The 72,089-nt window shown below is 36.6% G+C and overlaps 2 protein-coding genes and 1 non-coding gene across 3 annotated transcripts; 1 reads left to right on the forward strand and 2 right to left on the reverse strand.

The window, feature by feature from the left end:
- The first annotated feature begins 24,076 nt into the window (after positions 1-24,076).
- Positions 24,077-24,150, forward strand: TRNAI-AAU. Its single transcript has one exon. It is a non-coding gene; the product is annotated as a tRNA-Ile (tRNA).
- Positions 24,151-25,057: 907 nt separating this feature from the next.
- On the reverse strand, positions 25,058-28,399 carry LOC125468389 (la-related protein 6C-like). Its single transcript, XM_048564059.1, has 10 exons — positions 27,908-28,399; positions 27,054-27,135; positions 26,870-26,964; positions 26,681-26,752; positions 26,511-26,590; positions 26,325-26,403; positions 26,174-26,221; positions 26,037-26,105; positions 25,796-25,924; positions 25,058-25,555 (listed from the first exon to the last, which is right to left on the reverse strand). The coding sequence occupies exons 1-10, from the start codon at positions 28,229-28,231 to the stop codon at positions 25,319-25,321; spliced, it is 1,215 nt and encodes a 404-aa protein (XP_048420016.1). The 5' UTR covers positions 28,232-28,399; the 3' UTR covers positions 25,058-25,318.
- A 21,346-nt stretch (positions 28,400-49,745) lies between these two features.
- Positions 49,746-52,571, reverse strand: LOC125470057 (transcription factor HHO6-like). Its single transcript, XM_048568476.1, has 5 exons — positions 52,097-52,571; positions 51,591-51,850; positions 51,094-51,472; positions 50,479-50,555; positions 49,746-50,265 (listed from the first exon to the last, which is right to left on the reverse strand). The coding sequence occupies exons 1-5, from the start codon at positions 52,308-52,310 to the stop codon at positions 50,005-50,007; spliced, it is 1,191 nt and encodes a 396-aa protein (XP_048424433.1). The 5' UTR covers positions 52,311-52,571; the 3' UTR covers positions 49,746-50,004.
- Positions 52,572-72,089: the final 19,518 nt, after the last annotated feature.

Consider the following 72,089-nt stretch of genomic DNA (forward strand, 5'->3'; position numbering starts at 1 on the left):
CACATTTTTACAACCTAGCCGCACATTATTCTATATTTTCCCATTCATTCTATTCGGCCTTGACACATTAATCCTAGTAGCCGCATGCAGCCATTCAATCTTCCTCCTAAGCCGTGGCCCCCCCCATTTATCAAAGGAAAACCTAATAAACAAAAAAAAGTTTCAAGCCGTAGCCACCATATTTTTATATTTTCTTCTTAGCCGTGATTCATTCTGATTTTTCCACCCTAATCTTTCCAGCCGTGGCAATTCATTGAGCCATATTTTTATTCCCTCAATTCCCCCCTAAACCGTGCAGTCCATAACTTAAGAACCTAGTCGCAAATCCCATTCATTCCAGTTTTTTTAATCAGCCACTTTCTTCCCATTATTCCTTCCCATCAATCCATGCATCCATTCACAACCTAATTATCCCATCACCCAAAACCTAATTGCCGCAGCCATCATTCTCCCCAAAAATCATTCAGCCACCATCACCCTAATTCTCCTCTAGCAGCCGCAACATATAGCCCTCCATTCCAGCCACTTTATTTCATTCCAGCCGCAACTTCACACCATATTCTCTCAAACAGCCGCAACAAGAAGAAAGGAGGAAGAGGAATTTAAATCGCGCAGAAATTCAAGTGGATTCGTTGGGCGTTTTAGGTGTAATCAATCCTTTGTTCTTTATGTTTAAATTCAATTGTATTTCTCTTTTTGCGAACATGAGAGGCTAAATCCCCCTAGTTAGCTAGGGGGTGATTCGAAACCATGTTTACGCTTGCAATATGAATTGATTACTTTTGGTTGGAATTTCATGAATGGTGAATTCAATTTGTTTAACTGCTTGATCGATAACTTATTTATGTATGTTGATTGAGAGTGCACGCTTAATTTTCATGCATGAATATGACGCTAGAATATAAGTGAATTTCACCTAATAGTTATGAACTTATTTTCACAAGTAGTGGAGGTTGCTTATAAACAATCGCGTTAAATAAATTCTTGGCATAAGTTTCATGCAATCATAGTAACGAATGCCTCGTCAATACTTATAGTTTTCATGATGCTTATTGATTCTTGCTTGTATCTCTATTATGCAATTCATGTAGGGAACTTGTGGGGAATGCTTTGGGTTGTCGCATGCAATCATCCAATTCATTAACTTAAGGAAAACTTGACGGTTAATTTAAGCGGACCTAATTAACCCGGGGTGTTGAGTTTCATAATTTATCGAAAGACCAACTGAAAATCAAAGTGTATGCAAGTGTGACATGTGTGGAGAAGAACCTTCTAGCTAGCATTCATCCATATTTTCATCACATTCATATTTACATTATGCCTTAAATTTACAATCTATGCATTTAATTTATTTTCGTCAAAACCACAATCCCCCTTTACCTTAGTGTCTAATTTAGTTAGAAAGTGTCTTAATTTGTGTTTATAAGTGTTTTGTATTCTTTGAGTCTTTTGATTTGTTTGAGTGTTTTTATTGTTAGTTTTGCATTCTTTGAGTCTAGTTTAGTGTTTCAAACTTTATTTTACGTTTTTGAGTCAGTTTCCAAGTGATTTTGCAATCCCTCCTAATCCCCGGTTAAGAACGATCCCTACTTATTTATATACTACAATTGTCACAAGAGGGTTTTAATTTGTGTGCTTACTTAGTTCGCATCAAATTTTTGGCGCCGTTGCTGGGGATTAGCAACTTTGCTAATCCCTTGGATTGTTTAATTTCTGTTTATTTATTTTGTTGAAGTTTCTGATTTTGTTTTGTTTTCCTTGTTTTAGGTACTAGTGCATGACTCGGAGTTCTCAACCGATTCGTGAGCGTATCTCGGACTTTGACAGTGACTTTGAGAGGACTTTGAGACGAAGGAAGAAGCATCACGAATCAACTCCGCCAAGCCCGGAACCTGAGCTTGACGAACAAGGCCTAGAAGAGGAAGAAGAGGCCACGGCAGGAATCTTTGAGGAACCCACGGCAAGAGTATTTGAAGAAGTCCAAGGCATGGCGGTGGACAACCGTACACTCAAGGAGCTTTCCGCCTCAGGTTTGGATAATGCCGCACCCTTGTGCATTCAATACCCCACGGCTGCCCAAGGTAAGACGGATGAGTTTGAATTAAAGTCAAGTTTGCTTCATCATATTCCTAAATACCATGGCTTGTCCATGGAAGATCCTAACAAACATTTGAAAGAATTTGAAGTAGTTTGCTCTAGTATGACTCCCGTCACTGTTGACGGAAATATCTTGAAGATGAAGGCTTTTCCATTCTCTTTAATGGACAAAGCCAAGGATTGGTTGTACGATTTAGCTCCCGGAACCGTCACATCGTGGGAGAGCATGAAGAGGGCCTTTTTGGAGAAGTTTTTCCCAACTTCTCGAATCATCCTTTTGCGTAAAAGGATAAGTGGCATTCAACAAGATGAAGGTGAGTCATTTCCTACGTACTATGAACGTTTTAAATCTCTTGTTGATTCTTGTCCACAGCACCAGATGAAGGAGGAGTTGCTTCTGCAATACTTCTACGAGGGGCTCCTGCCAATCGAACGACAAATGCTCGACGCATCGGCGGGTGGAGCATTGGTGGACAAGACGCCCAGGGATGCCAAGGTCTTGATCGCGAACCGAGCGTTGAACGCTCAACAATATGAAGGAGTGGGGCAAAGAGGACCCCCACGGCAGCAGGTTCATGAGGTAAGTTCCGCACCTGATATTCATTCACAGTTAGCTAATCTTACCTCCATTGTGTCTCAGATGGCCGAAGGCATGAGGATGCAAGGACCGGTTGTATGCGGGGTGTGTTCGATCCAAGGACATGCTTCTGAGAAGTGCCCGCAACTCATAGAAAATGGTGGATGGGAAAGCGCCAACGCGATTGGATTTCAGGGTCAAAACCAACCGAGGAACGACCCATATTCTAACACTTATAATCCAGGTTGGAGAGACCACCCAAACTTCAAATGGAGAAAACCCCAACAACCACCACAACAAGGAGGCTTTAGGCAACAACCTCCGGGCTTCTTCACCAAGCCATTCGTCCCCACACAAGCACCTCCACAACCTGCCCAAACAATTTCAGGTAACACGTTAGATAATGATACACTCCTTAAGTTACTAACGAATTTGTCTCAGGGGCAAGAAGATCAAGCGAAGGCTATGCAAAATCAAGATAAGAGGGTGGATCAACTTGAGAAACAAATTGGGCAGATTGCCGAGTTTATAGGTAAGTTTCGAGATCCCGGACAACTCCCTAGTTCCACCATTCCAAATCCGAAGGGAGGTTTCGAATCAGCTAAAGCAATCACCCTAAGAAGTGGTAAGGAAGTTGGGGCAGGTCCTACATCAAAATCAAGCGAAGAAGAGGATGAAAAGCTGCAAAATGAAGAGGAGGATACAAGCAAGCCCACGGCAAGGGTACAAACACCCTTGCTGCAACTACCAAGGGACATTAATGCACCCAACTCATCTCATTCGGCCACCAAAGGTAAGTTGGGGTCAAAATTGATTAATTCTAACTTTGTTCCACCCAATGTTCCTTTTCCTAGCAGATTTTTGCAATCCACGAAAGAAGAGGAGGAAAAAGATGTTCTAGAGACATTTAGAAAAGTTCAAGTCAACATACCCCTTTTGGATGCAATCAAGCAAATCCCGAAGTATGCGAAGTTCTTGAAAAAGCTTTGTACAACAAGGAAATGGATTCAAGAAAAAGAGGTGGTTCATGTAAGTGAGAATGTCTCTGCCATCTTGCAACGCAAACTACCTCCCAAATGCAAAGATCCAGGTAGTTTCACTATTCCTTGTGTAATTGGAAATACAAAGTTCGAACATGCCATGCTAGATTTAGGTGCCTCAATTAATGTCATGCCATATTCTGTTTATGCATCTATGAATCTAGGAGAGCTTAAAAAGGATGGTGTCATTATTCAATTAGCTGATAGATCTAATGCATACCCGAAAGGAGTTTTGGAGGATGTTTTGGTGCAGGTAAACCATTTGATTTTTCCTGCAGATTTCTATGTGCTTGACATGGAAGATTCGGCACACTCTCCATCATCACCACTCTTACTTGGACGACCTTTCATGAAAACAGCTCAAACCAAGATTGATGTGGCCAAGGGAGCAGTCACTATGGCCTTTGGTGGTGATATGATTAACTTTAAGATTCCTGAATCGATTGAGACTACTAATGATGTTCGTTCTTGTTGTGCCATTAATGTAATTGAACACATAGGGACGGAGTGTTCAACAAAGATCAAGAAGGATGTTTCTCGAACTACCACCGAGAAGGAACTTGGAGTAGAGAACAAGGAGTGCACGGCTCCAATCTTGAAAGGACCACAATTGGCCATGAGCAACCCTTGTGCATCCGTCCATTGTGCTACCACTTCTTTGCCGAACAAAGGTAAGCCACCTATTCCAAATTCGATTCCCAATTCAACTAATAGGTGGTTACCTCGTGTGGTGCAGGTACCGAATCGAATTAAACGTCGTGGGAGAATTTGTGTTGATGTAGAAAAGAAAAACACGACAATAAGAAAGGATCATTATCCCACTCCATTCAAGGACCCAAAGCATGAAGTGGTTCGTCGGACAGATTGTAGTTGCACCCCTCTATGCCGTGGGGTTCCATAAACCTTCAAGGGAGCATCGTCCGGCTAGAAGACGTTAAAGCAAGCGCTTCGTGGGAGGCAACCCATGCAATCAACAAAGGAAGAACTTGGGAATCGCTCCACACTCAGATTTGCGTTCCTAAACCCTTTCCTTTGTTGCTTATTTTATGTTTTGTATTATGTTCAATTGTGTCTAAAACATTGAGGACAATGTTTAGTTTAAGTGTGGGGGGGTAACATTCTGTTTTGAGACTTTGTGCATGAAATTCGTAGGGTATTACCACCTAACATGTTTAAACTTGTTCTTTGCTGTTTTTAAGTGTTTTTAAGCTATTTTAGAGTGTTTTAGAGTGTGTTTGTTTAAAAATCCGAAAATCTCATAAAAATTTGAAAAATTGTTTTGAAAAACCCAAAAAGAGTTGTTTTTGTGTGTTTGTTTGTGTCGTAGGGTACCTTCCAACACAATGATGAGGATTTGGTTTTTAATTGCATGATGGTTAAAGAAAGTTACAAACATGGTTGGACGTTTGATATACTCTTTGGTTTATGCTTGATTGTAGTTATAGTTTACGAAGTCACATGTAATCACAAAAGAAAAAAAATTAGTTTTTGTAACATGCTTGAAGGAAGGAACTTAAACAAACGCTACATCCCTGTGAGACTTGAGCCTAAACGTTATTTGGAGAGTTAAAATCTGTGCATTAATGTTTTCTAAGTCGTTGCATGATCTCATTATTCTTTGCTTGGTTACTACTTAGAAGGCGTTTCATCACTTAGTTCCAAATGCTAGAACTCATGCCCATTTCATTCAAAGCATGTCATTGATTTGCATAACACATATTCAAGATGAAGTTGTGTAGTGACCACCACCATAGCCAAACAGCCATGTGCCCTTCACTCATTTTGTGTTTAAGTTTAACCCCATTGAGCCGTGTTAGCCCATATTCTTTGTTAACCCGCATTATCTTCACCTAGCCTAGATTAGGACCATCCTTACCCTTGTTCTTGAAGCATAGTAAGCAATGAATTCCTTTTGAGTAATGTGTTGCAGGAAATAAGTGTGGGGGAAAGTGTATTCATGTGAGTTTTTGTGCCATAGGCACGGTTAGAAAAAAAAAAAAAAAAAAAAAAAAAAAAAAAAAAAGAGAAAAAAAAAAAAAAAAGAAAGAAAAAGAAAAGAAAAAAAATGGAAAAAGAGTTGAAAATAGTTGAAAAGTATTGGTTGTTGAAGTAAGGGCCCAAAACAATGAATTAGGCCCTAAGAGTTGTTTGAAGCTCCCCTATTTGTTTAAAAGTTGATTTCTGCATTCTAAGGGAATTCTAGGTCTTAATTTCATTACTTTACTTACTATTGCTTAAAGAACTTTTGTTTATCCCTACCTTTCCTTGTTAGCCAACACCCCAAGCCCCGTTACAAACCTTGACTTCTATCTTGAGTGTTATGCATTTCAATGGTGGAGTTTGAATTTGGTATGAGCATATGGTGTCACTGGTTCTCGCATCTAAGTAGTAGCATTCCATTCATGAGATCATATCTAAACACGTGTAATTACTCCAGAAATTGCTTTCTTTGTTATAATGTATGTGAGTACTAGTCTTTCATGTTTACATCAATCTTCTCACATATAACTAGTGTAGGGTGTGTAGTCAGAAATATCTGAGTGAAAATTGAGTGCATAACTAGTGAGGAATTGAGGGAATTCTCTAAGGCATGTTACTACATTCAAAATGTGTTTTAATTGATTAAATGCGAACTAGTGAATGGTGACTATGATTAAGTATGTGTTCGAGGGGAAAGAAGACTAAAAGCTATGTGAGTAATGATCTTTGACATGTCATGTTTCATTGGAAATCCCTGAGGCAATCGTTGGAAGGTTTAGGTTTTGTTTGTTTGTTTTGTTTCGTCTTGGTTACTTTAGTTGTTTTGTTTTGCTCGAGGACTAGCAAAAGTTAAGTGTGGGGGAATTTGATAGGAGCATATTCATGCAACTTAATTAGCTTGTTCTCGTGCATTTATGTTGTGTTTCCTTAGCTATTTCAATGTTTAAGGCCACTTTTGTGTATTTTCAGATTATAAGGCCAAAGTGTGCAAGAAGATGCAAATTGGAGTCTTTTGGAGCGAAAGAGGAATGAATGAGTTGAAGACTTGAAGAAACGACGAATTCCTACGCCAACGATGAATTCTTACCAAAACGAAGAATCCTACTCAAACAAGGCTTCCTATTTTAGGAAAGTTGACCCTAAGTTTCCCGTTTTGGTAACCTTTCCTAATCTTAAACGTCCGTATTTTCTAGCCACTTTGAAGTCCTTGTAGGCGCTTTAGGACACAAAACCAAGGCCCTAGCCGCACCATTTTAATCTTCCCCCTTTAATTTCTGATTTTTCCCTAATTCTAGCAGCCTTTGAATTAACTTTAATTTAATTTCAATAAGCTAGGGTTTATTTTCTAAAACCCTACACATTTTTACAACCTAGCCGCACATTATTCTATATTTTCCCATTCATTCTATTCGGCCTTGACACATTAATCCTAGTAGCCGCATGCAACCATTCAATCTTCCTCCTAAGCCGTGGCCCCCCCCCCCATTTATCAAAGGAAAACCTAATAAACAAAAAAAAGTTTCAAGCCGTAGCCACCATATTTTTATATTTTCTTCTTAGCCGTGATTCATTCTGATTTTTCCACCCTAATCTTTCCAGCCGTGGCAATTCATTGAGCCATATTTTTATTCCCTCAATTCCCCCCAAAACCGTGCAGTCCATAACCTAAGAACCTAGCCGCAAATCCCATTCATTCCAGTTTTTTTAATCAGCCACTTTCTTCCCATTATTCCTTCCCATCAATCCATGCATCCATTCACAACCTAATTATCCCATCACCCAAAACCTAATTGCCGCAGCCATCATTCTCCCCAAAAATCATTCAGCCACCATCACCCTAATTCTCCTCTAGCAGCCGCAACATATAGCCCTCCATTCCAGCCACTTTATTTCATTCCAGCCGCAACTTCACACCATATTCTCTCAAACAGCCGCAGCAAGAAGAAAGGAGGAAGAGGAATTTAAATCGCGCAGAAATTCAAGTGGATTCGTTGGGCGTTTTAGGTGTAATCAATCCTTTGTTCTTTATGTTTAAATTCAATTGTATTTCTCTTTTTGCGAACATGAGAGGCTAAATCCCCCTAGTTAGCTAGGGGGTGATTCGAAACCATGTTTACGCTTGCAATATGAATTGATTACTTTTGGTTGGAATTTCATGAATGGTGAATTCAATTTGTTTAACTGCTTGATTGATAACTTATTTATGTATGTTGATTGAGAGTGCACGCTTAATTTTCATGCATGAATATGACGCTAGAATATAAGTGAATTTCACCTAATAGTTATGAACTTATTTTCACAAGTAGTGGAGGTTGCTTATAAACAATCGCGTTAAATAAATTCTTGGCATAAGTTTCATGCAATCATAGTAACGAATGCCTCGTCAATACTTATAGTTTTCATGATGCTTATTGATTCTTGCTTGTATCTCTATTATGCAATTCATGTAGGGAACTTGTGGGGAATGCTTTGGGTTGTCGCATGCAATCATCCAATTCATTAACTTAAGGAAAACTTGACGGTTAATTTAAGCGGACCTAATTAACCCGGGGTGTTGAGTTTCATAATTTATCGAAAGACCAACTGAAAATCAAAGTGTATGCAAGTGTGACATGTGTGGAGAAGAACCTTCTAGCTAGCATTCATCCATATTTTCATCACATTCATATTTACATTCTGCCTTAAATTTACAATCTATGCATTTAATTTATTTTCGTCAAAACCACAATCCCCCTTTACCTTAGTGTCTAATTTAGTTAGAAAGTGTCTTAATTTGTGTTTATAAGTGTTTTGTATTCTTTGAGTCTTTTGATTTGTTTGAGTGTTTTTATTGTTAGTTTTGCATTCTTTGAGTCTAGTTTAGTGTTTCAAACTTTATTTTACGTTTTTGAGTCAGTTTCCAAGTGATTTTGCAATCCCTCCTAATCCCCGGTTAAGAACGATCCCTACTTATTTATATACTACAATTGTCACAAGAGGGTTTTAATTTGTGTGCTTACTTAGTTCGCATCATAGCTTCCCCCAGCTGAGTGATATCGGGGAAACTAGACTCATCTGAACGGCGTGGTTCCCGACGAGGCGGCATAATTCTGACAGAAGGCACCAAAATCATTAGAATACTCACAAAAGACACAGGACTGCTAAACCTAAGCTATGATACCAAACTGACACACCCCAACCGAGATCAGGGCATGCTGGCCGTCACGTGGAAGTGACGTAGCCATGTGCACAGTGCGGAAGCTAAAAACAGTAATATAAAAGTGCAAATAATTTAAAAACTAGCAAATAAAGTGTGATAGAATATGTGCTAGCGTAATTAAGACACTAAATTCAGAGCCTAAGGCCTACAGCAGTCCAAAAGAAACAATACAACAAAAGTACACCCGAAGGTGACCCTACGTAGGTGAGTATCTGTCAGAATGCCGGGACGTCCTCCGGGAAAACCACCAAACCCGCTAAGCTACTAGAACCTGGAGGGGCGCAAAAACAAAAGCGTGAGTGGGCAAAACAAATCTCTTAGAAAACCATTTCATAAAACATATTATAACCCCTCGCCGTAAAACCTGTATACTTCCCAGAAATAAACATATATACATAGATATGCCAAGTCATGCTCAAAGGTATGCCATCTCAAAACTTCATAACAACATGCAAGAGCTCAGGTATAAATCACATCGATATCATAACATCTGACAGCCGGAGTCCCCTAAGTGACCTGTACGGCTGAATCGAGAGCTCAAATCACAACTCAATCACTAAACCTGCCCACGCGTCGGAACCACCTATGGTGGTCTGTACGACAGGCCTGGGTGTAATACATATGAACGCTCTAGTGCTACGATCACGTGAAGGCTATGCGAATAATCGCGGGTCACCTACGAGTCGGAACCACCTATAGTGGTCTGTACGACAGGACTGTGCACCTAACTTGGATTCAAGCTGAGCGTATGGTGCGGGAGGTGAACGACACGTGAAGGACTGCGCCCTACTCAGGGCGGGAGCACTAACACCGGGGGTGCAGGTTATGAGCTCTCTAAGCATCTCTAATCGTTATTTAATGCAATCGTTAAATAATGCTTACCTGGCTACTTACCTACGCCTCCACAGCACCAACATATATAATGCAATCATAAATGGATATGTACTTAAACGTATATGCCACTAATCATGCATAACCATCAATCATATAAAAATAATGGCGTAAAACGAAGCATTTATACTAATTTCTGGGAAATAACATGTATATAGGTATATACGGAAAACAAAAGCCCACTCACTGGTATGTAGAAGGGTCGTAGCCCCCCTGCCTCGAATGTGCACGCTCGTCCTCGGGATACGTGTCACCTATATGCGAATTAACTATAAAAACGTTAACTTTAAAGCACATAACCGTCCGTTCAAAATAACTTCTCATACATTGCTCAAAATGGACAAATGAATATACCAACGTGATCTACACAACCTCACGATCACAACCATATTTTTAAAATAATTTTTGGACCCCGCACGCGCCCCCACGCGCCAGCACAGACACGGACCCACGCGCCCCCACGCGCGGCCACGTGCCATGCACGCTGACGGAATATTCCCCTGCACTGACGGAATATTCCGTTAACCCTAACTGACGCCGTCAACGTCCGTTAGGAATATTCCGTTAAACCCTAACGGAATATTCCCCTGTCTTCTCCGGCCAACCCCCTTGCCGGCGCCGTCGCCGGAAAACCTGCAACTTAGGTTTTCTCGCTCGTTTTTCAACCGTTTTTCAAGATTTTTGCACCATTTTAACCCTTAGGACTAGTAGAACACGATCCTACAAGTTTTAAGGCCTAAAACTACGAGAAAATACCTGTCCAAGTTTCCAAAACTCGGCCAACTTCGAACCAAGCTTTCCCGACGTCCAAACTTGTCCAACGAAGCACTCCCAAGCTCCTGGGAACCTCACAAACACAACTACAAGCTTCAAAAGTCCAAAAACAAGCTAGAATGAGTTTGCATGAACAGTAGCTAAAACGGACATGGCGATTTCGACGTGAAAACGTCGAAGTTCTTACCTGAAAATGGTACCACTGGACTCCTCTCAGCCTCACAAGCACGATGGTGGTCTTGGATCCCTCGATCTGTGACGTTTTAGGGTGGGTGGGTGTGTGTGTCCGTATGTTTGTTTGAGGAAGAAGAAGAATAATGGACTCGGGGGGAGAGAGAGAAAGAAAGAGACAGAGGGTGAGGGAAAGTGAGATAGTGTGGGTGTGTGGCCCAACACAGGTCCACACCTCACAAAACAATCCACAACGTGACAAAAACGAACTAGGGGCAAAGTCGTAAATTCACATGTGCGTTTCGATATTTCCGGGACGGGATGTCACACTATTGGTTTTTTGTTCTAATTCAAGAAATATTGTGTGTTACGTTAATTCATGATGATAAATAGTGTGAAATATTTTGTTGTAGTTCACAGACTAATGTTGATTTTGCTCCCTTTCATAAACAATGTGGGTTGTTTTGGTTTGTTTTTACTCCTTTTCCTTGTAAATAGTGTGAGATATTTCATAAACAGTGTGGATTGATTTTGTTTCCTTTCATAAATACTATGAGTTTTTCATTGTTAGTTAGTTTGATGTAAGTCCATAAATAGAGTTTATTTTCTTACCTTTTAGGCATGTTGTGGTTTATTTTGGTTCATTTCATAAACAATGCGAGTTTATTTAACGTAATTCCAGAAATAACATGCGTTATTTTGTTATAGTTCAACAAATAGTGTCCTAACAATTTTCATTGTTGCAGAGGGAACAAACAAAAACACTTGCAGAGAAGAGTAAAACTAAGGGAAAAGAAGTTAAAAAAGAAGGAATACCTCTAGTATAGATGCAACATGATTGGGTTTGTAGATGCAATGGAAGTATACAAGCCTACGCTACAACACTGTCAAGACGTCCGTTACGAACTAGCAAAGATGCTGTTTTGTAGTCTATTGAAGACATACATGGATAAGACATTAATTACGTCATAAAGAAAAAGAAGTCAAACAAGGACTTGATCAAAATCATTCAATGCTACAATGCCAAAAACCAAAAGTTCAAACTTCGATGTCATGAAGCAAAGGGGATTTCTAACGATGATGTTGTTCAAATCTTTGGATTGAACAAGGAAGGAATTGGTCTGTCGAATATTGAGAAATCCACCAAATTTGGCAAAGACGACCACTTCATCACCAAATACTTCATAGATACAAAGATCGTTAAGAAGAAGCATCTTACATAAGCATACGAGAAATCACTCTAAGACCAAACACCTGAGGGTGTAAAAGATATCGTTGCACTCATATGTACACACTGCATTCAGTCACTCTTGTTTACAAACTCTAGAACTTACATCACATGGAGTTTTTTGAAAATCTGTGGGAACTTGGAGAAGATAAACAAGTACAATTGGGCAAAATAAGTAAGAAACTATCTCTTCAAGATGGTCGACAAAGCACAGACAAAAAAGAAGAACGGAGGAGAAGAACCAACAACAACTGGATGCACCATCCATGTTTTGGTAAGTAATCAAAATAGTAGTATGACAAAAAAAAACATGAATTGTTGTTAACAAATTTCACACAATTAACTTCACTTCCTTAATTCATACAATACTGGATATGTCTTCACACAAAACTTGTGAATACAATAGAAAGATGAGAAAACATGGTTCCAGTAATCACAAGATGTAACACGAGCATGATACATAAATCAATCAAGGATGTTCGAGTGGAGTTTGATTATGATTTCATAAAGTATGAATTTAAATTTAATATTTATAAACTGTGATCGATGGATTGTTTTTAAGCGACTAGGTTACCCCCTTTACCCTCCTTGTATTATTTTTGGGACTTATATTTAGAGAGCCTATGAGCATGTCTTAGCCTTAGTGAGGGTTGTTATCTTGAGTGTATAGACTTGTGTATATTTTGTGGGAGAGAGCCCACTATAATGTTTATTTTGAGATATTAGTTCTAGTATATACATTGTGTATCTTTTATGTATGTTACCACATCTCTTACTTTTCCGTGTCACGTTACGATCCTAGACGTATGTCGGCATTGGGGCATGACATCACCATTCCTAGTGCTGCCATTATCTTCCAAAGCCCAGCCACTCTAATCTACAACAAAACCAATTAACTAATAAAAAATAACCCCAAAAAAAAAAAAAAAATGAACTCAGATTCTACAATAAACAAAAAAGTAAGAAAAATAATGGATTCATTGAAGCCCTAGATTACCAAGTGAGTAGTAACGATAAGTTTGACGCCATGGCCAATCAAGTACTTGATGGTGGGAATGGCAGTGTGGATTCTAGTTTTACTCAAACCCAACTTTAACAGACGAAATTAAAGTTAATTACAACATAATCGGGCTACAAATTCAAAATTCAAAACACAAAACCCAAAGTAAACACAAAATTAATGTGCCTTTAGAGACGTAAGCTTCAGAACATGGAAAATTGAAACCTTTCGAAAGTGCAGAGAGAGAAAGAAAACACCATTAGGCATAAAGTTTGAAAACCCTAGTCGAAATCGTAATGAATCGAGGCAGGCAATGTGTGTTTTTGGTTCCTAAGATGAAGGGAGGTCTGATTCACAAACGGTCGGATGGAAACAGCTCGTTGGACTTGGAGCATGAAAATAGCTATCCATCATCGCCAAGTCACAGAAAGGGAAGAGAAAGAAGGGAAAAGGAAGAAAAGAAAAGAAAAAAAAAATATATAGTTTAATAACACAAACTTAGTAAGCGCAAAGAAATAATCAAACTGTGCTTATAAAAGTGTTTAAGTTGTTTTTGTTATGAATAGGCAAAAGTAAGAGAGAGATAACCTTTCCTCGAGATAGAAGTGTAATAGATGCAATATATTACACTATTTATTTTTGTAACTGTATCACACGAAGGATGTAGGTAAAGAGAGGGGAGAGATATTGGTATTATTGCTTTCACTCTTTATCTTGTGTTGTTTGATCATGCGCTACATGCTCTTTATATAAAGCCATTTACGTGCAGAAGTCTACAAGGAAAATTAATGCATGTTGAAAACCATGCCATACAACAACAACAAAATATAAGAATACTACTATTTTTAGTCCTTCTTACTTTCACTTTTGACTAAACCATGTGGGCATTCAATTCCCACAAATTTACAAAACTCCCCCTTGGATGCCCACTTATCAACATTAGTTGCCTCGTTAAAACCTTGATAGGAAAAACCCAATGGGAAAAAACCGTAGTGAAGGAAAAAGAGTATAGCTTTGTTTGGATTATTGATATAGTGTTAAGTATGCTTATGTTGCCTCGTTAAAACCTTGATAGAAAAACCCAATGAAAAAAATCCTAGTCGAAGGAAAAATGGTATAACATGCATGCATTCTGGATGCTCTCCCTGATGTATATCTTCCCCTAATTCCCCATTCTTCAATTTCACTAATTGATAAACCGACATAATCCAATACCATGCACTAGCTTCTGAAACGTACACTATGGTAAAGATTTGGTGAATAAATCTACTGGATTTTCATTGGAGCGGATTTGTCTGACTTCAATCACCTTAGCCTTCCAAACTTATGTGCATTGAAATTTTTTTGGAGATATGTGTTTAGTCTTATCGCCCTTGACGAATCCTTCATTCATTTGGGTAACACACACTGCATTATCTTTGTGAATGATAGTTAGAGTGTCTGTCTTTAAAGGTAGACCATATGAACTTTGGATGTGATAGATCATTGATCTTAACCAAGAACATTCACAATTGGCTTCATATAGAGTAATTATTTCCAAGTGATTGGAAGATGAAGTAACTAATGTTTGCTTTGTTGAGCGCCATGAAATTGTTGTATCTTTATACATGAATACATATCCAATTTGTGAGCGGGCTTTATGCGGATCTGAAAGAAAACTAACATCTACATATCCAACAAGATTCTAGTCATTTTTGGATTTCTCAAAACAGAAGAGGCCCATGGCTGTTGTCCCACGAAGGTATCGCAAAACATCTTTGACTCCCTTCTAATGTCGAATTGTTGGAGCAGAGTTATACATTACTAACAAGTTGATTGAAAAAAACTATATATGGTTTAGTACATTCTGCTAAATACAATAAAGCACCAATTGCTCTCAGATATGGTACTTCTGGACCAAGGACCATCACATCATCTTCTTTTAGGTGAAATAGATATTTCTTAATGTCAAGAGATTGAACGACCATTGGCGTGCTGAGTAGATAAGCCTTGTCCATACTAGATCACTTTAGGACCTTTTCAATGTAAGCTAATTGATGAACCAAAATTCTATTACGATGCTCGATCTGCAGGCCAAGACATTATTTTGTTTTCCCTAGGTCTTTCATTTCAAGTTCACTTTTCAAATATTTAGCAGTCTTGTTAAGCTCTTCAGAAGCTTTATAGCAAATCTACGGTTTGATTTTTCAATAAACACACAAGGGCAAATGACATTTTTGGTATATCCTTCCTTGATCAAATACTCACTAAGACAATAATACCTCATTCGTCCAAATTGTTTCAGCCCATATAATGATCACCTTAATTTGATTGAGAGCATACCTCATGGTTTGTTAGTTGTTTCATGCAACCTAAGTCCTTCTAGGACTATCATATAGATATCAATATCTAATTCTCCATATAGATATGCCGTGATGACATCCATATGTCATACACCGGGCAGAGCCACCCATAAGGCTAAGGTGGGCTGTAGCCTAAAGAGGTTTTTTTTTTGTAAGTGTAGTGCTATCTACACACCCATTTTTATTTCTCACATGTCCCTTTCAGTTTTTGGCCTTCATATCGAATGAAGTGACGAAGATCAATGTTAAAAAATTAATAAAGGTGTGAATAACACTATTTCTTTTTAAACGTGTACTTTAATGGCTTATGTTAATGAATGTAGCCTATATAGTCCACTCAATTCCAATACAGGTTATTATTTCGTGTATATTTAGTAGAGGATAGGTAATAAATAAAATATTTTATGACACGCCCCAACCCCGATATCCCTAAATACTATGGTAGGCACATGCTGACCGACACCCGAGGGTGACAAAGCCATTAAAAACATGCATACCAATAAAATATTTAATTAGAAAGATATAAACCGATGCTGAATCGTGTTTAGAGCATACAACTACTAAGAATAATATGAAAGGATTACTAACAAAAGATATGAACAAGGAAATGATACCCATACTGAGAAGACTCGAGGATAACTAAGCCGAAGTGCCCTGACGCCGGGATCATGTGCCTCGATCCTAATTCCTAAGGGGGCGCAAAACCAGAAAAGGTGAGTGGACTAAAGTTTATAATAATAATACTAGTAATAGAAAAACCATTTTCTTTATGAACATACTAACCCCCTGCTTTGAAAATATATATAATACTACTTATAGGTTTTATATAAAAAAAAAGCCCCTAGCATGCCATAAAAAGCATTTATAAAACATCGTAATCCGTATCCGTGCTGTACTCAACTAGGGGTATCATAGTCATCCGAAGGCCGGTACCTGTCCATCACCCAAAGGTGAAGTTGAATAACCTGTCTATCACTCGAAGGTGAACCTGAATCAAATAGCATACATCCACACCGACACTAGCCGCAGCTAATGAAGCTATCCGACACCATTTTCGACGGTGAAGTTGGGGGGTATATAATATATCATATTTCACTCCTCCATCATCTGTGTCCTATGGCCATAGACATAATACCCGTGGTGTGCAGATCTGCCATATGATAACCCACTAGATAAGTACTAAAAACATGTCTCAAAAATTCATCTTAAATCTCGGAGTTCAAATGCTCAAAGCATCATCTCATAAAATCATATAACTTTCTACTTCAAACCATCATCATCACCATAACAAACCCATGTCCGTAAATCCACCATATTTCATAAATCTGTAATATAAATTATATTCGAAACCATGCAAATCCAATAATTCATACTCTTTAGTAAAACGTAATTTCGATAAATCAAAATTATAGAAATTCGGAAAACATAATATAAAGCATATTCAATGCATGAAATATGAAATGCATGCTAGGCTATATATTTATGAAAAAAATATAAGTTAAGAAAGGGTCCATTCACTAGTTTTCCATTGCTCGAAAGCTGCTTAAACTATCGAGAATGACATCGCTTCCTGCCAACGCACCTAAACACAATTAGAGACCTTTTAGTAAAACTATATCTAAACAATAGAATCTGGGAAAATAGACAACGGATTTGAATTTGGCATGTAGTAAAACCTAACGAAGGACCTCAGGTTTTCCCCCCACGTGTCGCCACATGCATCGCAGCGCGTGGCGGCTGATCGCCCTGACTTGCCGAAAAATCGAACAACTCCAAATATTTCCAAATTTTACAAGAATGAAGATCTCGATGAGTGGAGAAACTTTCATACCTGTGACTAAGGACAGTTTGGCCGAGAAAATCTCCAATTTCACTAAAACCCATCGGAAACCCTAAAAATTGGGTGTTCTTGATTCGATTGCAAACAAGCTCCGATGCCCCAACCATTGCTTGGGCTTTGTTCCTAGGGTTGAGGAAAGTCCATCGGTGGTGGTGGTTGACGGAGTTAGCTTCATGATCGTCGGATTTCCGCCGTGGCATCCCGGAACCCATGGTTTCCGTTCTTCACAAAATCAAGGCTAAATCTAGTGAAATTTGATTGGAAATGGAAGATGGGAGATCATGGAATGTTTTCCAGGTTGTCGACGGTGGCGATTTGACAGAAAAACTAACGAAAATCATGTTGGCATAGGGTGGAACGGGTCAGGTCGATGGGGAGGTACCTGGTTAAGGATGATCCAGTGCGCTTCCACTCTCTCCTTTCCCGTCTTTTCTTGCTCTCCCTATTGGTCATTCTTTCTTCTCTTCTTTCTGATTAGGCATCCCGCCCCTCCTTTCTCTCCTTTATCTCTTCTCGCAACCGTCAATTATTCTTTCATTCAATATGGGCCACACATGTGGCTTTCCAGATTTTGCTCCAAAAATATGGAGCATTCCAGAAAATATTTATTTAAATGACTATTTTGTCCCTATTTTTACTCGTCCATAACTTCTTCGTTGTAACTCCAAATCATGTTCTGTTTACGCCCACGCGTTCGTAGCGACAAGTACTATGAGGATGCGCCAAGAAAATGGATCTTACGTGACACGACAAGACGGTCAGCAAAAGTCAACGTATTTGCCTCAAAGGGCATTTTTCGTAATTTCACATTTTAAAATTATAAAAACCATAATTTTTTGAGAAAGATCATTACATTTAATGCTAAAAATAATAAATTAGTTCCATCTCCCCTCCCCTTTTATCCTATTCATTAAAGAAAAATACCATTTATCCTATGTGATTTAGCCTCTGTACTTCTTTCTCAAGAAAAGAAAAAAGAATTTTAATTTAGTTTACAATTAAATCCCTATCTCTGCAATTCCTTACTTTTCGTTGTGATTTTCCATTGAATGTAACCTTGGTACGTTCTTAATTGCTTTATTTACTTATTCTTGATTTATTTAGTATGTTAATTATTTATATGGTCCTTGAAGTTGTCGGTTAGGGCTATGATTTCAAGAATTGTTTATATTCTATTGTTGTTTTTTTATATTGATTATAATTTTTTTCTTAAACATATGATTTTATTCCCCCTTTCCGCAACAAAGTCTAAAACCATCCAGATGGGTTGTGTTCATTTGGCCTAATAAATCGAATACTGGATCAAATATATCCATTAGGTTAGCCTGGTCGATGAAATTGGTTTTGACACTTCTTTCTTTGAGGGTGGCTTGATACACATCCACAATATGTTTTGGGGTACGGCAGGTACGCGCCCAATGCCCATTGCCACCACATCTATGCTAACCTCATTCAGGATTTCTAGGAGTGTTATTCATATAAGCTTTACCCTTGTGGCCGTTTACATTTTTGAAGTTCAGGTTTGAATTATGCCTTGGACCTTGATTTTAAAACTAAAAGTCATGGTTCTTTCCCTTCCCACGAGAGAATATGTTGTTTGCTTCAAGGGAGGCATCATTCCCTTATGAGAATGACATCAACCCAATTGGTTGGGGCTGATGAGTTTTCATTAGAAGTTCATTGCTTTGTTCAGCCACAAGAAGCACTAATATCAGCTGGTTGTACTATGTAAAGCCTCGCTCTCTATACTGTTGTAGGAGCACATTGGAGACATGAAAATTACTAAAAGTCTTTTCTAGCATATATTCATCAGTGATAGTCTGTTCACAAAGTTTTATTTGGGAGCTAATTCTGAACATTACAAATTTATAAAATCCCAGATTCTCAGGTGTGTCCACTCATAACGAGCTCTTGGGAGAATCACCATTTTGTGGTGATTATATCTAGTCTTCAATGCATTCTAGAGAGTCAGTTCTTTAACTGTTAGTTACTTGCTCTTCAATTCTTCATCAAGGTGGCAATGAATAAAGATCATAGCTTTCGCCCAATCTTGAGAGGACATAGTGTTTCCTACCTCTAGATATATCTTGGCATCCACAACCTGGGTAAGATAGTTTTTCCCAGTATTATCAAAGGCAGCAAAATCAAGTTTTGCCAAGTTCGAATTTTTTTTTCTGAAAGAAAAATGAGATGTGTAAGAACTTGCAATAATATGGATTCTGGCGGGATGTAATGTTATAACTTCTGGTTCTTACAAATTTTTCATTTTGAACTTTACGCCAAAATGATATGCACTCGAAACTTCAGACTCCAGAGGTACATAATTTAGACATTATTAAAAAAAAATTATTAGGTAGTTAGTAATACTCACTACACAAGCACTGCCAAAAACATAGAGTATTACTACCATAAAGAAAGATAATTAATGGGGAAGGCGATTGTATCACACCACTCTCATTAAAATAATATAGTGTAGAATGAGAGATAATATTGCATCATTCAAGTAGCAAAAAATTAAATATGCAGTTTAAGATGGGCGATTATACCGCACCACAAAAAATTGTAGGAAAATTAAATATGCAATTCAAGATGGGCGATTGTACTACACCATCTAAACTTACAATGCAGAATTAGTAATCAGGAGCTAAACCAAATAAGAAATCACAAATATTTGTAATTATTAAATTGAGTACTAGGAGAAAGCATGGTGCTAGCAGCTCTTGGCAAGAAAACACAAAGCAAGTGAGGTAGAGAAGGAAGAGGAACAATAATATCCCTTATGGGAAACATTTTTTTGGCGAAAGGAAATGAAAACTGATTAGGGTTGGCGAATGGTGCTGATAACATTTTATAAATAGACAAAAGTGAGAGAGAGAGAGAGAGAGAAAGAGCAAGATAACCTTTGCTAGAGATAGAAGTGGAACAAGTGCAATGTATCACACTGTTTATTTTCGTAATTGTATCACTCAAAGGATGTACGTAAAGAGAGGGGAGGGATATTGATATTATTGTTTTCACTCTTGATCTTGTTGTGTTGTTTGATTATACAAGGAAAATTAATGTATGTTGAAAAACATGTCATACAATAACAACAAAATCTAACAATACAATTATTTTTAGTCCTTCTTACCTTTCACTTTTGACTAAACCATGTGGGCACATTCAATTCCCATAGCTTTTAAATTTTTGAATTTTAGTATATATTGAATTTCATGCATTAAGTTATTAGAAAATTGCTTTGTGAAAAAGAAAAGGATTGATTGGCCAACCATTGAAGCCCGGTAGATCACAACGTAACCGATTGGAGCTAAATGTGTTATTGGTCTTGAATCAATGAGTATTATTTCCACCAGTTATTTGCTTTGTTTTGGCCAATTTTTCCACCAATTTGGCGCATCATAAAATCGCAACTTTTGATTTGTGTGAGATGTTCATGTGTTAGTTTCATATGCAGGTCTTTCGTTTCGTCTTTAATGGAGTGAAATTTAGGAAATCTGATTTAGGTCAATTAAAAATTCCATATTTTAGTATAGATCACTTATCATTTCAATTTCTAGCATAGATCAAGTGAAACATTTCTTCTTTTTAACTAATATCAATACAAGTGTTACTTTTATCTAACTAAGATCAACATGTGCGCTCAATTAGTAACTTTATACAACACTATTCACACGGTTGAGCACATATTTTCTCATGATCTAATCATTCTTTTTTGGATTTTTATCACAAATAGTTCTTAAGGGAAAACTAATGAAAAGGACTTGAAAACTTTGAGTTTTAACGAAAATGACAAAATAAAAGGTAAAGTGAATAGTACCAAGATTAACTTTTTAGTGTAAAAATGTGATTTTTTGTTAAAGTGAACAGTATCGGGAGCTTTTCGTTAAAGTTCCCTAAAATTACCCTCACCATCAAGATGGTCCCAAAAATTGAAAATCAATCAATGTAGTCCTTGAAAATAGGTGTCGCAAATCAATGTAGTCATTCTGTCACAACTCTGTTAAAAATTCCATTAATTGTTGATGTGGCACATAAATGGGCCCCACAAGATTTACGAGTTTTTATCACAAATGGTCCCTGAAAATTCACTCACACCATCAAGATAATCCCTGAAATTGACTCAAACCATCAAGATGATCCCTAAAATTGAAAATTGTTGAATGTAGTCCTTGAAAATAGGTGTCACAAATCAATATGATCCTTCCGCCACAATTTTGTAAGAAAAAATTGTTATGTGCTTATGTGGGTTTAATAATTAATTAAAAAAGTTTTCTAAACACCTTGTTGTACAATAGAAAATTTTTCTTATAGTAGGACCTACTCCGAAGAGAGATCCCTTCCATAAATTCTCAAAGGTACAAGGCTTAACCAAGGCCTAAGAGGGGGTTTGGAAATAGTTTTCAACCAACAATAGATGCACTTGATTATAACCTCATCATCTCAAGGTTAATCTTGCTGTTATTTGAGTCACCAGACCACCAAGGAAGTGCCAAACAAGTTCTCCAAGATTGAGGTTGTGAGGATGTTGATCACCTAAATATTAACAGTGATGTCCCAGAAGTCGTTGCCAATTAGCCAAGCCGTCACCAAGAGTGATCTCGATCCAAGTTCAATTTGGTGAAGGATGTCAAACTGTGTAAAGATTGATGTATTGAGATTTTTTTAGAGAATAGACAACGAAGGAGGTAGAGAAATGTGGACTGGGATTGAAGGTGATTGCAGGACTGAGTTTTTGGGTTCACAACTTTTTATTAACTATTAAATTATTAAACCTATTTGTAATTTTTTTAATTTAATTAGACTTGTGTGATCCATTTATGTGTCACATTAGCACATAACAGAACTTTTAAAGAAGCGTGACAGAAGAACTACATTGATTTGAGACATTTACTTGCGGGGCTAAATTGATCCATTTTCAATTTCAGTGACCATTTTGATGTCGTAGGTCAATTTTAGGGACCATTTTGATGTCGCGAGTCAATTTCAATGACCATTTGTGAGAAAAAGGACTTATGAGACCCATTTATGTGCCACATCAACATTTAACGGAATTTTTAACAGAATTGTGATGGAAAGACCACGTTGATTTACAACACCTATTTTCAGGGACTACATTAATTGATTTTCAATTTCAGAGACCATCTTGATGGTAAGGGTCAATTTCAGAGATAAAAACCCTTCTTTTTTTTAGATTTCCAATCATATAGCATCCTTACAAAAATTTATCCAAATCAAAAAGTGTTTCAATATCTTATTGTGACAAAGAAAAATTTACAGAGAGAATGTTGTGGAAAACACAATAAATTGTTCACAATAATAATCAACTTGCTAAATGATATACGATTGGACGAATTTTTATAAGGATGTTCTTTGTATGATGTTTTTTTGATGATCTTCAAAAAAAAATATTGTGAAGTGAGCTCAAACATGTGGGCTCAAACACATAGTTAATGTCAATGTCATATTAAATTATTAATAGGTTAGCGCTTGAACGCTCCTAATAATATCAATACCATTTGCTAAAATCTCCTCTAAAACACAAAATATTGGTCGACTCAACTCTAATGTTGAAAATATCTGTGATTTTATAGAACTTACTCGCTCAGTCTATACCGACTCAAATCCACGTGTAAAACTTTGAAGTCTCATTAATGCACAAGATATATAGAAAATGGTCTGAAATTAAGCAGAGAATATGTCTCTGAGATTGTATTGTTGCTTCTGCTGATGATGATCAAGAAAGTTCATCATACTACATTATTTTTTTTGGGATATCCAATTTATATAAAAAGATGGTACAGGATACTCGTAGTGTTTGGAGAAAGAGAAATAATAAAAAGTAGGGTTTTGAGAGACAAGGACAAAGATCTCAATGAGATCGTACAATGTTTACAAACATAGCTCAGGCATCTACCAGCTTTTCTTTTTGTTCTTTTTTTTTTTTAATCCAAGAACTCCTTGTCGGCTATTTTTTTTTCTCAAAACTATGTGCATTATTAGTTTAGTTTAGAGCTAACTCTTCTCTCTCCCTAAAAGCCAATCCATTTTGAACATGGACAGAAAGAAACCAATGTAAAAACAAGTGATGTTTCTTGTGATGGTATATGTCAGGCTTTTTGTTCACATTATCACCATCCCCACTGGCTAGTCACTACTCACTGGTCACTTGCTAAAGTAGTCGTCTACGTGAACTTGAGCGACTGATAACTAGTAATAGTTGTGAGCTTCATTTCAAAACTACATGTGCACTTCAGCGATAAACGCTAGCTTTTGTGGAAACACCCCAATAACACAAATTTCTCGTTTACGCTACAAGAAAAATGGCCATTGCACAGAAAAAGTTAATTGTGCCTATTGAAACCTAAGGACACCAATATATGTGTCCATTAATAATAGCAACAATGCAGCAACCAAAATAATATATGTGCCCACTATGGGCATGCCCTTTGATCATAGGGCACAATATGACGTTTGGTGCTCAAAGAGTTGAGTACAAACAACGGTTTTTCTATGCCTTTGTTCTAACAAGGTTGTCTGATGATTATGTATTCATTTCAGAATTAACAACTGTTTAGCTGACATAATCTTACGCAATGTGTCATTAGATTAGAGAAAACTTGTGCCACAATCTCATCACAAAATCAAGTTGTTATGATAAACATAATTTGTGTGGACAACTTTGAAACAGCTTTCATGCTACTTTTTTTTTTTTTTCCCTGCTTAGTAGTAAGATTAAGGGATTACTGCAAGCGACCCGAGACCTTGAATTTGATTTCCCCTCCCATCATTATCGCTTATAGCAAAGTAGTTCGATGTTTTAATCAACTATAAACTATATAACAAAAAAGCGGGATGCATGGGATACTCTTAGTTTTAGTCATTTCGTCATGGTACAGGTTGCGACAGTATTTTAGATATTGTTACAATTTATCAACGTGGCCTATTAGCTCAGCTGGTTAGAGCGTCGTGCTAATAACGCGAAGGTCGCAGGTTCGAAACCTGCATGGGCCACTTCTTAACGTTTTCGCCCCTTGTTTTTTTTTTTCGTGTTCATCTTCTTTTGCAGGAAGATCGAAAGGATTTCTGACGAATGACCCAAGGCCCTCCTACTAAACTTACCTCAAGTGTTTATTAATTCTCATAAATTAAGAAAAACAATAATTAATCTACAAGCTGAGGACTTGTTAATAATCATTCGTTTCTAGTTTTTTATTTTTACCATTGTGCTTGAGATTTGAAGAAAGTGTATGGCGAGAATAGTATTAGAATAGGTGATCTTCTGAGAAGTACTCGTGTTGCATCCCCCACCTCTTCCAATTTAGTTTTTCCTAATCTAACAACATCTAATCTAATAAATTAATCGTTTGATAAAAAAAAATGTAAAAAGAATTAGTTGGGATTGAATACACACCACAATGCATAAGTATTGTTCTTTTTCTCTTAAAAAAAAGTGTATGGTGAAAGAGGTAAGAAGAAGAGTAATAGGAAAAATAGGAAGAATACGGAAGAATGCATGAAATAAAATCTTGAAAGTGAAAACAACGTATAATAGTTTTTGGTTTCTAGTTTTTATTTTGTGTGCATTTCTTCGACATATTTCTTCCACTCAGCTCTCCTTTTCCCATGTATTTCTCCTCCATCACCAACACTAAAAGAAAAACCAAAAATAAAATAATTATCAATCTGCTTGAAGTATATACCCTTTCCTGAGCTGCGCATTTGGTTAGAACAATACCTGGCTATCAAAAATATCCTCCAAAAACATTTTGTATTTGATTTACAATATTTTTTCTTGTAATCAAAACCGTTTATATTATAAACTACTATATAAAGATAGTTTTGAAAGAGAGAGAGTTCATCCATCCACTTCATTATTCAAATAGAATTGTACAAAAGAGAATTGAAATTCCAACCCAAATGCAAAGTACCTCGATAGAAAAACAACATTCCAAACAAAAAAGGTGATCACTATGGGGTCTAGATAACAGCACAGAGCTAATGGCATCCCAAAATTTGTTTACCATAATATACATCTCAATTAAAATCAATAAACAAATTACCCATTTCACATATTAATGGCTGCTTAACCAAAATCCCCCTTCTTCTCAAGACTCCTTAATTAGGGAAGGCAGAGATCCATATGCATATTCTTCTAGTAACGTCAAAATCACTCACTCTCCTACGGCGAATTCACGGCGCTTACTGGCTTGCCTCTTCCCATGGTGAAGCCTCGAGTCCCATCCGGCATTCTTGGTCCTTTGGAATTCAGTTTTGCAGATGCTTCACACTGGATGGTGCTGCTTGATAGCGGAGACGGGGCAATCAGGCCACGGCCGCTCTGGCTCTGCCCGCGTCCTCGTCCCTTACCACGCCCCCAGGCCAATCCTTTCTTGGACAATGCGGAGTTTTCTTCAACCTACCCAAAAACGTATTCATGTGAGATCAAGGCGTTATTTGAAATACATAAAATTATATGTACCACATCTACTAACCACATTTTATCTCATATCCTTGATAAAGGTGTGATCCACTTGCATAAGTGGATTTTGCCTCTTAGCTTGTCGATGAAAACGTGATTAGAAAATACAGTACATGCTGTAAAAGACAATGTAATGGCATGTTATCATGATTTTTTTTAATGCAAGAAGGGACTTACATTAGGACTATCAATGACCAATTCAGGGTTGATTGGGTGAGAAGTTTCTACTGCGCAATCATACGGTGGTTCTTCATCCTCTAAAATGCCATCGAAATCAGACTTTCTGCTCTTCAAAACAGACTTTGGCTGAAAATCACGGTGTTTTAGAAGCAACGAGGCCTTGTTAAATAAGTGGAGGTCTATATGCATATACTGAACTTACAAGCAACCACATTCTCTGATGTTTATAAAGACATACCGAGCATCTGATCAGCATCCTTACTCGGAGCCCTTTTCTCCAGTTCCTTTCATCGCTCAACTTATCAACCTGATGTATGAAAAATATTAAGAGAGAACAAAGGATGGAATCTGAAGTTATAACAGCATTAAACATACCGCTCTCTCTGCTATTTCCATTGTCTCATACTCCAAAAGTGCATGCAGCTGCATAATTAGAGAAGAAATGTATTATCATAAGAAAATTTCTACAAGAGTTCTTGTGAATTATATGGCTAATAGGACAAAACTCGTTAATTTAATCTTGTACCTTGTTGCTGATAATGAAATCGCCTTTGGAGCGGGAAGAATTGGATTCGTGGGGATGGCATATTCGGATAGTTTTCACACTGTTCTTGAAAGAAAGTGTAAATATGCTGTGATGATTCTCTCAAAATATATGATAACACAATACGAAAGGAAAGACCATGGAAAAACTTGGTGCGAAAAATCCAACCTTCCAACCACACTGAATATCTTCTCTAGGTTTTGATGAGAGTGATCTTCAGGCAAATTCTCTGCCACAACGGTGCGAGACTGCAAGAATGGATAAAAGAACAAACACACCACATAAATGACTCATGAAGACACTTAAATCCATGTTGTTTAGTAAGCATCTGCTTTTACCTGCAATTCCTCTTTGTCCTTTTCAGTAAAAGGACGCTTACGTCTAACCTTCTTGCCATCCTCACTTACAACCTTCAATAAATTTATTGAAGAATCAGGATGAAAGCTTGAAGATCAAATGAGTAATACTATTCACAAACGAAAAGAATGACAACAAAACCTGATCAGTAATTTAATCAGACAACTTACAAGCTTTAAAGAAGACCGCAGTGCTTGCGTGAGCATATGGTTGTTACTAGTAAGTGACTTCATTTTCTTGGTGGAGGCAACAACAGATATTGGAACTGTTATAAAATACAAAAGCATGCATGAATCGAATTGCGATTTTCTTTTTTTCCTTAATCTGCATAAATTAGTTTCCGAAAATGTTTACCAAATCCTTCGGGATCTTTACTTATGTGTTTCGCTAAGGATTCATTTGCCAGCAGACTCATGTCACTGAACTGGTACTCCACCTGTTTTATGCAAAAAAATAGTCCTTAGGTTCAGAAGGTGCTGTCATAGTCCAGTCCTAATTGTTTAATGACAATAGACATCATTAAGGGTGACAACAAATCAATATGTTAAATGATTTAACATCTCATGCATCGCAAAATTTGAAAGAGTAATGAGGTCTTCTAATTTCTAGAGAGATCTCCAACGATTTTTCGATACAGATTTCCTTGCGGAACATTAACAAAATTGAACGAACACTTCCAATAGCTTCTGAGGTAAATTCCCTGCCTGAAAAACCTGGTAATGCTTTCTCATCTTAAATTGGACAATGGCAATCGGAGGTTTTGAACCCACCCTATGACAATTGGTGCTGGTATCATAATAGATAATCCCTAGACCTCTAAAACTTGAACGATTACCAAAATTGGCTGACAATTAAGTTTTCCAAATTTCATGTCACACATAGTTGAATCTAAATCTATGTGTGACTTGCAAAAGCCATGGTGGGAGGGAACAAATGAAGGTCATAAAAGGACGATTCCATTTTGCCTAACATGATCAGAAAATCCAGACATGTTTTATCTAATTCCTAATAAAAAACCTGATATATGGTCCATAATTTTGAAACTTTAACACATAGGGTAACGTTCTTTTGTCAGATTGAATGCCGGTACACATCCAGACAAAAATCAACCTGATCAATGATCAAGATTCACAGTTTGATAAAACCACATTTTCCTTGACATACAATACAATATGGATAAAAAGAATGAACATTCGAAGGCACGTTACCTGCTTAATGATCTTCTGTTGAAGATCATCTGGGAGCGCGTTCTTGGACCGATTGGAAAGCGGATTGATATTGGGATTATTGGAGATCAGGTAAGGAGGCAAGTCTTGGTCCCCAATGTAAAACCAATCAGGGGAAGCAGTACTGTCACCAAGAAAGTGAAAGCAGGGATAGAAATAACCAGAAATGGGCATCTGGGCATGTGATCTTGGCACAAATTCAGGTGCCTGTGCATTAAATGTGAAGGATGGACTTCTTGGGTTTTCTTTCACCTCCATATCTGGGACCTCTTGGGGCTTTTCGCCAGGTGGTTGTGCTTGTGCCATTTTTTTCCCTTTGATGTTCTTCAATTCTCTCTCTCTAGATGCCACACACACTCTCTCTCCTCTCTGGGTTTTTTTTAGTGTGTGGATTTAGCTTCTGTGTGTTTTTCTCTCTCTCTTGGGGATTATTGTGTTAAAGTTTTGTAACTGTAATTTGATATTGAAGCCTTGTTTGGCGCCAAAGTACTGGGGTATCCGTATTTCGATGTGGGGATTTGCAGGGACTGATTTTTCTTTTAGACGACCGTTGCTTGTGGAGGTTTGACTCGTTATTTTGAGGCTTCCATTTGCCCATGTGTCCTCTTTTCTCTCTGTACAAGTCCTACAAATTTGGATTGTGTCTATTTTATCTAGGACGTCCCTTTAAAAGATACTGTCGAACATCAAATGGGATCAAAATTAAGTTCCTCATATTGGAGATTTTAATTTAATAAAGTTTTCTCTCATATTATCTAGGTTTCTACACAAAATTTATGTGACCATTTTGACATATAGAAAGAGTGCATTATTAAGTGATAACTACTATCGCTGTGTTTTTATTCTTCTAACAAAAAATGAAGATGCCCTTTAGTACTACGGTCTAGTAGTAAGTGAGAGATCTTAGGTTCAATTCTCGTCAAAGGCGAAGTTAAGCACATTATTATGGCAAGTCTATTGTAAGGCTTAACTCACTCCCCCACTCCCTTAGTGTAAATACTATCATTTGTTTCAAAAAAAAAAAAAAAAAAAACAAAAACAAAAACATAAAAAACAAAAAGCGAATATAATTCTTGCATGGTGACATAAAGAAGAATATTTTGAACATAAAACTCAAAGAAAAAACTTTAAATTGATAATAATGTTTTTTTTTAACAAACCATATTATCTACATTAGGGGGTAGGAGAGTGGGTTAAGCCTCATTGACTAGCAATAATATGGTTTAAATTCATTTTTTTGTGAGAATCGAACCTAAGATATCTCACTTATAAATTAACAAACTCAACCATTAGTATTAAATTGACTATTAGTAATAGTGCTTTTGTAACTTTTAGAGTTTTGAAAAAAAAAAAAGAAAAGAAGTGCTTTTGTAACAATTTATAGATGAGTGGAGACGTCATAAAAATATTTAATTGAAGAAATTATGTTTTTCTATCTTGAATGTTTAAGTAAAGCTATTATCAAGGAGAATGACTTTTGTAGAAATGCTTCACTGCCAATGTGGTGTTCGTTCTAATAAAACAAGATATATTTTATACTAAGGGAAAGGGGAGTTCGGCTAAACCATACAATAGACAACTTAATTTGGTATTGAATTCGTCATTCATGATATTCGAATTTAAGATTTCTTACTTACAAGTGAAGAGGAATACCATCAGACCGTAGTACTGAGTTGGATAAATTGAGACGTTCGTTCTGTATAAGTTACTCTTATTTATCAAAACCAGTTTTGTTCGGAATTTTTCCTATTGAGTCTTCTCCAAACAAGGTTTTTAGTGAGGCCTTCCCGCAAGCCTTAGTACTTTAAATTTCTTTTCAGTTAATGGAGTCCATTTTGTTTAGAAATAATAACAGTTTAAAAGAGATAACATTGTTAAATTCATTATAATTATAATAGAAAATTTGTCTGCAACACTTACATATTTTTATACAATCGTCAGACAATCGCTATAATAGGTCCGAAGTTCAAATTTCTCTTATGTTTGAAAAGGATACACTCGAAATTTGGGAGAGAGAAAATAAAAATTTGAAGTTGGTAGATTTATACTTGAAGAATATGAGTCCAAGTCCCAACCGATCCCTATGCCCCATATATTTGCTCGTTCACATACTTGAGATTGGTCCAATAAAGTTCAAAATGGCAGTTTGGGCGGAAGTATGTATAGATTGGTACATTAATCGAAGCCCAATGTAATGGTAGCAAGAAAGAAGTTGCCTAAACAAGCAATGGAGGGCCAGCCTTTAAGCAATATGATGCTCCATGGGCAACATCCAAAGTAGAAAGCCTTCATTTTCTACATGAGATTGGGACACAAAGAAAAAATTTAGGATAAAAACATTAATTAAACCCAATTACACTATTGTCTAATAATATTTTCTATAAATTTGTAAAAAAGATATATCAAGTTTAATTCACATAAATGACGAATTTCTAAAAAAGATATTTTTCATAAAAATTACACTTTGTACCTCTCTGATTTGGTTTGTATCTTTTAAAACCAGGCAAAAAATATCATAAAGCTGCACGTTGTTTCACCATTAGGTTATCGGTCAACCTTACCATAATCGAATATCGATAACAAGTTTTTGATTAATAGATACCAGATAAATGGTACACCTTATGTGTGTTTTAAATATATGGTAGTTTCTACTTCAAAAAGTATATGGCAATTTGAAAAAGAAATTGGCCTTAAAATGAGTTTGAATTGAATGAAAACTAAAATAAAAAAGGAAATGTAGGGAGTGGGAGAGAGAAAGTGGAAGAGTAAAACTATGGTTACATGTGTGTGAGAGAATGAAAAAAACAACAAATCTTTTGTGCAAAATTACTTTAATGTCCATAAAATTACTTTTGATTTTTTTTTTTCAATCATGCATGGAAGGGTAAAATAGTATTTTCCTTTATTTTTTTTTATTTTTTTTAAGCAAGAAAATATATTAAAGGAAAAACCACCAAGAACAACTATTCCCTACAGAATCAAATTGAAGAGCATGAAGAACAAATGAAGAAATACAATAATCCCAAATATGACAATCAGTAATAAGAAGGCCTTGGCGAGTGAAGGCATTCGCCACAAAGTTAGCATCTCTAAAATATGTTTCCAATCAATGCAAACAAATTTGGTCGTCGTCCACTTGATATCTTCAATAATATAAACTAGATTTCAAAGCATCGCACCCCAGTCTAACATTCACTGAATGACCAACTTAGAGTCTCCTTACTATAATCTTTTTTATAGCCCTTCCTCTGAGCAAAAAGAAGGCCCTCTTTGAGAGCCCTAGCCTCCACTTCAGAAATAGTGGCGCCGTCAAGATTTAAAGCTCCACCACCAATGAGCTGCCCATTATGATATCTTAAGACAAATCCTGCCATCGCCTTGTCCCCAATAACTAAGCCGTCAAAATTTAGCTTAATATAACTCTGGTTTGGAGGGTGCCATTTAATGATCACGAAAATATCATTAGTATTTCTCCTTAAACCTTTATAATTGGCCAATAACTTAGATCCTGGCGGAATTGGCATAACATTATTGAACACCATCTTATTACGGTCATTCTAAATTTGCCAACAAAGGAGGAAACACAAGATTAATTCACTAGGACCTTCTTTATCAACATGCTTTAAAGAATTAAGCCAGTTTATGATCACAGGGAAGTTAGCATTAGTGAAATTGCCTGGTTTAATTGAACAAAGGTCCCAGATCAAATTAGTGACACTGCAATTAAAGAATAAATGCATTTGATCTTCCTCTTCAGAATTACAAAAAGGACACATCTTATCACTATTAATCACAATATGACTTAATCTTTTTTCTGGTCTGAAGTCTATCACGAATGAACAACCATGCATACATCTTAACTTTAAGGAGAATATTAATTTTTCACATCTTATTAATTAACTTATGATTTGTAGATTGAGTCAACATCCCTTTCTGAATCCAAGTAGACGATTTAACAAAGAACTTACCATTTATATTTGGACCCCAAACTAGCACATCTTTGGAAACCTGTAAAGGAATCGTAATATTACAAATTTTCCTAACAATTTCATTACTAACCACTTGTGAAAGCATTCTCCTATCCCAACAAAAATTATCAATAAAGTCACTAACCTTCAACTCCCAATTAATTTTTTGATTGTCAATACTGGGTAAGAGATGGAACAAGGGGTAAGGAAAACCCAATAGTAGGATCAGAACAAAATGTCCTTACCATTACCACTCTCCATCTCATACCCTTAAGAATAACATCCCTACTTTTCAAGATACCTTTCCAAGCAAAAGAATGATTTTGTCTAATTTTATTATCTAGAATATTTTCCTTTCTAAGATACTTACTCTGACCAATTCACCTACCAATTATCATCCTTAGTCAACAACTTCCAACCCAATTTAGCAAGACAAACGTTATTAAAATAATCTAGTTTTTGAACTCCTAGACCGCCCACTTTCTTTGGAGCACAAACTGAATCCCAAGCCACCGGAAAGATCTTCATGTCCCTACCCCAGAAAAAATCCCTACATTCTTTATTGAGCTTATTGACAATCTTGTCAAGACACTTAAAGCAAGACATAACATGATTAGGCATGTGAAATCCCGTTCCCGGATTTCACTATTATAATCTACGTATTTGTTTTATTGAGATTTTATATTATTTTTTGAGAATTTATATTAATTTATTTGAAATTAGATTTCAATTAAACTAGTTACAAAGAGTGAAGTTTGAAAAATTATTATTTACTCGTTGACCTTTTGAGGTCACAAGTAACGTTTTCGAATAGGTCTTAAAGCCACGAAAGCATAGGCGAAAGCCGTTTGCGAGTCCAGGTTATAACGGTATAGTTACGGACATTTGAAGTTGTGAAACTTTAGGTTGTGAAAATTATTTAATTTCCACTAGAGGGTAAAAGGCCCAAATTTATAATTGGGTCAAGGGAACCGGTTAGGGGGATTAAAAAAAAAAAGAACCAATGAAGAGGAGGAAAAGAGGGGGGAAAAGAAAAGAAAAAAAAGGGAAGAAAGAGACGTCCCTTCCTGTCCGTACACCCGCACCCCCCACCTGAGCAAATTTCGGCGATTTTTCGCCATCTTTTCCGTTGAGCAACCACCATTAACTACCTGCAATCTCTTCCACTACCTCCCTTCTACCTTTCTCCCCCAAGATTAAGGGGTTTTGGGTCCAAAACCATGTAAAAACGTGCGGGTGACCCATGAAATTTTGACGGCGATTCCGCCGTTCCGGTGAGTTTCACCACCCACCACCCCCTTAGTCAACTCCCATTGGACATAGGAACAAGACCCAACAGGTTGTAGGGGTGTTGGAACACCGAGGAAGTTGAATTGAAGAATACCCACCTTAGGGTTCTGGCGGTTCGTGGTCAGTTTGGGGTGTTTTCCGGTCAAATAGACCTTGGCCGCAGGTATAAAGTTTACTCTACTTGTTGAGATCTTCATTCTTGTCAAATTTGAGAATTTTTGGAAAAAGTAGAATTTTTTTATATGTAACATTCAATTTATGAAATGCTATTGGTTGAGTATATTTTCGATAAGACTCGCCACTTGAATATTTTAGCAATTGACAATCTTACCATTGAATTGACACCAAATTTTAGTATGCTATTGTAGATATGGTTTACAGACCTTAGAGAATTACTAGTGAAAATCTAGTAGGCCTATATTGGTTTGATAGCGACTTGATTATATGAAATATGATTATTATCTTAATTTCTTATATTAGTATCATTTGTGAATATGAATTGGTCTTATAAATATGATTTCTATTGAAATGTGATTTTTATATATTTAGCCATAAACCTATGCTTATTAAATTGGATTTGGCTTATGTGCTGATTCTGTTTGTGATATATATGTGTTTAATTATCTTTTTAAAAATGTGATTGATAATGAATGTTATGACAATTATGGCTTTTAAATATTGTTTGATAATTATTTGGATATGCTTGCCAACTGAATACCTATTTGAACTTGGCACTATTACCTAGCATGAGATGGAGATGGAAGTCAGGAGATGAGTTAGGTACTTTATTAGATTTCTAGTAGAAATAGTAATTAAGGGAATTCCTTGTGCTGTGCTCCATCTGACTGGATGCTGGTTGATATGTGGAATCGATAGCATGTATGCGTATACTTATATTTAATGTGTGATAATGAGATTGCACCATGTAGTAGTGGTACATGGATGGTCCTGCTTGGTATATCCGTAATGGGGGACCATATGTATTCAGGGGTGATCATGCTTGGTATATCCGTGATGGGTGATCACTGCCTGCACGATGAGTTTTTTCCTATGGTCCTGCTTGGTATATCCGCAATGGGGGACCATACGCATTCTAGAGGTGGTGATGATTAGTTGTATATGGTACATTTTTAGGCGATCATTTTTGGTTTGGTTCCGTTGAGTGGTCCAGAACCCGAGGTTGTTGAATTTCGTGGAGTGGCCTAAAATCCCATTGTTTGGAGAGGTAGGCTTGGCCTAACTGTGCCACTCTAGCCTTAGTTATATATATAATTGTGTCAATGGTTTCGAGAGTCTTGTGAATTGAGTTAGAAAAGATGTTGGACGTTTGAGTGACTCCTTCGGGATTTTTTATGATTCGATTATGATTTCATAAGGTATGAATTTAGAAGATATGGGAATGATTATTATTACTTTGATCAAATTAATTAATTAATGCAGCTAGAGAGTGGTTTTGTGTTTCGTCGGCTCTTAAATATGATGTGTGTTGTGAATTGTGATATCATGATGAGACATAATGATTTATATGTTGGATGGGAGAGGAATCATGTTTTCATGGGGATTGGTTATGTAGCCTGAGTCCAGGAATTACATGTTGTCAGGTTATATTGAACGATTGAGGAATACTATGCTTTTCTGCTTGAACTTAGTGGAATAAACGTCTGATTTTGTGATAGTGAACTACGAATGGCTTGATCTGCATTGAGGGTACGTAGTCAGTCTAACAAGGAGGTTAGATACAGCCATAAGGTAAACGAAAAATTTCCTTGCAATTTGATTCTTAATTGTGATTGCCATATTCCTGAGATAGGGTATGTGAGTTATACGAGTAATTGGGTGACGTCACATGTCGATCCTGAACGTATGTCAGGATTGGGGCATGACAAGGTATACCTGTTAGATTAGAGTTAATTAGAGTAAGCCTCCCCACTCTCGAAAGAGTGCTTGCTTTCCAACTAGCTAATTGTTTGCTTGAACCTCTTAAGTAACTCATTTCCATTAACTTGGTCTTTCTAGAGAACAATATTATGGATACCTAGATACTTATCTATAATAGTTTTATGTTGAATTTGCAAAATATTAACAATATTAATTCTAATTGGAGAAGTAGTATTCTTGGAAAAATACAAGGACGACTTATGAAAATTTATTTGTTGACCCACAGCTTTAGAAAACATATCAAGTATTTCAAGAATATTCCTCGCACCCCTGGGTGTGGCCTTAGCAAACAGGAGAGTGAAATAGATTTGAGATTTTAAAACCTCTAGGGGAGGACAAAATACCAATATGTGACTTCGGATTATTTGTTAAGGTATTGAGGTGTCTAATTAAAGGTTCCATACAAGTGATAAAAATATATGGGGACAAAGGATCCCCTTGTCTAATTCCCCGCTTTGGATAAAAGTAACCATGAGATCGCCCATTTAGAAGCACAGAGAAGGAAGGAGAAGTAATACATTCCATAATCAACGTAACCCAATGACTAGCAAAACCAATTCTAAGAAGAACATACTGAATGTAACCTTAGCTTAAGTAGTCATATGCCTTTTTCAAATCAACTTGACATCTATAGCTCCAATTTTTCCTTTCATCCTACTAAAACTTGCAAACATTTCATGAGTTATAACAATATTATCTTAAATGGCTCTTCTTGGAGCAAAATCACCCTGAATTGGAGAAATGCAAAGATCTAACAACAGTTTTAGTCGCTTAATCATGATCTTTGTGATAATTTTATAACTCACAATACACAAACTAATAGGCCTATAGTTACTAATAGTTTCCGGATTATCTGTTTTAGGAACTAAAGCAATGTTAGTATGCTTTATAAGCCTTAAGCTGGATTCATTTAGGAAAAAATCTTTGACCAAACAGGAAACATAGTCCCTAATTTGGTCCTAGCAACCATGAAAAAAGGCCGCACATAAACTATCAGGACACGGGGCTTTAAGAACTCCAATACTACTCACAGCATCCCAAATTTCCTCATTTGTAACTAAAGACAACAAACTTCCATTATGATGATTTGAAATACAAGGTTAAATGATATCCGCTAAATTACTTAGGTCAGCTCCTGAGGGAGGTCTATCACGGGAAAAGCGCTTTTTAAAATCGTGCACAAAGACCTGTTCAAGGCCCTGACCAACAAACTACCAAAAATCATTCTCATCTTTTATTTTTGTAATTTCATTCATTTTCTTACAAATAGTAGCCACAATTTGAAAGAATTTTGTATTCTTATCCCCAAGTTGCAACCAATTAGTTTTAACTCTTTGAGCCGGCATAATTTCTTCACTACACAACATATGATTCAAATCATCTTGAAGATATTTTTCCTTCATCAAATCAACAGAATGTTACTTATAATTTGCTTTTGAAGCTCATCAATTTCATTTAACAACTCTTTCTTTTTCTCCTTTATATTGCCAAAAGTGTTCTTGTTCCATTTACAAACCAAAAATTTAAACTTACAAGCATACTCTAAATTTATCTTCAGAGTTAATATTAGGGTCACAATGCCAAGTATTTTGTAGAAATGTTTTAAACTGGGGATGTTTGAGCTACACAGCCTCAAATTTTAAAAAGTAGTTATTCTTCTCCACACTAGAATTTAAAGATAACAAAATTGGACTATGATCAGAACAAAAAATTGGATAGTTATGCAAATGATAATCAGGGAACATATTTAACCAAATAGGGTTAGCCACCACCCTATCATGTGACAACCCGTCCCTGAAATTACGTTTTTATTTATTTATTTTAATTGAGGGAATTGACGAAAATGCCTCTAGAGGTAAGGACTTTAAGTTCCATTGACCATCGTCTAGAGAAACGTATGACTTATTCTTTTAGCGTATTTGAGTAGTATTCGTTAGTACGAGCGCATAGGCGAAAGCCATTTGCGAGTCTGGATTATATTGGTATAGTTACAGACGTTTGAAATTAGTAATTTAAAGTTTAGATATAAATTATTTAAAAACTTCCCACCATGGGGGAAGGGGAACCAAGCAGAAATGAGGGAAGGTGCCACGAGGGAGGAATCTCCCATCTGATGGGAGGCAGACGAACTAGAGAAGGAGGAGGTGAGTGGACCAATGGGAGGAAGAGAAGGGAAGAATGGAGAGAGGAGTGAGAGGCATGGGATCATGAACCCTTCCCTTTCAACCTATGCATAACCTAGTTTCGACCCGATTCCAAAATCAGCGAATTTCCGCCATTTTTCTTGTTGATCACCACCCCCATCACCTACAAATCACTCATGTGACCTCCCATCCACCATCTCAGCCCAAAAACAGAGTCTTAGTTTCAATTTCCTAAAGGCCGACACACGGCTTTGTGGGTGACTAGGCGGCGATCCACCCATTTCTGAAACACTTACCTTCAATCACCACCACCAAAACACTTCTTTAGAGGTCAGGAATAAAGCCCAAACAGTTTTAGGGGTGATGGTGTTGCGGATTGATTGAATCAAGAACACCCAAATTCTAGGGTTCCGACAAGGTCATGGTGATTTGAGGCTTTTCCCGGCCAAATTGGGCTTGGCCACAGGTAAAGATCGTTCGTGATCAACGAGAAAAGTGGTGAAAATTCGTCGGATTTGGAATCAAGTCGAAACTGGGTTGTGCACAGGTTGAAAGGGAAGGGTTCATGATCCCGTGCCTCTCACTCCTCTCTCCTTTCTTCCATTCTCTTCCTTCCATTGGTCCACTCACCTCCCCTTCTCTGGTTTGTCCGCCTCCCATCAGATGGGAGCTTCCTCCCCTGTGGCACCTTCCCTTACTTCTGCTTGGTTCCCCTTCCCCCATGGTGGGAAGTTTTTAAATAATTTATATCTAAACTTTAAATTACTAATTTCAAACGTCCGTAATTATACCGATATAATCCGGACTCGCAAACGACTTTCGCTTATGCGCTCGTACTAATGAGTACTACTCAAATCCACTAAAAGAATAAGTCATATGTTTCTCTAGACGATGGTCAACGGAACTTAAAGTCCTTACCTCCAGAGGCATTTTTGTCAATTCCCTCGATTAAAATAAATAAATAAAAAACGTAATTTCAGGGACGGGTTGTCACATAATACTAACTTATTATATGCATACCACATGGTCACATAAATATTACTTGAATTCAATTAAAAAAAAACATTTGTCTTTTAAGTATTACATACCCCAAAATAAGAGCCTAATGATAAAACATTAGTACATTACTACAAAATATCAAATGTTCAAGGATATGCAAAATAAAGGGAGTTGTGTTTCAAGGTTGAGCAACCTTGCACGTTTTTTTTTACAATAAAACCCTTCAATTTTATCAATCACCAAGGGAAATTGTATTATAATTTTGGCTTAATATATTATCTTCAAGAGTTATATTGACGATGTTTTTAGTAGGTTTTAATGCGCTTTATAATTTTTTAATCTCTCTTTGCCTTTAGTATACTAAAAAAATAAAAAAAACTTAGATTTTTAAAATTTTATATAGAATAATAATACATATTTAATATACAATATATACATATAATATATGGCTATTGTATTTTACAATAAGCTTTTAGTATAAAAAATTAAAATAATCAAAATAACTTTTTCTTAACGTGTCAAAATGGGTTACTCGCGTGTCACTTTCATGTAAACATGTTAAGGATCTGTTATTAACGGGTTTTTATTGTGTGACCCGATAACGACTCGATTAGTTATCGTGTTGACCCGAAACTTGTTATTTTCGTTACTTTGCGTGTCGTGTTAACAGATCGTGTAAAAAATTGTTAGATCTAATTGTGTTTCATCTTAATATGTGGATTATTTGCTTAACAAAAAAATGAAGCAAAAAAAGTTATGGGCCAAAAAATTATCCCAATACCAATTTGGTATAACACCATTACCATATCATGCCAACCAAATTTTATGATATACTGAAATTTGATATACCACACATGATAATGGTACTAAATTTTGCTATACCAAAAGTTTAGTATGAACATTGATAAGGAAATTTTAGTATGGTTACTATATCGAACTCACCCCTAATCTCAACATTGACATTTGCTTTTTAATTGTTAGCTAAAACATTGAAAATTAATCATTGCTTTTTCCAGCAAACCCTGGTAGTTGGTGTGACAACCCGTCCCTAATTTTACGTTTTATAAATTTTAAAAGCATGAATTGACTAAAATGCCCTAGAGGCAAGGATTTTGACTTCCGTTGGCCATTGTTTAGAGAGATGTATGAGTCATTCTTCTGCAGTATTTGCATAGTAATCATTGCCACGAACACATAGGCGAAAACCGTTTACGAGTTCGGATTATAACGGTATAGTTACTGACATTTGAAATATTTAAAGTTTAGTTATAAATAAATTGAACTCCCATCTTGTGGGAAAGAAACCAATCAGATTTTAAGCAAGAATAAGGGGACCAATCAATTATTTTGTTTAAGTGACCAATTAGATATGTTAGAAGGAAGACCAATCAGAAATTAGAGAGAGGGATCAGCCAATCAGGAAGGAGAGAGAAGAAGTTCATCCCCTTCCCTTTCAATCCATGCACACCACACAACCCAGTTCGACCTCCCATTTTCCAAGGCCGATTATGGCCAACTTCGGTGGAGTTTTTTGACGCCACCAGCACCATCTTGAAGCTCTCATTCCCCTCTACAAAACCCACCCAAGAACAACCTTGATTAACCACAGTATGTGGCAGTTTGAGGCCACGAAAGTTGGCGAAAATCAATAGTGCTCCGGCTACTCTTTTCAATTTTCCGGCAAAGCAATGGCCGATGCCACCACTTAGGCTTGTAGCCCATCATCCCAGGAGAAAATCCTGACCAACCTTGACCCAGTTAGACCATTGTAGACGACGAATCGACGCCGGGAAGCTTTAGGCACCCGCCGGCTTTGTGGACAAAATTGACCATTTTCCGTCCACTTTTGGACTTTGTGGCCGGTGATGATCGTTTGTGACGTCTCGATATTCGTGTTAGGGAGTCGTAGCGCGGACCTCAGGTGAGTGGGTCTTTTCCTTTTTATAGTATATATATGATTGATAGTTCCACAAATGCTTTTAAATTGATTTATGCATTTTATGCCATGTTAATATATATTTTAAAATACTATGATATGGTTGAGTTTTAGATTGCATCATGGCATATCCATATGCATATTACTTGCATATAATTCACAAAAGCATGTCCACCTGACATTGCATTTGGGACTAGTCACTGTTCTAAAAATCCCCACCTAGCACCGCCTAGACGTTTGAAAATTAAAAAAGTGCACTTAGACCCATTTAGGAGCCTGCCTAAGCCCGCCCAGGCACCCGCCTAAGTCATGACTCTCCCTTAGATAAACAATCGATAACTTTCATTGTGCATTTTATTTTGTCAATAAAATGTAAGAGACTTGTTGAACACTTGGATGAACAATTATTATATGTTTGTTCCCCATGTTTTCAATATGTTATAATACTTTATAATCTATATGTCATTTCATTTTGCAATTTATGTATCCCAATACAATTATGTGTTTTTTTAAGTATAAATAGACACTTATTTATCTAATATATAATAACTTTACTCAAATTGGCCTAGTCCACATAGGCCTCCACCTAAACCCTGCCTAGCCCTCTAGGCGCTTGGCCCCATCCTACCGTCCTACTAGCACCCTGTGTCTTTTAGAACCTTGGGCCTAGTAAATACATTTATTTAATGCATTCACCATTCAACATTCATAATATGCAGTAAAAGAGAGAATATCATATCATATCTAGATATTAGATAGTAGATGTATTGAGTAAATGCATGTATCGTAGTCCGTCCTGTAAATTAAACTCAATCTAGATGCAATACTAAATAGTAGGTTTCAATTGTAGTGAACATTTTTATAAGGCGAAAACGATCTCAAATGGTTAAAGACATGCGACATTAGTCTTAAAAGAACACTATTTGTTTTTATTCATTTTTTATTTTTATACAATAGTATTCTTCTCAAAGAAAATGAGGGATTGTGCTAAGTTACATATTGAGTTAAGTATGTTAACTATCGATCACAACACAAATATTATATGCCATCGGTGTACATGTTAATCAAATCTGAAACCTTTCACTTATTAGAAGAATACTAACTAGTATTTAGCTCTTTAATTACACGTAAACCATGTTTTGCTACAAACAAAACTAACACATCAAATCAGAAAAAATAAAGGGATGTTATAAATAGGCAAAAGTTAGAGAGATAACCTTTGCTAAGGACATGAGTGAAGCAGGTGCAATGTAACACACAGTTTATTTTCGTAACTATAACACAAAAGCATTGCAGGTAAAGAGAAGAAGGAAGGGATATTGATATTATTGCTTTCATTTCTTTTCTTTTATGTGTGTTGTGATCATATACGGAGTGCTCCTTATATAGAGCCATATCCGTGAAGAATCATAAAAGTGAAATGAGTGCCTTTTGAAAAACATCATACAACAACAGTGATACTATTCTTAAGTTTTCCTCACTTTTCAACTTTGGCTAAAACATGTGGGCATTCATTCCCACAACTTTTACAACACTCCTCCTTGGATGCCCACATATCAACATCAATTGCCTCCTTAAAACTTTGCTTGGAAAAACCCAATGGGCAAAAAAAAAAATAATAATAATAAAAAAAAAACTATAGCAAAGGAAAAAGAGTACAACTTTGCTTGGATTGTTGATATAGTATTAAGTATGCTTATGTTGCCTCATTAAAACCTTGATAGGAAAAACCCAGCGGGAAAAATTCTAGTCGAAGGAAAAAGAGTACAACATGCATGTATCATGGATGCTCCCTCTAATATGTATCTCCTATGATTCTGCGTTCTTTAAATTTAACTGATTGATAAGCTAACGTAATTCGATACCATGCACTAGCTTCTGAAATGTGCACTTTGGTAGAGATTTGGTGAATAGGTCTTCCAGATTTTCATTGGATAACTTTAGCCTTCTGAAGCTCATGTGCACTGAAAAACTTTTGGAGATATGTGTTTAGTCTTATTGCCCTTGATGAATCCTTCATTCATTTGGGCAACACACGGTACATTATCTTCATGAATGATAGTTAGAATGTCTATCTTTGAAGGTAAATCACATGAATTTTTGATGTGGTGGATCATTGATCTTAACTAAGAACATTCATGACTAGCTTCATGTAAAGCAAGTATTTCTGAGTGATTGAAAGATGTAGTGACTAATGTTTGCTTCGTTGAGCACCATGAATTGTTGTATTTCCATAATTGAACAGATATCCAGTTTGTAAGCAGGCTTTATGCAGATCAAATAGATAACCAGCATCTACATGTCCAACAAGGCTCTGGTCATCTATGGATTTCTCGAAGTTGAAGGGTCATATGTCTGTTGTGCCACAAAGGTATCCTAAAACACCTTGACTCCTTTCTAATGAAAAATTGTTGGAGCAAAGCTATCCTCGGAGGGAACAAATGTTTGGTCTTATACCTTGCTAACAAGTTGACTGAAAAAGCTATATCTAGTCTAATACATTGTACTAAATACAATAAAGCACCTATTGGACTTAGATATGGTAGTTCTGAACCAAAGGCCATTTCATCGTCTTGTTTTGTACGAAATGGATCTTTCTTAATGTCCAGAGAACAAATGACCAATGGCGCGCTTAGTGGATAAGCCTTGTCCATGCCAAATCGCTTTAGAATTTTTTCAATGTAAGCTAATTGATGGACCAAAATTCCACTAGCACAATGCTCAATCTGCAGGCCAAGACAATATTTTGTTTTCCCAAGGTCTTTCATTTCAAATTTGCTTTTCAAATATTTAGCAGTTTTATTGAGCTCTTCAGGAGTTCCAACTAAGTTCATATCATCCACATATACTGCCACTATAGCAAATCCAGAATTTGATTCTTAATGAACACACAAGGGCAAATGACAATGTTGGTATATCTTTATTTGGTCAATTACTCACTTAGACGATTATACCACATTTGTCCATATTGTTTCAGCCTATATAATGATCGCCTTAATTTGATTGAAAGCATACCTAGTGGTTTGTTAGTTGTTTTAGGCAACTTCAGTCTTTCTGGGATCTTCATATAGATGTCAGTATCTAATTCTTCATATAGATACACGGTGATGATATCCATAAGTCACATGTCAAGTTTTTCTGAAACCACCAAAGTTATTAAGTAACGGAACGTAATTGCGTCCATTACAGGAGAGCATGTCTCCTCGTAATCAATTCCAAGTTTTTGTGAAAAGCCTTGTGCAACGAGTTGTGCTTTATATCTTGCAATCTTGTTTTTTCTTAATGTGCTATTCCTGGCGGGGTTTGGACTATTGGTCCAAAAACACTTCATCTTTCCCAGGGATTTAATGATGCCTAGATTGCATCTTTCCATTAGGCCAATCTTGTCTCTGTTTGCATTCATCAACAGAGCGGGGCTCAATATCATTGCTTAATATGAATTCAATGGCTACTGTGAATACGAATATGTCATCGATGATTATTTCATTTTGATCCCACAATTCATTATTACATGCATAATTTATGGAGATTTCTTTGCTTTCATGTACTTTTGTCTCTTCAGAAATATGTGTCTCATCAAGGACAATTTCTTTTTCTGGAAGTACAGAATCATGAATTATGATTCGTCATTCATCTTTTTTTCCTGAATGATTTCATTTGGATTCAGCTGTTCCTTGATCTTCCTCTTTCAAAGGGCTAAATCTTTTGAACGTGGGGGTGTACCACGCTTTAGGTGTGCAACAGATGAATCATTCCAATTTATTTTGACCAATAAGGACATCAACTCTTGCAGGCGCATTTGCAGATGATATATGTGATTTTGTCACTTTCGTAGCACTATTAAATGCATCTGGCATTTGATTAGCAATACTTTGAAGATGAACGATCATTGAGTGCTTCGTGGATCAAAATGAGATAAGGTGGTTACAACCCATGTCAGTTCTTGCCGTTCTTCTAGAACGATCTTCTCTCCCTCTAACGGTGGGAAAACTGTCTCATCAAAGTGACAATTCGCAAAATAAGTTGTAAAAATATCACCTATCAAGGGCTCTAAATATCTAATGATAGATAGTGAATCAAAACCCATATAAATTCCCAGTTTATGCTAAGGTCCCATTTTAGTATATTGTGGTGATGTAATAGGCACATAAACAGCACAACCAAAAACTCGTAAATGTGAAATGTTTGGCTTATACCTAAACACGAGTTGTACTAAGGAGTATTGATGGTTGGCTATAGGTCCCAATCGAACCAATGATGCAGCATGTAAGATGGCATGTCTCCATGTAGAAATTGGCAATTTTGTTTTCATGAGCAGAGCGTGAACTATTAATTGAAGCCGCTTCATAAATGCTTATACTAAACCATTTTGAGTATGGATATGAGAAACAGGGTGTTCAACATCAATGCCTAGTGTCATGCGGTAATCATCAAAGGTTTGAGACATAAATTCACCAGCATATCAAGTCGGATTGACTTAATAAGGGTAATCTGGGAACTGTGCTCGTAATTTAATTATCTGAGTAAGAAGTCTCGCAAAAGCTACATTTCGAGTAAACAAGAGGTAAACATGTAACCATCGGGTAAATGCATCAACCAAAACCATAAAATATCAAAATAGTCTAGAAGGTGGTTGAATAGGCCAACAAATATCTCCTTGAATTCTTTGCAAAAATGGTGGGGATTCAGCATCAATCTTTAACTATGATGGTCTAATTACCAACTTCGCTAGAGAACAAGCCTTGCAAGGGTTATCATTTGATATAACAATGTGTCTGCTCAATAATGGATGTCCATTAGAGTTGGTAATGATTATATGCATCACGGTGGATCCTAGATGACCCAGATAGTCATGCCAAAACATGTAAATTTTTTGATCAATGAACTTCTGGTTCATGATAGTATGTGCTTCAATTGTCTTTATGTATGTATAATACAATCCACTCGATAAAACATGCAACTTCTCAAATGTACGCTTATGGGTATCCTTGGAAGCAATGCATATATATTCCACATTTTCTGCACTTTTTGTTTCAACAAATTTCGAGTAGATCGAGTAACATATACAAATTTCGAGTACATCGAATAACATACAACATATTTTGTATAGACTATATTGTTTCATTTGGTAACATGATCTGGGCTTTTCTTGAGCCTTCAATTTCATCTGATTGGCCTGATGTTGTTGTTACCTTTACTTTTGTAAGCATCAAGCTTGAGAAATATTTTCAATCTCAAAGTATTGTATGCATGGTTGTGCTGTCTGCAAGACAAATATCCTTGCCATTGCTTTTGTTTTGAGAATAACCATAGTTTTTATCCATGCTCTTTGAGTAAAGGAATCATAGTTAAAAGCAATATATTCATAATAAAAGGAAATTGAAATACAAGCTTTAAACTACAAGTTCAGATAATAAGAGTACATGTGGGTTGTGTTCAAACATAAAAATGATTCAATTGGACCGATATACTTCATTCCTTCTTTCCACAATGAAGTCTAAAACATCCAGGTGGGTTGTGTTCAATTGCCTTGATAAATTAAATACTGGATCAGGTATATCCATTGGTTTAGCCCGGTCAATGAAATTGGTATATCCATTGGGTTGTGTTCAATCTCCTTAAGGGAGGCTTGATGCAGATCCACCAGATGTTTTGGGGGCACGACAGGTATGTGCCCAGTGCCCATTACCACTAATTTCGTAGAGTTCTATTCATATGAGTTATACCCTTGTGGCGATTTACATTTTTGAAGCTCGATCTTGAATTATGCCTCGGACTTGGTTGTAAAACTGGACACCATGATTCTTACCTTTCCCATTCCACCGGCCTCGCCTGTGGCGACGTCCTCGTTTGTAATAATTGCCACGAAAGGATGTGGTGTTCACTTCAAGATAAACAACATTCACTTCTGGGAATAGTGCCGATCCAGTAGGTCAGGACTAATGATTTTTCATCATGAGCTCATTGTTTTGTTCAACCACAAAGATCATCGATATCAACTGGTTATACCCAGTAAAGCCTTGCTCTCTAATCTCTATACTACTGTTCCATGAACATGTTGGAGACATGAAAGGTGCTGAAAGTCTTTTCTAACATATCTTCCTCAATGGTATTCTCCCCACAAAGTTTCATCTGGGAGCCAATTATGAACATTGCAGAGTTATACTCAGCAACTGTCTTGAAATCCTAGATTCTCAAGTGTGTCCACTCATAATGAGCCATTGGGAGAATCACCATTTTCTAGTAATCATATCTATTTCTCAATGCCTTCCAAAAGGCTAATGGATTTTCAACCGTTAGGTACTTGCTCTTCAATCCTTCATCAAGGTGGCGACGGATAAAGATCATGGCTTTTGCCCGATTTTGAGAGGATGCATTATTTCCTTCCTTGATGGTGTCTCCAAGGTTTCCTGCCTCCAGATGGATCTTGGCATCCACTACCCAAGTAAGGTAGTTTTTCCCAGTAATATCAAAGGCAACAAAATCAAGCTTTGCCAAGTTCGCCATTTTCTTTTTCTGAAAGAAAAATGAGATGTGTAAGAACTTGTAATAATATGTATTCTAGAGGAATGTAGTGTTAGAACTTCTTATTCTTACAAATTTTTCATTTGATCTTCAAGCCAAAATGATAACCACTCGAAACTTCATGCTCGAGATTTACATAATTAATAAGGAAGGCGACTGTACCACACCATTCTATTGAAACAATATAGCATAGGATGGGCGATTATATTGCACCACCTAAAATTGCAGTAAAATTAAACCTGCAGTTCAAGATGGGCGATTGTACTGTACCATCTAAAATTGCAGTAAAATTAATATAAATAAACACTGGGTTAGTAATCAGGAGCTACACCAAACAAGAAATAAAAAATATAAGTAATTGTTATACTGAGAACTAGGAGAAGGCATGGTGCTAGCAGATCTTGGCGATGGTACATCAAGCAGGTGAGGCAGATGAGGAAGAACAGTAAGATCCTTGGAAGAAGCATTTTTTGGCGAAGGGAAATGAGAACTGGTTAGGGTTAGAGAGTTATGCTAATAACGTGTTACAAAAGTTAGAGAGATAACCTTTGCTACGGACAAGAACAAAGCAGGTGCAATGTAACACACAATTTATTTTCGTAATTATAACACAAAAAGATTGCCGGTAAAGAGAGGAAGGAAGAGATATTGTTATTATTGCTTTCACTTCTTTTCTTTTCTGCGTGTTGTGATCATACACGGAGTGCTCCTTATATAGAGTCATATCCATGAAGAATCATAAAAGTAAAATGAGTGCATTTTGGAAAACACCATACAACAACAACAATGCTACTATTCTTAAGTCTTCCTCACTTTCATCTTTGGCTAAAACGTGTGGGCATTCACGCCCACAACTTTTACAACAAGGGAAGTAGTATTGGCACTCTAAACATTTAATTGTGCACTCCTTAAGATTACTTTTGTAGTCCTATATATAAAAGGTTTGGAGTAGATAATTAAATTTTAGAATGTCAATAACAGTTCTAAAATTAAAATTTATTCACACTTGTCAAAATGCGAATTTCTATATTGAACGATTTCTTACATGTAAGGCCAAATATTTTCAATTTTAAAGTTAGAGAAATAATAAGGAAACACTCTCAACATGGGACTTTCTATGGACACTTCATGTTTTTGGCACAATGTTTTATAATGTTGCATATAAATTGTGCCAAAAACATGAGGTAGCAGAGAATCCATGTAGAGTTTCACTTTTGAGAGTCTCTTTAGCAGTTATAGACCAAAAATGAGACATTGAAAATAAAAAGTAGTTATCTACCTGGGAATGCATACCTATATGAGAAATGCTAAGGAAACTCTTTTATAGTGAAACTTTCCATAAACTCTCCGCCACCTCATATTTTTTGAACAATATTTCATAATATTGACATGAAAATTATGCCAAAAAGATGAGTTGGTGGATAGTTTCACTTTTGAGAGTTTCTATGCCTAGATATACATCATTATTTTGACAGAAGCTGATTTGATGAAAAGAAGAACAGAAAAGGCGCACACCAGTCTACACAAACGTTTGTGATTTGCAAGAAATTTTTCAGTGTGATCGGCACACGAGATGGTACACTATACAAATGGTGGGATATGTGTGTTAAAAAGTTAATAACTTAAAAAATAAAATTTCCCACCACTTACATAAAAACACAGGGTGTATCACCCGTGTTCACGTTACAATGAAAATTTTCTCGTGATTTGCATTTGGAGACTTTTGATGACAGATATTCAACTAAATTTCCCAATAATTTTTTTTTGATGTCAGATGACATTGGAGATTATTTTCAATTTTTTGGTTCAAATGCTCTGAAGCTAGCTGATGGATTTCAAACATTTTGTTCCTCTTATCTGCATCTGGGATGAAGCGTGGTTTAGCTCTTCAGATTCAACCAATATTTTCATCCACGGAGTTGTTATTGGCATTTAAAAAATATCACCATGTACTCCAAGCATGGACGGATCCATATAAGGACCCGAGAGGTCCTAAGACCCTCCAGAAGTCCGAAGAAACACTTGTGATCGACCTTTGGGACCCTCCAACAATTTGGACAGGTGCAGCGGAGAGGCTAGTTGCCTCCATAGATGTGCATGCAGCAGTGCTTATAAAGAAGAAAAAGAGGTTTCTAATTTTTGTTTTAATCCTCCAAATCGTTGCAACCTCCCAACTTTAAACTCAAGTTACCCTATCCCCTAGCACCATTTGCCGTTCCACCACCTCTAGCTGCCTAATTTTATTTCTTCCAAATTCATTTAAGTTTTTTAATCCTAGACTCTAGCCTCAACTCCCAATTGTAATATATATTTTACGTTAACAAATTTCATCTTTGTAAAGTCATTAATTGATGTGTTATGTTGCTGAGGAGAATTTGTTGGTTTTATTACCTTTGAGATTAATCTTGATTATTATTATTATTTTTTTAAAGCGGGACAACTAGTGGTAAGCCATGGTTATCCACCCCTTCTAGGGGCCTAGAAGACTCACAGAGGCATTTCAGCTTTCTTCTGGCCACAGTCAAGCAGGCTTACTAGCTTGGAGCCTCCAACTCGGGACCTCCCTATTTTTTGTATTTTAAGAGTTGAAATCCGCGCCCTTACCACTTGGCCACTTAATGTGGTTGATTAATTTTGATTATTCAATGAACCAAATTCAATAAAAAATAGTGTTATGGAATCAAACTAGTCTAATATATATATATATTTTAACTTTTATCTTGGGCCACTCCGATCTTGAAATCCTAGATCCGCCACTGACTCCAAGTTTATAAAACCTGAGGAAAATTAATATAAAGAGGAATACCTAATGATATTTTTGAAATGCCAATAACACCACTAGTTCATTATTCATTCGAAGAAAATTAAACAATGGAACTTTAGAAAGTCTAAACAATAAAAAGTGATCAAGTTTTGCAGGTTTAGCTTTCAATAGATTGAAACAAAAACAGATCACTTGAGATCATGATCGAAATGTTGCACCTGAACAGCTCAATAATCCCCATCCAAAAAACTTCAAATATAAAACAATGATACTTCCGTGGAAAAATAGCATTGTTTCTTTCATGGACACGAGGATCTAACCAGAAATAATCTTTATACCGATTTTGAAACAATAAAACTCATATTCAAGACATAAAGGACGAAGGGAAACTAGTCCTGAAAAATTTCATCGCCGCTATTGATGTCTCTCTCCCTCTCAAGATCCTTCTCCTTTTATGTATAATGTAAGTATTTTCTATCTTTGTATTCATTAGCTCTCCCAATGTATAAATATCTCTATACATCATCTTTTCCGGGTTTGTGAATGTGACCTTTCCAGCTATGATTTTCGGATTTTGCATCTTCATCATCTTCATCATCTCCACCAGTTCCGGTTAATTGGAGGGGACCTTGGGGTGAGCCAGACTGGGAACTACTAGCCTTTGAAGAGTCTGTGTATTGATCATGGGACGTCCACAAACCCCCCAAAACAACAGCTTGATTTTTCGCGGCTGCTGTTGCGTCGCCTGGAACTCTTCTTGTGTGAAGTCGGTATTTCTGCATTGACAAAAGAAAAATTGCTCAAATTTCAACATCAACATTCAGTGTCAAAAGTAATAAAAGTCCTTGACGTGCCATTTTATTCTTTCAACGGATGAACATTCTTGAGGGGCTTCCTCAAGAAGCCAAGACCTTCTCCTTTTGTAACTTCGAAAAATTTGTACACAATCAAAGAGAAGCAAAGAAGAAGGGGGGGAACTCAAAACCGACCTGCAAATGGCTCTTCACTTCGTCATTCGTCAAGCCATCAACCTGCATAAGTTCCCTAATTTGCTTTGGTGTGGCCACTGCAAGATCATAAAATCTCAAGTAAGACACTGCATATGGTGGGGGAAAATAGAGTGTAGTAATCCACCACAAAACAATCAATCCATCTTTTGGGCTACCAAATCCATGAATATCAGTTATGCAATGGATATTCGGTCTCTCTACAGATTCATGCGAATATCCTTACACAAGATTACATACGTTGATTGATGGCACATAAATATTTGTAGCACACTGCACACTACAGGTCAACCTTTTGAAAAGTAAAGTAGCCAAAGAAGGAAATGCCCATACATGCATCTTTTGCAAATTCAAAGTCCAAACATTCGACAATCCACAGTTCCAACGTGAAAACTAATGAATCCAGTCTATGGAAACTAAACAAATATGCAAATCAAATAAAGTCGGGAACTAACTCCAAGTTAAGTGGTTAGAATCTAGACTCAATATCTAACTGTTAACGAAAACAAAAGTTCCAATATCTTACATAACATTAGGACCTGCATTTTCAGATTCAATATCTAACTGTTGACGAAAACAAAAGTTTCAATATCTAACCTTGTGAACCTCCAAGTTGCTGCAAGGTATTGACGAATCTCCGATGCAACTCCGGTGACCAACACCTTCTCTGTTTCCGGCTAGTTGGCTGCTGCGGCAGAGTGCGCATATTGGATTGAGCATTGGCAGTAGGGAAGGAGGTTGACCGGCCACAAGTGGATCTTGAACCACTGGAAGTCGATTCCTCCCTTGGATTCTTAATCCCTGGAGTGAGCAGAGACAGCCCACGAACTGGCAATTCCTCCTTCTCTTCTAGCCTTACCGGCGTCACAGAAAAAGCAGGGTACCCCTTAAATGGCATAAATGCTTTTCCTCCAGTCCTATTTCTACATGTCTGGAAAGGATCCTCATTTGCTACCCCGTTTTCTGCTTCATTTCTCTGCCATAATTTTATCAGATTATCTCAGTTAGAAGATAAATTTCAATAATTTTATGTAGTTTTGTTTAGAAGATAAATTTCAATGCTTTTATGTAGTTTTGATGTTTCATTCGTTTACCTTAGAATCAATTTCGGAAACTCGCTTTCGATCATATGGGAAATCACTAGAGGGATGTTGTTGATAATTATCAGTGTTCCAAAGCTGAACAGAGCTCATCCAATTCTTCTTATCCCTAGAGTCTTTTTCTTTCTTATTGTTATTGCTACTTCCTCCCTTGTTTTTATCACAATCATTCTTCAGTGGTATGAATTCTTCCAGCACTGGTTGAATATCTGGAGCCGTACATTGCATTGCTTCTTCCTTCAGAGCTCGAATCACTGCAAACAATATGAACAAAAACAAACCCAGCAAAAGAACAGTTAAAAAAATAAGAACCCATCAATCAATATCTTCAAAACTCAAAACCCATCATCCAAAATCAACAGAAACCAAAAACCCATTTCTGAAATCGAACTAAATGAATTATTTCTGGATACCCATCTATCGAAATCATCGGGAATCCAAAACCCATATCCCAAATTTTTAAAAAGCTGTGAAAGAACTGGAAAATGTGTATAACGAACCATCGTTCAAGAGGAGCATGCAGAGAGGAAGCTCGCGCTTGAAGGCCTCGATCTTCCTCATCTCGTCCTCCAATCTATTGACAAAATCGTCAAGCTTGGACAGCCTCTCGGACACATTTCCGATAATTGAAACCTCCTTGAGGAAATCACTGATCGTTTTGGGCACAAACATGGGTCTAAAATCCAAGCTCAGTTCTGGAGGAACCGAAGACATTTCAATTTTTGGAGATTTAGATCCTTTCTTTCTTTCTTTTTTCCAGATAATTGGTTCTGCTGTAATCTCTCTATCTTCTGTGTGAATTAATCAGAGAGGTGGAAACAAAGAACCAGAAATAGTGAGGATCTATTTACATAGGAGATGATGTTATACATATATAGTGATTGATGAAAAATGGAAAATGGAAAGGCGTGAGGAAGAAGAGAAGATTCTATTGAGGGAGAGAAAGCACGGCCAGGTTTGAAGGGTTTTGAAAAGTCTCTTTCGTGGCGTCGCATATTTTATCTACCGTTCCTTGCCTCCGGAGTGTCAACTCGGGCATCAAATTTTTTTTTTTTTTTTTTTTTTTAAACCTTTTAGGTTAGTTCACTCAGTCATTGAAAATCTATTTAAAATCACACCTTTAACTCCCTCATGTTTTGGTCGACTTCAATTTCAATTTCATACATTTGTTCTTTATTTCATTTCAATTTTATAAATCTGTTAGAAATTTGTTACGTTAATCGTTGAATAATAACGTAGTAACAGTAAATTCCATATTTGTGTTAACATGGTTGCCAAACTTATGTCACATGACCAAACAATTAATAAAAAAAATATTTAATGATTGATGATTACTTCATTTCATTTAATATTTTATCTAAAAAATTAAAAAAATAAGTAAAAATAATCACACATCTTTCCCTGCCTTGAACACGCCAACAACACCAAAAGCAAAACCCCCGCCTCAAGTTTGATGAGTCTGAATCTTCTGAAGAGCAAGAGCGACGATGCCCCTTGATAGGGAGAACCCTAGGGGCGCGGCCAAAGAAGATCACCCTCGTATCCCCATCAAGGCAAAGGTCCTGGTCAGGATCCCATTTTCTCCAGTAATGGAGTCCATGCCACCATTAGGGACACTATCTTAGCCAATATTCAAGTCTTTCCGCAGAGACTCTAATCTGGATTGTTACATCATGCACTACTGTAACATCATGGCACTGTATAGGTGCTTGGTTGTGCAAAATGTTCCCATCCACCTTGAAATGAGCCGCGATGAGGTGGTTCTTAGAATTACCGGCTACGTCCATCGACTGCTTTCAAAGCCTAGCTGATCTTTTTACAAACACCTACCTGAAGCGTTTTCGTGTGAAACTTGCAGAAGTAGAAAAAGTTAGACGACATATTGGCCACTATGGCATCCGAACAAGGTTTTTGTATTCACTTTTCTCTATCCCAAAAACTAAACAAGAGGAAATATGACTGCACCACTTTGATTGAGTCTTTCGACATGGCAGATGACCTTGTTGACTGGAATGATAAGACAAAAAGGATAGTTGCCGATTCAGACTATGCCAAGAATGCTGATTGAAGGAAAAATGACTAGGATACCCCTCTACCTTCTCCACGTTAGGCGGATAGAAGAGGCCGCTGAGACAGGCAAACCCCTCCAAAGCCAAAGGACAAACCAGACCTCAGGCCTCCAAAACCTTTCCCTGAACATCCGACAAAAAAAAATAAAAAAATAAAAAAATGAATGACTATTGCTTATTCCACCCACAAGAATATCGACCACATGACCAGAAGTTGCCACACGCTAAGAGATCATATCGAAAAGCTTTATGACCAAGGACATTACTAGGAGTTTGTTAGCTACATGGCAAGAAAAGAAGGATTAACTGAACCAAAACATAGGGATAGGTTCGACAAGCATACTAATGATGAAGATCGCTGCCTGGCAAAAAAGTCCACCCTTAACATCAATTGCATTTATGGAGAAAACTAGGCCCCAGAAGGTAAAAAAATGGGCAAATAGATTGCAAGGAAGCCAATCCCCATCACCTTAAGAAGTACCCCTCGCGGGTGCCTTTAAATCAATTATAAAAAAAAAAACCATCCGAACTACATGCGATTTGATTCCCTTCCCAGGATATATAGGCCGTCCATTCCAGACTCAATCACAACACTGCCGTTTGCGCGAAGAAAAATCCATGGAAAACTCATCTCCTAATGCCCCCCGCCATAGGCTTATCAACAAAGATGATCTTTAATACAATCTTATATTATATCATTTTTTTCTTAGAACTACACCAGTGATTTGATACTCATTCCTAGAGACACGTAGGCATCCGGATTCAATCACACTACCTTGTCAAATGACCATGAAATTTGTTTACCTTAAGTTTAATGATTGTTCGATTCTTTTTATTTTTTGATGGTGTAGGGAATACCTAACCATTCAAGCAAAAACATAGACTTTGAGAGCTTTACAGGATTACAAGTCTAAAAATTAAAGTAACTGTAACATCCCACATCGCCCAGGGGAGTGGATCTTGTAAGCCGTATATGTATATTCTCATCTCTACCTAGCACGAGGCCTTTTGGGAGCTCACTAGCTTTGGGTTTCATCGGAACTCCGAAGTTAAGCAAGTTCACGCGAGAGCAATCCTATGATGGGTGACCCACTAGGACGTTCTCGTGTGAGTTCCTAAAAACAAAACCGTGAGGGCGTGGTCGGGGTCCAAAGCGGACAATATCGTGCTACGGTGGAGTCGAGCCCGAGATGTGGTTGGGGCCCGAGCTGAGATGTGACAATTTGGTATCAGAGCCAATCCCTAGCCAGATGTGTGCCGATAAGGATGTCGGGCCCCTAAGGGGGGTGGATTGTAACATCCCACATCGCCCAAGGGAGTGGATCCTGCAAGCCTGATATGTATATTCTCATCTCTACCTAACATGAGGCCTTTTGGGAGCTCACTGGCTTCGGATTCCATTGAAACTCCGAAGTTAAGCGAGTTTGCGCGAGAGCAATCCTATGATGGGTGACCCACTAGGAAGTTCTCGTGTGAGTTCCCAGAAACAAAACCGTGAATGCATGGTTAGGGCCCAAAGCGGACAATATCGTGTTACGATGGAGTCGAGCCTAGGATGTGGTGGGGTCCCGGGCCGAGATGTGATAGTAATGCTGTCAGAAGAGTCACTTTTAGCCAATTTGGTATTAATTGGTTAGCATCTTGAGAGACTCAAGCCATAATAAGTGTGGTTACGATACGACTACTTCTTTTTCGGAAAAACATACTAAGTCAAGTACGTTATGCCACACCATGTGTTCAGCATGTCTAAAGGGGCATCTAAACTAGGAAATCCTCAAGAGAAATTTTACCCTAAAGGAGCTTTGATACCTGGAAATACTTCGGTCAAGTCAGTTAAACTAGTATGATAAAAAACGCTCAGGTCCAACACACAGTATCCTACAAAAGGATTCCAAAAGTATTTCTGATCTGACAAAAGGTAATGTTCTTCCAAATCAACATTTGCATGGAGGGCTTCAAGCTATGTCCGAGGCCCTCAAACTTACTCATGTTTCACTCTGTCACTCATTACTTAGAAGTTAGCTTACTTTGAAAAGATTGACGGATTAAACTATACTCTACAATGTATAAGCAAAAGATGGAAAGCTTTCAGCCTTAATCGCTCAAGCAAGAATTACTCAGAAGGTTATAACATCATTCAAAACATTGTGCATTCATAAGGAAAAGTTTGGCAAAAGAAGAAAAATGCCTGCCCATGATTGGGCAAAGAAATTCAAGATAGGGATAAGACATGCTCTCATCGTAGCTAAATAATAAGATGCAAAAAATAAACTTAATGACTATGGTTCATTATTAGCAGTCACATCCATAAACCCCTTGGACCTATTGAATAAGGGTTAACATGAGTAACATTAGGATCAATCGAATAACCTCTTTTGATGGCCCCTCGAATTTAGAAGATGACTCACTTCCTTCAGATATCACGAGCTTCGCCGCTTCAGTCGTAAGAGAAGAGAGCAAAGGCAAACCAACCTCTCTGATTTCTGTGAGCAAACGACTCGAATCCCATTCGCCACAACGACTTTAGCTTGCATAACCAGCGAGATATCCCTGGTTCTGTTGACTCTTTAAACAACTTCTTGACCTCCGCCAAGTCCACTTTGTTTTGTTGAAGGATTTTCGTATGGAACTTTTTACTTTAATATGTTTCCTTATGAGCTGTATCTAAGGCTGATTGAAGAATGGCTTGGTCAGCGTTCCACCATCTTTACTCTAAAGACAACATTCACTCTACTTTCTCTTTAATTTTAACACTTGGTCGACGTTGTCTCAACATCATGCAAATGCTCTACTAGCGCACCTCTCTCGGCATTCTAATATCGTTCGGCATCCAGAAACACCTTTATCCTAAAACTCTTCTCAAACAAACTCATTTCAAACTTAATCATGTTGCCTAGTTCGATCTTATAGGCTGCCTCGATCTTCGAGATATTGTCTGCTTAACCTTGAAGCAAAGCTTTCATCCAAGTGTTTGTCTAAAAAGGAGAACAGTCCTGAAGACCAGGAAATAGGGGAAAATGGCATGAAAATCAAAAAGAAGAAAAAGCTAACCCCATATCTGTTATGGTATCATTTTTCCAAATAATCAGCATCGGCGGTCACCTCCTAAAATCAGAAAAAAAAAAAAAAAAAAAAAAAAAAAGACAGTTGAACGAACTAAGGCTTGGGCATGCTTGGTATTACGCATGGCACTTACGTTAATGAGAAGCAACTCTGAACCATGAACATGCTTGATCACTAAACATTGTGCTCTGGTTGGAGTTACTTCAGAAGAGACGAATATGGCAGGTGGGGGATCGTTGACCCTTCTCTCGCTTACCAAGATTGAATCATGGATCAATGAAGTGGAAGCCCAAATTGGAGAGCGCTGTTATTGCAGTTGTTGTTATTGTTTTGACTGTGGCTATCTGTGTGTGACATTCGGGGATGCTTGCCCCTGAAGAACTGCGACATAATTCTTATTCTTCCTAAAAGGAGGTTCACTTCCTTCCTTGCTATCAACCGTTGGAGACTGCTGAAGACCATTCTCAACCAAGGAATTAAGATCAATAATTTCCAAGACTTTTTCCTAACGGCCGCTAGAGCTACTCGCTAATTTAGATTTTTTCTTAGAGACTTTGACATGGGTTTCTTTTGGTACAACATCTTCAACTTTCTTTCTCTTATTCTTCTCATCTTATGGAACATCCCTTGTAGTTTACGGAGTTAAAGATACCCCGGCGACTTTGGCTTCAACCTATTTCGGGTCTAGGATGGGTTAACTAGAGTAAGGATTTACAATGACATCCCTCCCATGCTCTCTTTTTCTCTCATGAGCTATAATCCATTTGCGACTCCGATGTGCAGCCGGAATAATCCGAAAGGCCCTATCAATGAGCTAAGGGTGGCACTGACCAAGACTCATGACATTGTTGTTACAGTTAAGATTTTCAACGGGCTTGTTAGGGACTTTAGCTCTGCAGATCTCATTCCCAGTTCTCATCGACGGAAAAGATGTCTTTGTAACAGTCTTTGTCCTGACAAGGCAAATAGGGACCACCTAAGGTTAGAACGAGATTGGAAAAAAGTACTAGGTCTCAACATTTTCCCATATCGTATAGAGTATACGAAATTCTAGAAGCCTAAGTTAAGTGTCGTATCAGTCATTGTGATGCTCGAAGCAAGTAATAATATGAATAGAGGAAGGAGTGAGGTTGCAAAGGCCAATTTGGTAGTAGATCAAAATCTCCTTCAACAAAGGTGACAAAGGGAACTTTAGCCCCAAATCCAAGTCCTAGGGATGAATCATGGTACAAAGGCGACTGGATTCAGAAGTTTAGGAGTGGACTAGTTATATAGTTGTCCTCTCACGAGACTTTGCAGTCATTTAATTGATATCTACGACTAGCAAGAAAAGCCTTCTTTTTCTCCTTGTTATGAACTCTGACCATGGGAGGATCAAAGAAAGCAACAAGATCAGCATGAGGTACGAAATGAATAGACAAAATGGCGGCCATATTCTCTGAAGGGATAAAGTAATTTGACAGAGGGAAAATTTTTCAAGGAAATTGAAAAGTGAGGAATTTGAATTGAAGAAATGAAAAGACAACCAGTATGTTTCTTGGTGGATACCGAAATTAGGAATTTGGTAAAGAGAAAAAGACGAAGTTTGAAAGATATAAGAAGACATTTCAAATAATCTAGCCGCTGAATGCAAACCAACTTCTCTTGGGATTAACAAATCTGACGTTTAAAATAGGTGAAAAGTATCGGAGGTAATTACTTGTTTTTCGTGCACACGTAACAAACACAAAGTTTCATCATTACAAAATTTATGACAAGGCACTCTAGACTACACATTTGAATACAAACTGCCTCCACTACTCTGCAAGGAGTTAAGTCACCATATGAAGCCAAAAGACCAAATAAACAGTACATATTCCAGCTTACTCCGAAAGGCATGGTCTTTGGATAACTATCCATCTTCAAGGAGAACAAACGTCTTTCGGATACATAGTTAGGGATAATTGTGGGACCATGATTTTCTAAGGCTGGAGTAAGGCTAATCCGAATATCATTATCTCAAAAGTCTGGTCATGGACTCACTAGCTCCAAGCGCAATTTGGATCAAATGGAGCAGCGGTGCCACCATCACTATGTTCCAGAGCAATAGTCAAAGTTAAAATGACTTTGCCGGAATGACCATACTTGTTCTGCAAGACATGGGATCTGATCCAGTATGGAATCAGCCAAATCTCAATAAGTCTTTGAGTTCCTACAATCTAAGGATTGGCGTGCGCCGTAATTAATAATAACTCCTAAGAGGGTGAAATATCTACTTCTAGATATCCTCTAGGATTCTCCCAACTTAGAATAAGAATTCTATCATAAAAAGGTCTTTCTCTCAGTTGGTATAAATACACCTCTCTAGAGTTTGTTTCTAGTAATGCAGCCTTTGCACTCTAATTCTCTTGCCCATACTTAAGTCTTATACTTGCTTAACTTAACCATGGGAGAGCCTTTGGCTGGCACACAGCCCCCCACCCGGTTTAAGGCTTACTGACGATTATTTGTTCTTTTACAAGTTACACGAATTTGTGCATCTCCACCACTCACTGCAATGAGCTATTTTAATTCCAACAAGTGTCAATTTTCATTCATTCTTATGGGGAGTAGTAGGGCTGGAAAAAATTCCCGAAAATCTCGATCCTGACTGAACTCGAACCAAAATTAACTCGAAATTTTCTGTTTTTGAACATTTTCGGTTCATTTATTATCCTGAACTACCCAGTTCGGATTGGTATTCGAGCTAGCATTTGTGGATTTAGGTTTTACCCGAACTAAACCTACTTTAGATAATTACCTCAAAAATGAGGCTGCAAGGATTCAAACCCCTGATCTCTCCTTGGAGAATCAAGGAACTTCACCACTAAGCCAACTCTCGATTGCTAATATTTGAATACAGAAAATATATCTATACGCTTGATAACTATTAGTTACTTATACTTAGCATTTTCATTAACCCTAGCCGCTACCATTTTCCATTTATGCAATTTCATCTCTCTCCTCTTGATTTCAATTTTTAGAGCTGCATCTTCACTCTCAAACTCTCTCTTTCTCTCGGTGGTTCCGCCACTAACACTTCACTCACCACCTCTCTCTCCTCTCCTTTCAGCGATGTGGTATTGCTTTGTGCAGGTTCTATCATGCCTTCCAAATTGTTCTACCAATTTAAAAGCAAGTCATATTCTATTCCCTTAAAGAGTTGGAATTTGTGGTGTAACTGCTGCAAACTGGAGATTTGGAGGAACTTGGGTCTCTAGTTTTTGACTTAGGGCTGAAATTAGGGATTTACAAATTGGAAATTTGGGGATTTGTCTTTGTTTTTCTTTGATTTGGGATCCCAAAACGTACAAAAATACCAATTTTTTTTTTTTCAGAAATCCCAAAAATTGGGAATACCTAAATTTCGGTTTAGTTTCGGTATTCATAATATTGTCCTAAAAAAGTTCGGTTTAGGATTCGGTTTGTGTTGTTTGGTTCGGGATCCCGTCCTAAACCACGGCCAGGATGTAGCATAAACCCAACCACCAATTTGAGAATTATCATCAACTTTGAACTTTGGCTACAAAGCTCGGTGGTCTTTTTTGTTTTTTTTTTAACATTTAGATTTAGATCTCAATGTTTAAATCTCGTAGTTCATTTTAGATACTCAGTGCTTCGTGACATTGTAGAAAACGTGCTATTTTTGGTCATTTTGTATGAAACATATCTCATTCAGGTAAAAGTTTCTTTTCAAGAATTTGGTTCTAGTTATGTAACCCACTTTTTGTTGCTCTAACTTGTAGTAGGTCAAACTGTTGATTTTTTAATGGGAAACTGGTGAGGGCCACCAAAGTGGAATTTTCACGTTACGACCAATCTATGTTCATTGAGATCTATATAGATATTTATGACTTACAGCCCTTCATCGATATTTGTTTAGAAATATTTTTCAACCATCATTTTTCTCGTTCTGCACACTCCTGTTTCTGCATTTAAATTTCTTTTACTCTTTTTTATTTGAAAGTTACAAATAAACAAGAGTGTAAATAAAGAGAGCCAAAAAGTGTAGTTTCCCATTTGTTGTATATTCATGTGTTTATTTAACAAGTAGATGTTCCGGAAAATGAAAAACAATCAGTAAAAAATAATAGAGTTAGAGTATTTCTTTTTCATCCGCAGAACCTTCTGTGTTCTTGCCTTCTTGGTAGTGCCAACTCTTTTCCCACTAAGGCTTTGGCTCGGTGGATCACCAAATTTGTTGTTTCCCTTCCTTTTTGGATTCCAAAACCCAAAATTTAGGTCATCTTTGCTGAAAGGTCGTCAAAGTCACCAGCGATTTGGCGTGTTCAAGTAGGATTAATCCCCACATAAAGTGCGATTAGGTGTTGGAATTAGGAAAACGTTTTCTTACCAACCCTTGTTCTTTTGTTACAAACGATATAAGTTATATAGTAAATATTAAGAGGAGATAGGATTTGGACTCGAAATGGACCTTTACTACTATGACAACTTACCAACACTTTGATATATCATATTATCGTACATTTGTAAATGACTTGTACTTCAATTGTAAAGAGTATTCAGCCTTGCAACTGAAGTCTTAACTTCGATTCTCTTCCCTCAATATTACTTGTATCAAAAAAAAAAATTCCAGACTTTCCATATGCAAGACTAATTGAACTAGTCATGCATTACCTATTACTCTAGCAATTAAAAATTTACCACAAACTCATAACCATAGTTTAGTTCTCTCATTTGATCTAGTAAGCGTCTCCGACGATAGGCACAAATTGCCTCCCAAAATATGCCTATTGGGCAGCAAGCTTTTTCAATGGGGTGTGCTATCAACACACTCATTTTTGCTTGATACACACCCTCTTAATTTGTAGCCGTCGACTTGACAGAATTAAAGAAAATCAAATGACAGAATTTAACAAGTCCACACACCCTTTTTCAAAGGATGAGGTGTAATACTCTTCTTGAACATGAAATATAATTAAATTTACATTTTTTTTTTACATTTTTAGAAGATGAGCTAGCCATTTAAAGAGAATAAGATCCCAAATTTATAGCTCTCTCATTGTGTCATAACTCATATTTATATATACTGAAAATGTAAAATAAACTGTGAATGTAGCTTTCACATCTCAAATTTATATCTTACTATTGAAGATTCTCTTAGTTTCGACTTTGTTAAAAGAGGTCATGATTCTAAATTTCACGAACCACCAAAAATCCAAATATATCTAAGCGATTGTGATTTGCATAAACTGATTAACCACATTTTAAAAGCAAACAAAATAGAGAGCAATTATTATTGGTTCTTGACCATACAACATGTGATTGGGTGATGTTTATGGACCCATCAATGTCATCAAAGGTGGCTAAAAACTTAGAGATGAGGAATCTTGAGAAAATTGGTGGGGACAATTTCGATATCGGCAGAGATTTTCAGTTGGAACAAAATATATGTTAATGTTGGGAGAAAGAGGAAGGGAGAAGAAGATGCCCTTTATAAGCAAGAAAAGACAGACTTTTACAGCCATGAGATTCCCATTTTCTCTTATATAGTCCATAGAATTCAAGAATCTATCTCTATTCTCTATTCTTTATTATCTGCTCTCTCTCGAAGCTGCTCCACCAAATTCAATTGTTTTTGTTTTAATTAATTTAAAGCTTAAACAAAGAAAGTTTGGATTGGATCCGGCTCCATTTCTCGCATCTCCATTAGGGTTTGTCGGATGCTTGTAATCAAAGAATCTTTTACTATATCAATAAAATTAAAAATCTTTAACGTTGTGACGATCAATGTCTATATACATGTACATTAGAGAAGATTATATATAATCAGCATGTAACATGAAGATAGTTGAGCTAGACTATAAATACATCATGATTCTTGTTTAATTTCTTGAATGTGAGATCCATACTCTCAACATAACAGGTATAAACATGTATTTTTCATTTGAATATTTATAATAAACTAATTAATCAAATATAACCTTTCATACAATAAATGAATAAATGTATAAATGGATAAATGAATATTTGTGAATGTAATTTATACTAATTTACATAGAAAACATGTGCTCACCGGTTGATGTGACGGGAGTACATTTGATGTTGGGTAATGGTAGGAAGACTAAATTTTTTAAACCAAATGATGTAGTTGTAGATGATTGGATTATTAATTAAGTGTCGATTAACGTACTTGTTTTTTATTGGAGACACATCATTTTATTTGCAATTTGGTTTAAAAAATTTGGTCTTCCTAGCATTACCTTTTGATGTTTAGTTTTTTACAATGGGAAATTTTTTAAATGTCATATGTACTTATAAACTTTTATCAATTTGTCATATGAACCAAAACTTTAAGAGATTTTTCATATCAACATTCTAGAATCATTAATTTGTCATATGTCTTTAACTCCGTTAGGTTTCAAAATAAGTTGTGTGCCTTGCACATGACTTGTTTTTAGGCTTATTTAGGACATTTCAACTCTCTATTCCCCTTCTAAATAGTTGTTTTCGACGAAACGACAATCTAAGGTTTCTACAAACTAAAAAATGAAAATGATATATCAATGGAATAATATTTCTATTCTAAAATAAAAATGAAACTTATTATAATGACATGATATCATTCTTATTGAGTTTCTCTCAAACAGTATAGTCCTCGAAAACATATATCACTTGTTCTTAAAGTATAGTTATCTACCAAAATAATGGTAAGTATGAAACTTATATTGTTCCGCACTAGCGCCCCTATGTCGTGCACAAGCTTGGCGTGCACATTCCTCTCATATTCTGTTTGCCGCCTGGAATCACAGCTGATGCGCATCCGCTAATCATTCATTAGATGTCTAACCCTGTGAGGCATTCTTTTTTTTCTTTTCCTATGAAAAAGAAAAATGTTCAAATTAACCAAACTGAAAATTCTACAGAAAAATCGGCATAACCTTCCCAAAAAATTAAAAACCTACAGACTTTGATATACATATTGTCCACAACCAACCAAGATTAACTACATACTAAGTAAAATAATCAACTTTTATTTTAATTATGCAATAAAACTTTGCCACAAAAAACAACCATAAACTTCATACAAATTGGATATTACCTATATGTGATCATTCTCCCTCACATGTCACAATCACTACACCGTCAGATGCCTAGTCATCTGGAGAAACAACTAGAGCAGCAGCAGGATCGATGAAACTACGAAATGCAACATCTACAAAATTATAATTTTCATAAATTCGAAAACCCCAAAAGTATGAGACACGATTAAACATTCAAAAAGTAAATTTAATAACCAAAACAAATTTGTTCTTAATTGGGAGAAAAAGAGACTTACCGTGGATATCTTCAATCATTGACAATAAGAGTATAAAAAAGCAAAGAAACTTGGGATATGGCCAGAAGGAAGCTTTGGAGTTTGGGTGAGAAAAAAATGATTGAGTTCCGGAAGAAAGTGAGGAAGATAGGGAATTAGGAGAGAAGCACTACTACATTTAACAATCTTCAGGACAAAGAACACTTGGTGCTCATTGGGACGAGAGACAATATTAGTAAAGACATCGCACGACGAAATGTTTAATCTAGTAAACATTCATGCAACAAAAATGAATTAATTTTATTATTAAGAAATTGTTAAACTGTTGTCGTATTAATGTTTGTGCGGCGAAAGTTTTTTGTTGCATGTAATCTAGTGCGATAAAGTTTTTCGTAGCGCAAAAGTTTTATTTTTTATTTTTTTTTGGTTATCATTACATTTTTTATTTATGATGATAATTTTTTTTTTAATTAAATTGTAACTGTAATTAATACAGGAAAAATGATTTATTTATATTATCGAAGGAAAATGTACGTATAAGTCGAAGTTTTTAAAAGTAAGTAGGAAAAATAAAATCTATGAAAAAATGTACTGAAAGTTTATTTGGTCATAAATGGTGGGCTATTGGATGTCTTGCGGCTAAAGGGGCTCAAAGGTTGACAGGTTGGTCAACTAGGTTTGTTCCAAGTGGAGGGGCTTGGGGTGGACGGGGCAACAACACCTGGTGGGAGACAAATGCCGGACGAGCTGAGGGCCTCTATGATAAGCGTGAGCGTACTCTCAGGTCAGCCACTTCTTACGTCAATGTTGTGACCTTGCCATTTGACTGCGTGGTTAAAGATGCCCTAGTGTTGATAATTTATTTATTTTTAATTAAATTGTAACTGTAATTAATACAGGAAAAATGATTTATTTATATTATCGAAGGAAAATGTACGTACAAGTCGAAGTTTTTAAAAGTAAGTAGGAAAAATAAAATCTATGAAAAAATGTACTGAAAGTTTATTTGGTCATAAATGGCTGGCTATTGGATGTCTTGCGGCTAAAGGGGCTCGAAGGTTGACAGGTTCGTCAGCTAGGTTTGTTCCAAGTGGAGGGGCTTGGAGGTGGATAGGGCAACAGCACCTGGTGGGAGACAAATGTCGGACGAGCTGAGGGCCTCTATGATACGTGTGAACGTACTCTCAGGTCAGCCACTTCTTACGTCAATGTTGTGACCTTGCCATTTGACTGCGTGGTTAAAGATGCCCTAGTGTTGTGGTAATTGGCATGCCCAATCCCTCCACAATACTTCTCAAGCCTTCAACCGAGGGTCTGATCCAAGGTCTCTATCGGGATAAGAAACCTCACATCCTCGAGCGAAACAACGAACTCGATCGGGGTGTCCAAGGGAAGCTGGGAGGCGGACTTCTAAAGAACGGATTAGCTTTTCTCCACCATCGTCATCTATGATAATAGGACAGGAAATTTTAATAATAATTAATATTGAATTAATTTTTTTTATAATACTTGGAAGCGTAAGAGACTAAAAAGATCAATTATACTTACATGCAGTTGCTCAACCAACTCATCCCCATATTGAACATAAACGTCCTTAAAGACGTCGATTTGTGGTCTCATGGCAACCATCTCCGTTAACTAGATAATAAACTTTTCCAGCATACCAAGAAGATGTTACGCTTTCCTTGTAAATTGAGTATGCCATATAACCCTTACTGCTCTACCTGAAAACCATTGCATATATAGGAAAACCATTTGTAGTCCACATCACTACTTCCAACAAGGTGAACATCTTGTTAGTAGAATTTTCATACGTGTGGACATTGTTTTCCATAAATCTTTTAGCTCATCAACCGACGGCCGCAAATAAACATCAATTGACCTACTTGGATCCTCGATTATCAATAGAGTCATCATAATATTCTTTCTTCATGCATTTTCAACGCGGCAAATTATAAATGTTGTCGTATTGGTTTAGAACCCTGAACAGATTGAATCCGTCAGGGGCAAGTCCTAATTTAACGTTCCGAGGCTTAGCTGAAAATTGAGGTACATCTGATTGAACTCTTTCCATGCCTCTCCGTCTAGAGGATGCCTCATCGCATCGTCATCCACTTGTCCTTCCTTATGTCATCTTGTGTCGTTTGAAGTATATATCGACATATACAATGGTTGCAACCTCGGCTTTAATGGTAGATAATGCATAACTTTCTATGTAATCTTCGTCGTTCTACTCTAAGTTGTTATTTTGAACCTCAACTCATTACATACAGGGCATTTATCCAACGGTTTATCCTCCTTTTAGGACAATATACAATTATTTTTGTAAACACCTTCTATGCATTTTTATGATCTTTAGGCAAACCATTGTCCTTTGAAAGAATTCTCTTGAAAAACCCCCAAAAAGTAATCAAAACACTGGTTCGACATATGATACTTTGTTTTGGCACACATCAACTCCACAATGGGTGTGAGCATTGAAAAGTTTTAGCTTCCTGGGTATAATTCTTGTTTAGCACTTTTTAATAGATCACTGTCCACAAATACATCTACTTAAAATAAAATTATTATTCATCCATAACAATTGAAAAACAAAATAATAACACTTCTACTCTGCCAGTCCTTCAAAATTCCGCTGTAGTTCTGCATCTCGCTCGACGTCATACTTCCACTCGCAAAAGTGCCCCTTGAAGATGTTATCGATGAACTTCAACAACTTTGGTTGGTTTCATCAATATCCCAATGACCTTGTTATGCAAAAAATAATAAATCAATAATCACTCTAATATGTTATTTAATAAAAACTATTATCAATTCACTAATTTGAACTTACATATAACTCTTGCACCATATACTTCTTCACCTTATCCGGCACCATTTTTCAAGACGCACACTCCGCAGAACAATTGTTTCACACTAGCACCCCAATGTCGTGCTGAAGCACAGCATGCGACTTCTCCTTGTCAAATCCACTTATTGCACCATAATTGATTCACTTAAGGCAACCTTCAACTGGCTTCATTCAGACCTGCATCTCAACTTTCTTGGCTTTTTTGTCTACGAAAATAATTTATAAGTAAATAATCCAAAAAAAAATTCAACACAAAAAATAAAACAATTAATTCCACCTAAACTTTAGTATTACCTTTCCGAGAGCCTTATCCCTCACATCCTTTAGTTGGAAGATGAGCGGAATTGGCCACCGTCTCAAAAATTAAAACAAAACCTTGGGATATTGAGGGGGGGGGTGTGGAAAAGAGTCCCTTTGCACAATGACATTTGTTACGCAATGTTTACGCGACAAATTCTTCTTGGCACATTGATTTAGTGCCAAAAAACTCCTTACAAGCATTTACTTAAAGGACTTTGAGCGACATAAGGGTTTGGTTCATCTAGCAAATATCCTTGCACGACAAATCCTTCATCGTGCAAAGTTTTCCACATTTGTGCAACAGATTTCTCATTTCGTTGCACAAACACTCGCGCAAAGTTTTCAACATTTGCATGAAGGATTTCTCATTTCGTTGTGCAAACACACTTTGAGTGATGAAAATTACGTCGTTTCACGCAAAGTATTGTTGCGCAAGCTATTTTTCCTACTAGTGAAGGGTGCAGATTTGGGATTTTAACTTGAAATCTTGTGAACCTTGCGCAACGAAGAGCTTTGGCTCCTAAACTTTCATCTTTGTTGCCCTTTTTTTTTTTTTTGCCATTATTGTCTCACCTTACTTTTTGGGATTTTGTATGACAAAGCCTTATGGTAGTTTGCTGCGCACTTCTTCCAGGGCAATAAAGGATTTCATCACACAAGAATTTTGTTTGTCGTGCAGAAAATGGCGCCAAATCCTCATTTTACCGCAAAATTTTCAGAGTTTGGCTATGAATGGTTTGTGTCGTCGTCAAACAACTGTTGCGAAACGAAATGCTTCGTCCCGCAAACTTTTTGGATTCTTTTTTGGCTGTGAACATTTAGCGTGACAAAGTCCCTGTTTTGTTGCACAAAGTAATCTTGGGCACGAAACATGCTTTGTCGCCTTAAGTTTTGTTGTGCAAGCATTTTTTTTTACCAATGTGGCAATCAATGAAATGAAAATGAGGTCAAATTTCCAATATAACCCTAAACAAAAATCATGTGTAATTATTTTGGATGGAAAAATATTATTAGCATAAGATGACAAATTAATTATTTCGAAAAGTTGACATGACAATCGCTAAAAAATTTAGTTCATATGACAAACTTAAACTTTGTATAAGTTCATATATATGATATTTCAAACAGTTTCCCTTCTATAATTTATGGTTATAACTATATATGTTTTTAATTAAGAATAGAGTCCCCACCCACCCCTATTATATTATGGGTGATTCTTGAAGTTGCTTTCTTTGACGGTAATATGGTAGATAAGTACCAAACAGTTGGGCGGTAGAGGAGATACCATTTCTTGGATTCCAGAAAGTACTAAAATCTCTTATTATTCAATGTGAATTGAGATGCTTTGCTTTGTTTTGGTCCTCAAAACACAAGTTGGTTGGCTTTCATGCAGTCAAGCCAAGCCATCTCTCTCTCTCTCTCTCTCTCTCTCTCCCCAAAGTCCTGGCTTCAATTCCATGCCATCATTTGCTTTCTTTAGAAGCAGGGATTGAGAGAATCTTATGCCCCTTTGACCCATCATCATCAACATTATTAAACTCAAGCACACAAAAGAGGAAAGACCACACAATTAATAATATATTTATTTTTGCACATCACCCTTAAGAGGTGTTGAGCATCACTACTGTTATTAAGCGAGTTTAAATTTAAAGAATATGTATAATTGATAAATTAAATCACACTTATTTAACGACAACTAATGTAGTGATGCTCGCAAGCAAAAATGCACCCAACATTAAAACTATTTTCTTACACACCTGCTGGTCCGCTGGAATAATAGAGACTTATTGTTGATTAGCTGCCACGCATCTACTAGATTCAAGGGAAAAAAGTTGTACCAAGGAAGTGGGGGGATGATTGGATTTCAGGGGTAAGAAGTACACATCGGTAAAACTAGCTACTTATATTTCCTCGTTCTCCGTTTCTTGTGCTTAATTTGTTTCTAATTAAAGATCACAATGCCATGCACATGTGAACAAATTTATTTCATTCAACTATACGATTTTTGTTTCTTACACATTGTTATAGAAAATATATTCACAAGATTTGAACTCAAAATACATTTCAAACTAAATAAAAAAAATATATACAATTCAATCTAACGGTAATATCACGTGAACAATATGTACGCACAAAACAATGTAGAGTAGAGATGGTCAAATTACCTATTTAAACATCAGACCAAGTACATTCTAATTTATTTTAGGTTTTTTAGTCAAAATGGCCTCTGAAATTTGCATAACTCCTCACTTTGGTCCTGAGATTTGAAATCAATAGAAATGGTTCATGAATTTGTCCACCATCAATCATTTTGGTCATTTCATGAAAAATTATGTTAAATAATGACAAATATGTCAAAAATACTCTCAATCTAATAAACAATGAGCCAAAATAATTTGACAAAATTGAGGTATCTTATCATTTTATCCTTATTTAATGGAGTTTTTTCATGGAATGACCAAAATAATCGATGGTTGACAAACTTAGGAACCACTTCTATCGATTGCAAATCTCAGGAACCAAAGGGAGGAGATATGAAAATCTCAATGACTATTTTTGCTAAAAGGCCTATATTTTATGGAAAATAGGAAGACCATATTTTTGTACCACGTGTTTCATCTTATGTGGCAAGTGATGTGTACATATCACGTCCACTAATGATTATATATCATTGGACATTGGTTGAATGCATCACTTGCCACATGAAATGGCCACCTAATATGGTATAAATATGTGTCTCCTTTATATTACTCTTATTTTATATAACAGTGGGATTCAGAAAAGGAAAATGTTAGGGATATATCATATTTTTAAATCTATTTTGTCGATCACAATAATGTGGCGGTTAATGGTTGGATCCTTACGCACAAGTGAGAGTTCTTAGATTTGAATTTCGCCAAAAGCGAATTTGAATTAAATTATTAGAGCTAGCCTACTGTAAGGCTTAACTCATCCTCTTAACCCTTTTGTATACATAATATCTTATGTATTAAAGAAACAAAAATCCAATCATTAACCCTCACATCATGTGGTCTACAAAATATAGTTCAAGTAGATGATTCTTTATAACCATCCATGACAAAATCATATGCATCTCTATATATATTATCTCCGTCTCAAATACGCTTACAGATTTTCAATTCTATAAAATTCGCGAAACCATTTATGGGATCGTAAACAAGTTCAGGCGCGTGTCAAAGTGTAAGTTTTTCGAAAATAAGGTTGGGTTTAGGGTGTCGTGAGACATGAATGACTCGGCTTCAAAGTCATGCATATGCATGTGCACTAATAGAAATTAATTAAGTTGCTTTCGCTATGCAATCTAATTGCAATGAAAAGGTCAAATTTTACCATAAACGTAAATAAATGGCTTTGTTTGAGTAGTAAAACTCACAAATATTTCCATACAAATTATAAATGGTTTTGTTTGAGCTGTAAAACCTCTTCCTTTTCTATGACCATCAAACACTGAAGCAAGCATGCGCAAGTACATACAATTATAATGATAAAAGTTATATATATATACAACAATACTTGGCTACTCAAAGATGAGTAGAAACTCATACTCAAAATTCTTAGTGTTTTAATCATAGAGTTTTATGCTTATGATCAGAACCATTCATACTATGAAACACACTATAAAGATCATCTCTGTAAAAAATACATTAAAACTAAGGTCGTTTAGTTAATCTATTGTAGCAAATACATAGACGGTCCGTAATGCTTTTACCAATACTGTTCATTTGTTTTTAAACAATTTGATGACTAAACAACCTTAATTTTAATTGATTTTTTTGTAGAGGTGATCTTTATAGAGTGATTTATAATATCAACGATTCTGATTATAAACACGAAATTCTACAAATTGACAACGAACAATTTTGAGAAAATTTTGAGTAGGAGTTCCCTACTCATCTTTAAGTAGCCAAGTAATTATTCATATATATATATATATATAGGGAATTGTTATTAGCACTCCAAAAATATCATTTGGCACTCCAAACTTTCTATAGATGGAAGAAAAATACACTTGTGAGGAGTGTAGAATGAGATTTTTGGAGTGCTAATAATAGTTCCCCTATATATATATGGGTGTATAATATATATATAGTAATGATAGGGAGACTAAATTTTGAAAACTAAAGGACATAGAAGTTGATGATTGATTTATTACTTAAGCGTTGATAAACATGTTCATTCCTTTTGGTGACACATCATTTAATTTGCAAATTTTGTCTCCAAATTTTATCTTCCTAACATTATCCATATATATATACCTTGCACACCTTGCGAAGTGTCTCTCAAAATTTCCACAAGATTCAGTGCATGAGCCAATTCCCTCTCACTTTCAACGTATACATACTTACAAAGCAACTTGGGTCAATCAAAACACACACAATAAGATAGTAAGATATCTTATTTAAAATGCTTTCAAAAGTCCTTATCAAACCCTAAAAGCATATTTCACGTGATGACAAGCTCATGCTCAATCCATGGCAATTTCTTTGAGGTGAGACCCTCCTCGATCATTAGGGTATCTTTTGGCTCTCATCTCATTAGTCATCCCTCCCTTCTCATATATTTTTTTCTTTTGAGAAAATGGCCAAATGGTCCCCCCCCCCCCCCCCCCCCCCCCGCGCATGTCGAGAAGAAGGGACGATGGAATCTTTTTAAATAATGCAGATATGCAAATTTACAGTTTTTCACAACTTTGTGAGGCTGTTTTTTGTCATATCGGGTTTGGTGTCTTTGTCTACTTTAAGGAACGAGTTGTTGAATGGCATTATCGTTCTTCTTTGTTTGGTCCTTGCAAGGATTCCAGTTATTGGGCTCTCCTCGCTCGTCGTCTCTTCAACAACATCATCATTTTTCCGCTCCCTTTTCCCATCGATCGATATTTTCCATCGACCAAA

Source organism: the organism of the source record quoted next, unplaced genomic scaffold, assembly GCF_019419815.1.
Source record: "Pyrus x bretschneideri cultivar Hongxiangsu unplaced genomic scaffold, Pyrus_bretschneideri_v1 Contig10, whole genome shotgun sequence".
NCBI classification, from domain to species: domain Eukaryota; kingdom Viridiplantae; phylum Streptophyta; class Magnoliopsida; order Rosales; family Rosaceae; genus Pyrus; species Pyrus x bretschneideri.

Coding starts and splice junctions, on each gene's coding strand:
- LOC125468389 (XM_048564059.1), bottom strand. CDS start 28,231: ATGGCACAAGCACAACCACCTGGCGAAAAGCCCCAAGAGGTCCCAGAT. Junction 27,136..27,907: donor AACAGAAGATCATTAAGCAG/GTAACGTGCCTT, acceptor TGCATAAAACAG/GTGGAGTACCAGTTCAGTGA. Junction 25,556..25,795: donor TGGTCATTGATAGTCCTAAT/GTAAGTCCCTTC, acceptor GTTTTTGGGTAG/GTTGAAGAAAACTCCGCATT.
- LOC125470057 (XM_048568476.1), bottom strand. CDS start 52,310: ATGTCTTCGGTTCCTCCAGAACTGAGCTTGGATTTTAGACCCATGTTT. Junction 51,851..52,096: donor CATGCTCCTCTTGAACGATG/GTTCGTTATACA, acceptor TATTGTTTGCAG/TGATTCGAGCTCTGAAGGAA. Junction 51,473..51,590: donor TTTCCGAAATTGATTCTAAG/GTAAACGAATGA, acceptor AAATTATGGCAG/AGAAATGAAGCAGAAAACGG.